The sequence below is a fragment of the Nerophis lumbriciformis genome, linkage group LG25 (assembly GCF_033978685.3).
Source record: "Nerophis lumbriciformis linkage group LG25, RoL_Nlum_v2.1, whole genome shotgun sequence".
NCBI lineage: Eukaryota > Metazoa > Chordata > Actinopteri > Syngnathiformes > Syngnathidae > Nerophis > Nerophis lumbriciformis.
In genome coordinates this window covers 19,112,097-19,184,185 of record NC_084572.2, presented here as the reverse complement: position 1 = coordinate 19,184,185, position 72,089 = coordinate 19,112,097, and positions in this window count along the sequence as shown.

Here is a 72,089-nt window from a genome sequence, read left to right as displayed (position 1 = left end):
ATCTGCCGTTTCTTTTCTTTTCTCCTCTGCTTCCCTTTTCCTTGAGGGGGGGGGCACAGGTCCGGTGGCCATGGATGAAGTGCTGGCTGTCCAGAGTCGGGACCCGGGGTGGACCGCTCGCCTGTGCATCGGCTGGGAACATCTCTGCGCTGCTGACCCGTCTCCGCTCGGGATGGTGTCCTGCTGGCCCCACTATGGACTGGACTCTTACTATTATGTTGGATCCACTATGGACTGGACTCTCACAATATTATGTCAGACCCACTCGACATCCATTGCTTTCGGTCTCCCCCAGAGGGGGGGGGTTACCCACATATGCGGTCCTCTCCAAGGTTTCTCATAGTCATTCACATCGACGTCCCACTGGGGTATCGTTGTGGCTTGTGCAGCCCTTTGAGACACTTGTGATTTAGGGCTATATAAATAAAGATTGATTGATTGATTGATTGATCTAAAGTCCATTTTGAACATTCCGCTCCGAATACCTTTGGCTACTTTCGGAGAGTTACATCACTGGAGTGACACATCTGCACTCTGACTGTTATTAGATGAGTCATACTGGAAATACGCAAACATTGGAAATAGATGTGGTGTTAATCATTCACAATCTTTATGTAAGACGAAAAAAAAACATGTTTTTCTTTTTTATGAATTCTAAATCATAAATAAATAGCTAACAATTCATTCAACAGATCGAGGGTTGTCTGTTAATTGCGCTCATTATACTCTCTCTAAAAACATCTAGAAACCGCCAACAATACTCCATTTCCATGTCGAGACCTGAAAATTAACCAAATATGAGTCATATTGTTATTAAAAGCGCCAATGAAGATCGTCTATTTTAGCGGCGCAGTGATAGCATTGAGCTAATGCTAGCTTACGCTGCTATTGTTGACACACTTCTGCTTTGTTTCAAACTTGGTAAAAGTTAATTATAGATTATAATTAATTCACCTGGTTGTAGACATTTTTTGATTTGATTATGATTTTATATATTTTATTTCAAATGTGCAAAAAAAACAAGAGCAAGCCTGATCCAATACAGTGCTATAGCCTTAACAGCCATTATAACAAAATGAAAACAACGGAGAATAAAATAAAATACAAATAAACAAAATGAGCAATGGACTTTCTTTGTTTTTGTTTTTTTTGTTTTTGTTTTTTACATATTTGAAAAGGAGTGAGAAGAAGTTTACACTTAATTAATCCCACACCTTTTCTTTAAATCAGTGGTCCCCAACCACCGGTCCGCGGCTCGGTACCGGTCCGTGGATCGATTGGTACCGGGCCGCACAAGAAATTAAAAAAAATAAAAAATAAAATATTTTTTTATTTTTTTTATTTTTTTTATTAAATCAACATAAAAAACACAAGATACACTTACAATTAGTGCACCAACCCAAAAAAACCTCCCTCCTCCACTCATTCACACTCATTCGCAAGAAAGGGTTGTTTCTTTCTGTTATTATTATTTCTGGTTCCTACATTACATATCAATATAGATCAATACAGTCTGCAGTGATACAGTCCGTACGCACACATGATTGTATTTTTTTATGACAAAAAATAAAAAATAATTAAATAACAGAAAGTTCCCGAGCGCAGGATCGAACCCGGGACCTTCGTATTGTGAGGCAGACGTACTAACTAGAGATGTCCGATAATATCGGCCTGATATATCAATATATATCAATACAGTCTGCAAGGGATACAGTCCGTAAGTACACATGATTGTGCGTGCTGCTGGTCCAATAAAAGTACTAACCTTTAACAGTTAATTTTTCTAATTTTCATTAATTACTAGTTTCAATGTAACTGTTTTTATATTGTTTTACTTTCTTTTTTGTTCAAGAAAATGTTTTTAATTTATTTATCTTATTTTATTTTATTTTATTTTTTTAAAAGTACCTTATCTTCACCATACCTGGTTGTCCAAATTAGGCATAATAATGTGTTAATTTCACGACTGTATATATCGGTTGATATCGGTATCGGTTGAAATCGGTATCGGTAATTAAAGAGTTGGACAATATCGGAATATCGGATATCGGCAAAAAGCCATTATCGGACATCCCTAGTACTAACCCCTCTTCCACCGTACTGATAGTCAATTCAGAATTAGAAGCAGAAATACTTTATTAATCCCCGAGGGGAAATTAAAATTTTCAGTTGTAACTACAAGGAATTTTATTTCAAAAACCCTTTCAATATGCACCCCATCTATTTGTATCTGCACCCGTGTTTCACTTGTCGTATTTCCAAACAACATTAACTTAGTCTTAGTCAGGTTTAATGACAATTTATTATAGTCCCATATATATATATATATATATATATATATATATATATATATATATATATATATATATATATATATATATATATATATATATATATATATATATATATTCCCGCGAGATGGCGAAAAAGACCCCAAAAGACGCTTCCCACAGGAAGTTTTTTTCTTTCTTTGTGAGGAATGTGATGATTCTTCATCTAAATGGAATATTTTGAGAATCCCGTCGGTCGGCATCCCAGCGAGTATGGAGATATTACAGTAAGTGTTTGTTTTATTATGGTTTAAAATGGTTGTTTTTTTATGTTTAGCACCTAGCAATGCATTTCAACAAAGCTGCATCAGCCAGAACAGTGGACTTCTTAAACGTATTGCTCATCCTCTCTGTGTCCGCACTCAAAAATATATATCAAAAGGTTCTGGATCATAATTTTTCCCCAAGTAATCGATGTTGGCTATCACACAGTCTGCTTTATCAGCATTGTTGTTGATAGGGAAGGGATCATTGGTTCCCAATGCGACATTTCGCAATCAATGTGACTGGCTTCCTCATTATTTCTCGAAATGGCTCGGGAATCTCCAGGAGATTAATACTTTTTTGATCAGTGGCGGGCCGTGCCTTTCCCACCTAGGCCTTCAGTGATGTCCGACCTCAATGATTACCTCTCAAAATACCATAATTGATGTCACCACATGACCATTGCTAGGGAAATACTATACAGAAGCACACTTACGCACTACTGCGTATTGAACACATCAACAGTGTACAAAAAGGGTTATTTTCTGGCGCATTTAAAAACCAATTAAAACGCATCAGCAGTTAAAACATATCTCATGTGGTACTGTCAAAATAAAAATAGCAAAAAACATGAAAAGGGAAAAATTAAAATATTTGAACTCACAATTTGTAGCACCTATTCGACGCCGTATAAGCCAGTGGGACCCCTCGTCGTCGGCTTATTTGAGTGGAAATGGCGAACATTTCCCCATTTCATCGCCAGAACGGCTGAGCTTGCTTCCGGGGTTGGCCGACATCGTCTCACAAGATGTAGTTTCTCTTTAAATATCCTTCTTGAAAATGGCCTTACAAATATATAACTGCCACCTAATCAACATTTTGTTCTCCTTCTCTGCTATCCCGGTCTGGCTGCGGCGCAACACTTCCTGCTTCCTGCTAAATTGAAACTTGTGAATGGATACAAGTTTGTTAACGAGACTGTATCCAATCACAGTCTCGTTAACATCAGGCTACTTAGATAGGCTACTGTCAACAACTTGTGATCTGATTGGCTATCAACACTGGCTATCAACTCGATGTGTTCTCAAATTCATCCGCTAACGGTCCCGATGAGTATCCAATCACAGGACGCGTAAATGTCACGTTCAACGTGAGGCCATCTAGAAGGCCTCACACCTCATGATCTGATTGGCTATCGCAACTGTCTATCAGCTGTATGTCCCCGTTCACTTACAGTGCACAGATGCCCTAATTGTTGATTCTGAAGGCCTCGGGCAGATTTCGTACAGCATGGCAACATAAGCTAGCTGAATTCTGATTGGATACTAACTCAAACTAAAAACAACAGCACTGGAAGGAGCATAATCTGATATGAAGAGAATATAAATACTTTTAGATATTTAGGGAAAGTAAATTAAAACATGATGAGTTGGCGACTTGTCCAGGGTGTACCCCGCCTTCCGCCCGATTGTGGCTGAGATAGGCTCCAGCGCCCCCCGCGACCCCAAAGGGAATAAGCGGTAGAAAATGGATGGATGGATGGAAATTAAAACATAATTGTATCTTAAATTATGATCATGATTTCTGGTTATGTTAGGCCAGCAGAGAAGGCCTTGCTGGCCCTAACGGCACACCACTGATTTTGATCATATCTATTTACTCGCAAACTTTGGAAGTATTTTTGTGTCATAAATGAGATATACAGTCGTGGTCAAAAGTTTACATACACTTGCAAAGAACATAATGTTATGGCTGTCTTGAGTTTCCAATCATTTCTACAACTCTTATTGTTTTGTGATAGAGTGATTGGAGCACATACTTTTGTCACAAAAAACATTCATGAAGTTTGGTTCTTTTATGAATTTATTATGGGTCTACTGAACATGTGACCAAATCTGCTGGGTCAAAAGTATACGTACAGCAATGTTAATATGTGGTTACATGTCCCTTGGCAAGTTTCACTGCAATAAGGCGCTTTTGGTAGCCATCCACAAGCTTCTGACAAGCTTCTGGTTGAATTTTTGACCACTCCTCTTGACAAAATTGGTGCAATTCAGCTAAATGTTTTGGTTTTCTGACATGGACTTGTTTCTTCAGCATTGTCCACACGTTTAAGTCAGGACTTTGGGAAGGCCATCCTAAAACCTTAATTCTAGCCTGATTTAGCCATTCCTTTACCACTTTTGATGTGTGTTTGGGGTCATTGTCTTGTTGGAACACCCAACTGTGCCCAACACCAAACCTCCGGGCTGATGATTTCAAGTTATCCTGAAGAATTTGGAAGTAAAACTCCTTTTTCATTGTCCCATTTACTCTCTGCAAAGCACCAGTTCCATTGGCAGCAAAACAGACCCAGAGCATAATACTACCACCACCATGCTTTACTGTAGGAGTGGTGTTCCTGTGATTAAAGACCTCACCTTTTCTCCTCCAAACATATTGCTGGGTATTGTGGCCAAACAGCTCAACTTTTGTTTCATCCGACATCACATGGACAAAGATAAGACCTTCTGGAGGAAAGTTCTGTGGTCTGTATATGATAATAGCTTCAATGGAGAGGCAACTTGGTTTTCCATTCTACTGGTGCCTAGAGATTCTGATGCAACTACTCCAATTCAGATCAATGGCGGTATCTTACAAATGTCATATTGGCGGACTGCTTAAATGTGTTTAATTTTCATACTCCCAAAACTGCAAAGGGCACACACACACACACACACACACACACACACACACACACACACACACACACACACACACACACACACACACACACACTGGCACTAAATGAATTGCAGCCAGTTCTGCTGCAGGAGGAATTCATGGTCTGCTTGGTCAAATAGAACTCTGAGCCTCCGGCCTGTGGAGCAAAGACTCCTATCTGTAATCTTTCTCCCTCTCAAATACACACACTCTCTTCCTCTCACTGTCTTCACTCGGACCATAAAATCATTTTGACAGATGAAAGCAGGGATCAGTGTTTTGTGCTGTTTTGCCCGTCACATATTTCCATCACTAAGTCTTTGGCGGCAGCCTGGGAGTGAAGAGGTCTCAAGAAAGACAGACTACAAAACGCTGCTGGTCACAGCTCATTAATGTTCTGTGCAGTGAATAACTCAGTGAAAGGAAGATGAGCTGTGTGTGGTAGATAGCTGTCAGCTTCAGACACCCATCCCTACCTCCATCACGCCATAATTGCTGCTTGCATTAAGGACATTATAGCTTCTGATGTCATCTCAAAAGTAGTTTAAACAAAATATAAATGTTTTATTGTTATAAGTACACTTATGCAACATTGTATCCTTAATAACATGAAATAATTCAATAAAGGAAGAGGAAAGTAAATATAGATCAATTTACAACGAGGAATACATTTATTAACATTATTTTTAGTCTGTAACAGAAACAATTTTAACTGCATCAATTTGCCTGAAGTAAAACAAAATGTATCCTTAGTGAAACTTTAAAAAAAAATGTTTAGCCACTTCAACCATGTTATACTGAAAAATAAAATTGAACTATATGAGGCAATGCTGAAGTTGAACTGAAAACCTGGAATTTTTTTTTAGAATTGTTGAAGTAGAGCACACAATTCCCAAACAGGGTGAATATTTTGAAGTTGAAACGGTTTGAATCAGATGAAAAATGTGGGAGTTGTGGAATTTTGAAGAATGTCCCATTGTTTCCCCAAAAATTGGGGAATTTCGGGAAAAAGGGGAATTTTTCTGAAAATGGTAAAAAATTTGAATGGTCTAAATGGTTGGTGTTGGAATTATTCAAATCAGTCGAGAAATGTTGAAGTAGTAACATGTTGAATTGAAAAATGGTATTACGGAATTCCTGGAATTTCAGGAAAACCAGGAATTTTTCCAGTTAAAAAAAACAACTTCGTTTTTTGTCCTGATTAATAATATTTTTTGACGGTAGGATGGTTGAAATACCTTGGAAAATGTGGAAGGAGTCGTTGCCAGCAAAAAGGGTGGGAATAGGGCTTTGGAAAAGCAGGAATTCTGGAAAATCCTGGAATTTTTTTTAATTTTGAAAAATGTTAGTTAGACTTTCCAGAATTGTGGAATGTGTTGAAGGTGGAATGGTTTGAATAGATTGAAAAATGGGGAAATGTTGAAAGTTTGAAAAATGGCCAATTCATTTTGAATGGGAAAAATGTCCCGGAAAACTGGGAATTCTGGGAAATCTGGGAATTTTTGGAATTTGTCAAGGGAAAGCCCATGCTTCCCGAATAGACTGAACAGTTTTAAGTTGGAACAATTTGAATTGGATAAAAAATCTGGAAAATGATAAATGATAAATGGGTTGTACTTGTATAGCGCTTTTCTACCTTCAAGGTACTCAGAACGCTTTGACACTACTTCCACATTTACCCATTCACACACACATTCACACTGATGGAGGGAGCTGCCATGCAAGGCGCTAACCAGCACCCATCAGGAGCAAGGGTGAAGTGTCTTGCTCAGGACACAACGGACATGACGAGGTTGGTACTAGGTGGGTATTGAACCAGGGACCCTCGGGTTGCACACGGCCACTCTTCCACTGCGCCACGCCGTCCCTAAAAAGAACAAGTTGAATAAATAGATTAATTTTGGTGTAGAAAACCATATGTGTGAATGTGTTGGAGCATTCACACAATAAACTCAGTAAATATTAATAAACACAGTTGCACAATGAAGACGGTAGGATATAATGCTACAATCAATATTTGTTTAACAGAACACACATTTTTGGAATTGTCTATATTTTCACAATTATTAAGGAATTTCACATTTCACTTCTGATACAATACCAATGTTGCAGCCTTAAGTTTTGGCTCATAACGATATTCGTCCGATATGATATCAGCAGGATACTTTTATTATTTTGTAGTCTGAAATGTTATCAAGTGGAATGGGTCAAACAGAGAACAATGCTAGTTTTAAATAACACAATTGTTTTTGTTTTGTTATTAATAATTGTCTGGAATAGACGTATGCTGCCTTTAAGTTGTAGTGGTTTTGGCAACATATAGTGGCCACAATAATTAATGACATTAAGTTCATGTCACAGAAAACTGAATGATGCGGACACGTTTGTTACTGAATACTTTCAAATACACTTCTGACTTTTAATGCATAACTAATATAACTACGATTATTTCATGCTTGGTTATGTTTACATGCTGTTTCAGACTTAAATGATGTTCAGTTAAGGACACTTATTTTGTATGTCTAGCTTGTGTGCTTAGCTGCTAAATCCTGGTTGTTTGTAGCCTACAATGTTAACCTTTTGTATACGACTTGACTAAAATACAATAATCTTTTAAACACACATTAAAACGTTACCGACCACACATAAGACATGTAGACACATATTTAGTACAATACTAGCTGCAATTAGCTGTTAGCATGTAGCAGCTAAACCAGCAGAAATGCCCCAAAATGACCCCTGAGCGTTTTGGAAGCACACAGCGTTTGGCCAACAATTAGAGTCAGTAATTGTCAACGTCTCAAAGAAAGACTGTATTTTTTCGGAAATTACATCGTCTTAATACATGGAAACCAAGTCAGTGGCCAATTTCAGTCTAATTGTCTAATTGAATCTAATTATGTTGCATTTCCTTCCTCGTGTCCACTGAGCAGCTTTGTCCCGATGATGGAAAACATAACCGGCTGACAGATGTCAACTAACTGGAAAAGTTATTTCTAGTTTACATCCATCCATTTTCTACCGCTTGTCCCTCTCTGGGTCACGGGGGTGGCTGGAGCCTATCCCAGCTGCATTCGGGCGGAAAGCAGGGTACACCATAGACAAGTCGTCATCTCATCGCAGGGCTGACACATCATAGACAGACAACATTCACATTCACTCACTAGGGCTAATTTAGTGTTGCTTTCCTATCCGATCGAACCCAGGACCTTCTTATTGTGAGGCACCAGCACTAACCACGATACCACCGTGCTGCCCTACTTATTTAGACACATGTATTAATTCATCACCATTGATCCATTATTGATTCTCACTTCCCTGTGCTGGATCCAAATTTTCCAGCTAACTTCAGATGCATTGTTTTTTATAAAATATGGGCCTGATCTACCAAAGACTTGCGAGTAGTACAACATTTGCAAATTTGCTAATGCAAGCAAAGTTGACCTACGAAACAAACATTTTTTTTTTTTTGTAATGCATTCTAAATAGTAAATAAATGCGATCAAAAGTCAGCCTACAATGGAACCTATGGTAGTCACTCTATTCTGCCTATACAGCCTTAAAAAACGTCCAAACACCTCCATTATGGTTGTATTTACATGTTGTAAGTACTGTATTTATGTAATGTAGTAACAGGCACAATTATAATACAATTTATTAATGAGGTATTTTGATCATTTTTAAGCGCAATTAATTCAAAAACGCATTGCAACTTTTGCTTTTTTTTCCCGACTACATCAGTGATTACTGCTCACTGCAGACTCCATGAGAGCCAACAAACGTTATAAAACATGACTGTGGAGGCAGATGTTGTCAGCGCTGCCTGCAGGAGCAAAGGTCACCGCCTCTGTCCATGGTGCTGAGGATAGAGCACCGTCAGACGGGGGCGTGGCAGTGCTGACGGCGAGACACAGCTGGCAGGTGATTCGATTTCACAGGTGGTACGTGTTAATCTAATCATCTGTTGTCTTTAACAGTAAGCGGCCGGGAGCAGAAGAGGGGAGAGGACACGGACGTGACTGAAAGGTTGCGTTCTGCTACAGAAAACTTTTGTTAAAAACCTATGTTTATTAAAACCTTGTTAAATCCTGTGCCGTGTCTGACAGTGGAGCTGCTCGAAGGCAACTTCCACAATCACTTACTGTACAATGTCTACTGTCATTGGGATGCGACTGCTAAAATATTGTTATAATTATGTTTGGATGAAGAATGACTCATTAATTCTCGCAAAGAAAATAAATGTGGGACCAAATGTCTTTTCCTGTCATTTACGCCATTCTCAGGTCTAAATTGGCTGTCAAAGTGTACTAATTTGTCAGATTACGTCCTCAGCCTTCTATCAAGGTGAGAGGCATGATTTATGATCTAGCATAAAGTTCTATGAGCTCCGAGGGAAGAAATCAGCTCACCAGCCGATGATGTCAACATAGCTACACAAGCGAGTGATCACGGCGCAGCTATAAATAGTTTGTCTGCGTTAGCGCATATAATAACAATATCACTAATACTTGTTTAAAATTCAAGTCACGGAGTATTGTTGGCGGTTGTTGATGTTTATTGTGTTTTATGGGCAGAAAGGAGACCTCCTACTGGCCCCATTCTAAACTGACTAATATTTATGTTTATTTACGAGTCAGAATGCATTAAAAAAAAATACAACCATGGTTTTCTTTCATAATAATTGTGAACGATAGGCAAAATTCCAATTTCAATCCATTATAGCGTGTCTGTCTTCATGAATATACAGAATACATGCTGATCATTAGGACAGCCACAAAACTAAAACAATAATAATTCAGAACACAAAGTGTGATTAATTAAGGCTGAAACTGTTCTATGGCCGCTGTTTCGTATGAGAGTATTATTGTAGCAAAATAATTTTTAAACGTTTATCTCAATCTGTGCGTTTGTAATCCAATTCACGTGTCTGTGCACTAATGTGTGTGTCTGTATCTCAATTACGGTAGTGTGTGTTATCAGAGCCTCGTGTGCGTGTTTTAATGTGTCTGCCCGTATTACGATTTGTCTGTGGGTAAAAAAGAAAAACTGTCCTTCCGTTTTGTGATGTGCGTAATCATATTTGTCTTTGCATGTAATACAATCGTAGTGTGTGTACTAAGAGTTGTGTGTGCACAACAAATGTGTCTATGTGTAATCAGATTCGTGCGATTGGCTGTCTTTTCACAAATAACTTTTGCGAAACCTCTGCAGTGTAAGAGTTGTGTGTCCGTGCAGGGATCCAAACTTGTAAAAAGACTTGTCTCTGTAACTTCACATTTCATGTTCCGATACTCACCACTAATGATGTGTGATACCACTGTTTTATTTTCTTTAAAGGCCTACTGAAACCCACTACCACCGACCACGCAGTCTGATAGTTTATATATCAATGATGAAATCTTACATTGCAACACATGCCAAGCTTACTAAAGTGCAATTTTAAATTTTGCGCGAAATATCCTGCTGAAAATGTCTCGGTATGATGACGCCGGCGCGTGACGTCACGGATTGTAGAGGACATTTTGAGACAGCATGGTGGCCAGCTATTAAGTCATCTGTTTTCATCGCAAAATTCCACAGTATTCTGGACATCTGTGTTGGTGAATCTTTTGCAATTTGTTCAATGAACAATGGAGACAGCAAAGAAGAAAGCTGTAGGTGGGAAGCGGTGTATTGCGGTGTATTGCGGTGTATTGCGGTGTATTGCGGTGTATTGCAGCCGGTGTTTCATTGTTTACATTCCTGGAAGATGACAGTCAAGCTTTACCATTGGCCTGTGGAGAACTGGGACAACAGAGACTCTTACCAGGAGGACTTTGAGTTGGATACGTAGACCCGGTACCGTGAGTACGCATGCAGCTGCGGCTTCCAAACATTTGATCGCTTGCCCGTACGTCCGTGCCACTATGTGCATGTCACGTACGTAACTTTGGGCACTTTGGGGAAATATATGTGCTGTATGAACTTTGGGGAGGTGAACGGTACTTTGGGCTGTTGTGCAGGTGTTTGAGTTGTATTGGCGGGTTATATGGACGAGAGGGGGGAGGTGTTTGTTATGCGGGATTCATTTGTGGCATATTAGATATAAGCCTGGTTGTGTTGTGGCTAATAGGGTATATATATATGTCTTGTGTTTATTTACTGTTTTAGTCATTCCCAGCTGAATATCAGGTCCCACCCGCCTCTCACAGCATCTTCCCTATCTGAATCGCTCCCACTGCCCTCTAGTCCTTCACTCTCACTTTCCTCATCCACAAATCTTTCATCCTCGCTCAAATTAATGGGGAAATCGTCACTTTCTCGGTCCGAATCGCTCTCGCTGCTGGTGGCCATGATTGTAAACAATGTGCAGATTTGAGGTGACGTGTGACGTCACGCGCATATCGTCTGCTACTTCCGGTACAGGCAAGGCTTTTTTATCAGCGACCAAAAGTTGCGAACTTTATCGTCGATGTTCTCTACTAAATCCTTTCAGCAAAAATATGGCAATATCGCAAAATGATCAAGTATGACACATAGAATGGACCTGCTATCCCCGTTTAAATAAGAACATCGCATTTCAGTAGGCCTTTAAAGAGTACAATTTGGCATAGATGGATGGATGGATGGATGGATGGATGGATGGATGGATGGATGGATGGATGGATGGATAGATAGATAGATAGATAGATAGATAGATAGATAGATAGATAGATAGATAGATAGATAGATAGATAGATAGATAGATAGTACTTTATTGATTCCTTCAGGAGAGTTCCCTCAGGAAAATAAAAATTCCAGCAGCAGTGTACAGAAATGAGATCAAATTTAAAAAGTAAAAAGTAAATCATGGCGGTATGAATGGAAAAGAAAAAGAAGAAAATATTACAATAAGAATAAAAACAAAGAGCAACAATACGAATAAAAATACAACAGTAAAAATAAGAATATAACAAGAGAAACGAGGCAGCAGTGACCATGTTATGAAATATATATTGATTCTTTGTGCAAACATAGCTAGTATGGCTGCTAAAATTTAAAAAGTTGTGTATTCCAAAAAAAAACTTGTCTCAGAGCATAAATAATATAATACCGAGTTATTTTTTTCCAACTCTGAAGAATGTTGAAGTAGTGGGGTGAATAATAATATAGCCAAGCTAATAAAACAGAAAAAAACAGGACAAAATCATGCAAAGTACAAACGTAGACGATAATAGTGTTTCAAAATATAAAGAAGGAAATGATTGGAATAATAAAAGCATTAAAATAAAGTGATTAAGAACTACTATTAGCATAAAAACTAATTCCCAATTCAGTTACATGAACATGAAATAACACTTAATTCACAATTCAGTTACATGAACATGAAATAACACTCAACAAAAGCATCCAACATTGACACATTGATGTTAATGGTGCTTACAACATATTCTTGAGAATATTTAGGTCATCATATGATAAAAGCCCTGCGATGAGGTGGCGACTTGTCCAGGGTGTACCCCGCCTTCCGCCCGATTGTAGCTGAGATAGGCTCCAGCGCCCCCCGCGACCCCGAAGGGAATAAGCGGTAGAAAATGGATGGATGGATATATGATAAAAATTGACCAATAAAAGAATGCACCAGTAAAAGAAAATATGCTAATTGTCCTTGGAATCACAAAGGGATTGCAAAATGCTTGCAAAAAGAAAAACACTCTTTACAGGGAATTTATAAGATTGAAAACTAAAAGAAGCAGAAAATAAATATAAAAACATATAAAAACAAGTTAACTCATATTATAAGGTCAAATAAGAGAGATTATTATAAGACATTACTAGATGATAATAAAAACAATATCAAAGGAATATGGAATTTTTTAAACAGTATTATAAGAAACAGTACTTCTTCAAATAACTATCAAACGTATTTCACGAATGATGGTAAAGAAAATGATCATTTTAAAGATGTGGCTCATGCCTTCAATAAATTCTTTGTTAGTATTGGACCCGAACTTGCAGAAAAAATACCAGATCCACGGACAACTGGTAAAAATATGGAGGGATTGTTGGAGAGAAATCCCAATTCTATGTTTTTAAATGCAGTGGGTGAAGAAGAAGTGTTGGATATTGTAAACAAATGTAAGAACAAAATGTCCACTGACTCCAATGACAAAGGTCATTACAGGTATATCAAATCCATTAACATATATCTGTAATTTGTCATTTCAAACCGGCGCATTTCCAAATGAAATGAAAATAGCTAAAACACCACTTCACAAACTATAGACCCGTCTCTTTACTTCCACAATTCTCTAAAATATTAGAAAAACTATTCAATAAGAAATTAGATGCATTTATAGAAAAGCATGAATTACTCTCTGACTGTCAATATGGGTTTAGATCAAACAGATCTACATCAATGGCAATAATTGAAACAATAGAGGAAATCACAAATGTCATAGACAATAAACAATATGCAATGGGAATATTTATTGATCTAAAAAAAGCATTTGACACAATTAACCATGATATATTAATCAATAAAATGGAAAAGTATGGAATCAGGGGAGTTGTACTAGACTTAAAAGTGGCTTAAAAGTTACTTAAATAAGAGACAACAGTTTGTGAAGTTGGGGGATTGCTGTTCATCGTGTTTGGACATTGCTTGTGGTGTCCCCCAGGGGTCAGTGCTGGGGCCAAAATTGTTCATCCTGTATATCAATGATATATGTAAAGTGTCTACATTATTGAAATTTTTGTTATTTGCTGATGACACTGATATTTTTTGTTCAGGGGATGATTGATTGCAGGAAGTCATTATGGAAGAAATGAGTAGACTAAAAACTTGGTTTGACTATAATAAATTGTCATTAAACCTGACTAAGACTAAGTTAATGTTGTTTGGAAAGAGGACACGTGAAACAAGGGTGCATATACAAATAGATGGGGTGGATTTTGAAAGGGTTATTGAAATAAAATTCCTTGGAGTTACAATTGACTACCAAATTAACTGGAAATCACATATAAAACATGTACAATCTAAGCTGTCAAGAAGCATCTCAGTAATAAAGAAAGCAAAGCAGGTTCTGGATCACAAATCACTCCACATTCTCTACTGTTCATTAGTCTTACCATGCTTAACCTACTGTGTGGAAGTCTGGGGGAATAATTACAAAAGCTCATTAAACTCAATAACTATACTTCAGAAAAGAGCTGTACGCATCATCAACAAGGTTGGATATCTGGACCATACTCATTCCCTTTTCTTACAGTCAAAAATATTGAAATGTAATGATATTATTTTGTATCAAACTGCACAAATAATGTATAAAGCCAAAATCAATAAACTCTCAGGAAGCATTCAAAAATTGTTCAGCACACGAGAGGGAGGTTACAATTTAAGGGGGAATTTAAATTTCAAAATGCTTAGTTAAAGAACGACCAATAAAAGTTTTTGTATTTCAATTTGTGGAGTGAAACTATGGAATGGTTTGAATATGGAGTTAAAGCAATGTCCAAACATAAAGCAGTTTAAAAAGAAGCATAGGTACATGGTATTCCAGAGGTACAGAGATGAAGAAGGGGTTTGATATTGGGTTGTTTGTGTTACAGAAGAGTGTGGGACTGCCCTATGAGGCGACATTCAGTCGTAACATGGACTATGGTGTGGTTTGTTTTCCCGTTGTGCAAATCGACTGGACCGGACATGGCGTGAAGGTAAATAAAATGAAATTGCATAAAGCAAGAGTGTCAGGGGTACAGAGCATGAATGTGCCTGGCAACTACAGGCTTAAATAGTGGTGACGTGATTAACAACAGGTGCGTGAGTCCAAATGAATCAGGTGCGTGACATGAGTACAGGTGAAAACTAATGGGTTGTCATGGAAACAAAAACAAACAAGAGTGCACAAAGAGTCCAAAAACCAAACCGAACAAAACCAAAACAAAACATGATCACACAGACATGACACAATGATATACATGATCTCAAATAACTAAAGTATTGGTATTTTTTTGAGACCCGATATTACAGCATAAATATCTGGTATCCGCGGTATTGATTTTTCAGTATCGTTCTGCAAATCACTAATCACTACTAGTTGGCGCCTTGCACCCACTACACAAGAACACTTATAATGGACTTTCCATCAGTTTATGTAAATACAAATTCATGTTTTAGCAGCAACATAGTTGTCAGAAGTATTATGTACTTATGACATATAGCGGCCAAAATAATGGCGTTATCTCCGTCGGGTGGCGAGACTCCCTTTGAGATACATACAAACAAATAAAATGAAATCAAATTAACTTTATTTAAAAAGCACATTTAAAATTTACCACAGGGGTAGCCAAAGTGCTGTACAATGTGCAGGTTAAAAGATAACACTAGAGAAACGAGCAAGCACACCACAACACAAACAGAGCACGATAAAAAAATTAATAAATAAATAATACATAAAAACAGGTTCACAGCAGGTGCATTGTGGGACGCCATAGCCGGATGGAGATCACTCAGTGTTAAAAACCATGGAATAAAAGTATGTTTTTGAGAGCGATTTAAAAACGGGAAGAGAGGGGGCCTGTCTAACACTCAAAGGTAAGCCGTTCCAGAGCTTGGGAGCAGCAGGGGCAAAAGCTCTGTCACCTCTAAGCTTCAGCCTTGTGTCAGGGACCGTCAATAGCAGCTGATCGGCTGATCTTAAGGATCGGGGGGGCAGTAAGGCTGCAGGAGGTCGGAGAGATATGTTGGAGCGAGGTTGTTTAGACATTTAAAAACAAATAGTAGGAGTTTAAAATTGATTCTGTAACGCACAGGGAGCCAGTGAAGGGACGCTAGTATAGGGGTGATGATGACATATACATACATACATACGCACATACACACAAGTATTCATACATATATACATACATACGTACATTCATTCATACATACATACGGGCACACGTCAGTACTTATGCACTTATTCAGGTACATGCTTTCCCACATACATACACGCCCCTAAGACTGTGGTCCGTGTGGACTACGAGATATAATGACTGATGAACACCTTCGTTCGATCATGACGGTTGCCTCAGCTCAAAGCCTGAGCCCCGACATTAATGAACTAGCATCCAAGAAAAGATGCCAGGTATCTGGCTTGGGCACATCAGATTAGATCATTGTGTTGCAAACCGAGCAATCCTGAATGGTTGGTTTATTCATGGTTATTTTATTTTCAAATTTATTAGCCTGTGGAAAAAGTTAATGTTGATATTTACCTCAGAAGGCTACAAATAGAAAAGAGGCATTCAATTTTTATTTAAATTGTATTTGATATGCCATTGATATTTTTCAATTATTATTATTATTATTTGAAACTCGATTTTGCATGTCACTATAAAGTTATATAAGCCTTGCTTGTTCAATATTCAATGCAAAACTTGTTTGGGTCCCTATTAAAAGGTTAATTTGTTTAACCTTGGCCAGTTTTAAATTTTGGCCCACTCTGTATTTGAGTTTGACACCCCTGCTCTAGAAGGTCTTATCTTTGTCCATGTGATGTCATTAACACGGCTAATTGCGGTTTCCGGTACTGTATGTGCATCAAACACATATGGGGTGGTATTTGCTTGGCACAATATAATGCGTTACATGTAATGATTTTCTACTTTGTGTATTGACATGGTAGTAGGCTATATGATTTATGCGTAACGTGGTTTTTGCGTAATGTGGGTTGGCTCATAGAATTGTACTCTGCACTGAAAGATGGTGATGTGCGTACATGGAAAAGAATGCAGTGTGTCAGGTTGGATGCAACATGGAGTTATGCTGAACGAAATGTGGCGGTAATTTTACTGTTAGCCTTGGCTTGTCATCAAAGTAGGCCTACACGATAAATAATATATTATATGTTATTATATACAATATGTTTTGATGGTGGTCCGTGCGGTCAAACTAGACATTTTAGCAGGTTAATGCCAACAATTTGTCCCGACTCCCGACCCAAATATTGCTGCGTAATTTTACAAATACATTTGGCTAATCGACATGAGGTGGCGACTTGTCCAGGGTGTACCCGGCCTTCTGCCCAATTGCAGCTGAGATAGGCTCCAGCACCCACCACGACCCTGAAAGGGAAAAACGGTAGAAAATGGATTGATGGATGGACATTAGTAAAGTGTGGCATAATTACTTAGAAAACCATCTCGCAAGAAGCATAAACAAGAGAAACCTACAGCGTAGGACTCGTCGATTGCCATTTAAAGTTCCTTGGAGTAGGATTCGGATTCGGCTGCGTATCTGGCAACCTCAGTCATGGAGAGTGGGAGGGACGACAGAATTTCGACCGTAATTGCAGTACCATTTCTGGCCACATTACTACATATTGCTCTTTTAAGACAAAAAAAAAGTTTTCACCTGTGTTCCATCCATCCATCCATCTTCTTCCGCTTATCCGAGGTCGAGTCGCGGGGAGAGAAGCCTAAGCAGGGAAGCCCACAACTTCCCTCTCCCCAGCCACTTCGTCCAACTCCTGCCGGGGGATCTCGAGGCGTTCCCAGGCCAGTTGGGAGACATAGTCTTCCCTGGGTCTTCCCCGTGGCCTCCTAACGGTCGTTCCAGTGGCATCCTGACCAGATGCCCGAACCACCTCATCTGGCTCCTCTCCTCTTTAATTTGAGTTCCCGGATGACAGAGCTTATCACCCTATCTCTAAGAGAGAGCCCCGATACCCGCCGGGGGAAACTCATTTCGGCCGCCTGTACCCGTGACCTTGTCCTTTCGGTCATAACCCAAAGCTCATGACCATAGGTGAGGATGGGAACATAGATCGACCGGTAATTTGAGAGCTTTGCCTTCCGGCTCAGCTCCTTCTTCACCACAACAGATCGATGCATCGTCCGCATTACTGCAGACGTTGGACCTGTCCACTCTTCCCTCACTTGTGAACAAGACTCCGAGGTACTTGAACTCCTCCACTAGGGGAAAGATCTCCTCCCCAACCCGGAAATGGCACTCCACCCTTTTCCGGGCGAGAACCATAGACTCAGACTCGGAGGTGCTGATTCCCATCCCAGTCGCGTCACACTCGGCTGCAAACTGATCCAGTGAGAGCTGAAGATCCTGGCCAGATGAAGCCATCAGGACCACATCATCTGCAAAAAGCAGAGACCTGTTTTCACCTGTTTTGATACACATGCAAACCTTTCGTAGATCAGGCCCTAGTAGTACTGCAGTGCACGAATACAACGGTCACGGCCGTGACGCCAACGGAAGCTTGTTAAGCAGCTCATTCTGACAATGAAAGTATCTCGACGAGCCAGAGATCAAATCAGCCATCTTACAATCGCTCCAGTCTGAGCAATGCTGCACAGACTTATAATTGGCCACAATTACCCATACAGACACACCTCCCACAGACACACACACACACACACAAGCACACTTATTTGGCTGCCTCGATTCACTCAGTCACTTGTAACAGTCGGATCAATGAGGCATTCATAGAACCAAGGGAACCCCCCCGCGAAGCTGCACTCAGCCTGTTTGGCGGCGTAAATTGCCTTATTCAAACACAATCTCTAATTCTGCCGGGAGCCAGGGCTCCTGTTAAGAGTGTAATGTGAGAAAACAAAAAAAAAAGGAGGAATGTTTAACCTGTGTTTGTTTTTCATTCCCACTGAGGACTTTCAAGGTTTTTGGTGAATTAGTGCACTTGTGTGTCGCTGTGACTGTGTGAGGTCAACAGGACACATGTGGACACCATTAAGACGACCGGATGCCCCTTTTTCTGTTGAATAAGGGCTCTGTTTAGCTGACATTTGATTTTTATCCCCCATACTTTCCCACCATTTTACATTAGCAGGTAGCAAAGTCATATATATTGTGGATTATGGTACCTGGCAGCTACAAATATATTTTAGAAATCAACACTTTCATGTTTGGTTGACTAAGTGCTATGTAGGTGTCGCTAGGAAAAGGGGAGGGAGCCCTATAGAGAGCTGTGAGAAAATAAATGTCATGAATAAAAATAAATGAAAGGTGCAATGATGAAGGGGATTGATGAAGATGAAGAGCGGCAGAAGTGAAATCAGAAAAGGAGATAATTGGGGCGTGTTGCAGATTCTGTCGCTGGTTCTGGTTTAGAAGCGTTGTGTGGGTGTAGAAGCAAAAATAAGATGAAGCGCTCCTGCAGCCTGCAACTTCTTTCTGGCAATTAACTTTAATGCCTTTTGAAGCTCTTAAAAAAAAAAAAAAACCTTTACATTTGGGTGAATTCAAAAGATGCATTTATTTCAGACATTTTGAGAGCACAAATCTGGGTTTGAAGAAATGAAGCTATAATTTAAAGTAGAAAAAATAAAGTCTTATCTTTGCAGACGGTCCCTGTTTCCTTTTTCTTTGACTTACTGTAACAAAAAAACAAACTTAAAAAAACACCAAGAAGTCCTCCAGAAGTGGGAGAGAATATGTTGAAAATAATAACTGTGCTTTCCAGTTGTTATATCTGGTTTTCTTACTCTTTGCAAGTATGCATTCCTTATAGATTGACAAAAGATTGTTGCATAGTCAGTAAGTAGTCTTTGCAATTACGTTGAATGTGCCAGTCTTGTCTTTTGTTGAGTCCTACAAAACAGCACAGGTAGGAGTGAGTGAGTGTCCCCATAGTGACAGCAGGTAGTACATCTCATTTAAATTGTGTGATCTGCACCACGTTTGTGTCAGGACGTGGACTATGGAGTGGTTGTTTTCCCGAGATGCAAGTGAACTTGGACCGGACATGGCGTGAAGGTAGTGACATCTTTTTTTATTTTAAACACTAACAAACTACAAAAAAAAGGATACAAAAAAAAGGATACAAACAAAAGGCGCGCTCAAAGGCGGATATAAACTTGGCTAAGAAAACAAAAACTAGGACAAAGGCAAAACTATGGACGTGAAACTAATAAACACTTACTGTGGCATGGCATTAAGCATGAACTATAGTGGACATGAATATCATGGGTAGCAGAGGTAGTCTGGATGGTTAGGATATGTCACCAGGACGATGAAAAGACACAGACATGCTTAAATGATGACATGATTAGTGACAGGTGTGCGAGTGCAAATGAATCAGGTGTAGGAACCATGGCGTGGCGCGTCAGGCGGCAAAGCTTGGCGTGGCGGGTCTTGGTCTTGGCTTGGGTCTTGGCTTGGGTCTTGGCTTGGGTCTTGGTCTTGGCATGGCGGGTCTTGGTCTTGGAATGGAGGGTCTTGGTCTTGGCATGGAGGGTCTTGGTCTTGGCATGGCGGGTCTTGATCTTGGCATGGAGGGTCTTGGTCTTGGCATGGAGGGTCTTGGCATGGAGGGTCTTGGTCTTGGCATGGAGCATGAACTATAGTGGACATGAATATTATGGGTAGCAGAGGTAGTCTGGATGGTTAGGATATGTCACCGGGACGATCAAAAGACACAGACAGGCTTAAATAGCAGTGACATGATTAGTGACAGGTGTGCGAGTGCAAATGAATCAGGTGTGTGACATAAAAGGTGAAAACTAATGGGTTGCTATGGTGACAAAACAAACAAAAGTGCACAAAGAGTCCAAAAACAAAACCGAACATGACTAAAACAAAACATGATCACACAGACATGACAGTTTGTGCTTGTTATCGATTGTACACAGTCTTAGTAGATCACCTGCAACATGCCTACTAATAATACACACCATTTTTAAGTTTGCACATGTTATTTAGTGGAGTAATATTGTACTTCCTACACACCAGCTGTTTGATTGTAAAGTGCATCTTAGTTGTAGTTTTCATTACCAAATTTGGAGGTGTTGAACACTGTCTATAGCATATCAAATGTAAATTAGCATTGAGCTAGGATAGTTTGAAAAGTGGAGCCTTACTTTTGAGTGCTTTCTCTCAGGCATGTTTGCTTTGTTGGCATGGAAACTTACAACATTACGTAAAGGCAGTCCACCAAGAATACCCGTTTGCCCGCCAAGTGCATAAAAAGGGACAAGTCTGCAACTGAACGTGATGTCACTTGCAATAGAGGTATCGAAATATGGTATTGTTTCATTTTACATCAATTAGGGAGAGGGAAGTCTGGGCTTCCCTGCTTAGGCTGCTGCCCCCGCGACCCGACCTCGGATAAGCGGAGGAAGATGGATGGATGGAGTACCCCGGTAGTTCCTACAGAATTACAGATAAAAGTACCAAATTCGGTACCCATCTTTAAATGCATGCTTCACAAACATAATGGAAAATAGATGGATCAACTATGTCTTCCCTTCTTTCCGAATACAAGGTGAGGTTTAATTGTCCCGGAAAGTTACCAAGACAAGGTGCAGAAATTAATACATTAATAATAAAAAACAGCTTTACTCGGCCCATTATTGATCATCCCACAGTAGATGGCCAGTGCACCCCGGCACTAATATATGCATGATTTGTGCTCTGAGATGCTGTGATTTTGTGAATTTCTGTTTTTATTTTGTTTTGGCTGTGTATTATTCTCCAAATTTCAGAGCGATTTGAAATTTTGAAGAGACGCCTGACGTATGAAACTTGCAAGAGCTGGGGTCAGGGGTCATACCAGTACATGCTTTTTTGTCTGGTGGATTGCATTTTAAATGCAGGCTGCCTCTGCTTTCAAGGATAGAGGATAGAAAGGCATAATGAAGGTGCATGTAGTAAAGGAGATGACTTTGCCATCCTTCTCCAGAGCTGGTGGCAGCACCCTACAGGTGCAGCTGATTGGAATGATAGCGGGTATAGTAAGCAGGGATTGAAGTAAGATTGGAGTTGGTATTATGCCTTAGCAGCAGTGCAAATAAATGAAATGGTTTTCACATTTTGCTGAAGATAAACAGGATTTTTGACAAACTGTAGTCATAGTGATGTCTGGACTTGCAAATGGCAGATTTACAGGTTTTGGTCGAACCTGAACATGTAGAATACTGTAAAAAATAAACATATTATATATTTGTTTTAGGCCTCCAGGGAAGGATTGACATTTAGGCCAGAGTGTGTGGTCGGTGATTTCAACAGTTATTAGGTTTAACAGCTCTAATTGTTCTTGGTGTATATATTTCTATATAACTTAACAGCATATAGGCCTATATACATTAGTTCATCCATTATTGTGCTATATATAATGTTTGAATGTACAAAAACAACCCCTTTAAAAACTGAAGAAAGAAAATATAATCTAACTTCTATTTGAGAGCAAGGCTTAGGTCCATCCATCCGTCTTCTTCCGCTTATCCGAGGTCGGGTCGCGGGGGCAGCAGCCTAAGCAGGGAAGCCCAGACTTCCCTCTCCCCAGCCACTTCGTCCAGCTCCTCCCGGGGGATCCCGAGGCGTTCCCAGGCCAGCCGGGAGACATAGTCTTCCCAACGTGTCCTGGGTCTTCCCCGTGGCCTCCTACCGGTCGGACGTGCCCTAAACACCTCCCTAGGGAGGTGCTCGGGTGGTATCCTGACCAGATGCCCGAACCACCTCATCTGGCTCCTCTCGATGTGGAGGAGCAGCGGCTTAGGTAACGGTTATATTTTGTAAAAACATACATATACTGTAAGTGTACCTTACTAAATTGCTGGGTGTAAATAAAAAATATGTTTGTTTTTATGTGTCAAGTCTGACTACAGTAGAATACACTATAATGTGTTTATTGTTATTGTTACAGGTACTAGGGGTGGGAAAAAATGTTGATGTGGCAATATTTTTGCTATATTTTTTTAACCGTATACTAAAGATTTATAATGTGTTAATGTTTTCTAAGAATGAAAACAATTAAATAAAATTAAGTCATGTGTTGGGCCAATTGGAACTGAATGATGCTTTCCACAAGGGGTTTAAAGTTAACCCTAACCCTAATTGTTTGCAATAAATGAAAACGGGTTGGTTTTTTTTGTCCCTTGAATTATTATTGTCATCTAGTGCAGGGTTCCCCAACCTTTTTTGCACCAGGGACAAGTTTAATGTCTGCATTATTTTCACGGACCGGCCTTCCACATAAGTGCATGAAAAATACAACTCACTATTACGCTGAATTATGGGATTTCTTTACGATGAGATGGACCCCGGCAGGTTGATGTATAAACTATATACCATCAAATTTGGTATAAACTATATGGCATCAACCTGCTGGTGACTGCAGCTGGAAATTAGCCGTGGACTACAATCTGTCACATTTGCATTGTATATGTTAAAACATTTGCATTGACCCATGTATCAAAGTTGTACTGAACAAAAATATAAATGCAACACTTTTGTATTTGCTCCCATTTTTCATGAGTTGAACTCAAAGATCTAAAACTTTTACTGTATACACAAAAGACCTATTCCTCTGAAATATTGTTCACAACTCTGTCTTAAATCTGTGTTAGTGAGCATTTTTTTATTTGCCAAGATAATCCATCCCACCTCACAGGTGTGGCGTATCAAGATGTTGATTAAACAGCATGATTATTGCACAGGTGTGCATTAGGCTGCCCACAGTAAAAGGCCACTCTGAAATGTGCAGTTTTGCTTTATTTGAGGTCTGGGGGGGTCAGAAAAGCAGTTAGTATCTGGTGTGACCACCATTTGCCTCATGCAGTGCAACACATCTCCTTCACATAGAGTTGATCAGGTTGTGGCCTGTGGAATGTTGGTCCACTCCTCTTTAATGGCTGTGCAAAATTGCAGGATATTGGCAGGAACTGGAACACGCTGTTGTATACGCCGATCCACAGCATCCCAAACATGCTCAATGGGTGACATGTCCGGTGAGTATGCTGGCCATGCAAGAACTGGGATGTTTTCAGCTTCCAGGAATTATTTACAGATCCTTGCCACGTGGGGCCATGCATTGTCATGCTACAACATGAGGTGATGGTCTCGGGTGAATGGCACAACAATAGGCCTCAGGATTTTGTCACGCCATCTATGTGCATTCACAGTGCCATCAAAAAGAAGGACTTGCGTTCGTTGTCCATAACATACGCCTGCCCATACCATAACCCCACCCCACCATGGGCCACTTGATTCACAACATTGACATCAGCAAACCGCTCCCCCACATGACGCCACAAACACTGTCTGCCCTGAACATTGAAAACCCAGAATATTCTTTGAAGAAACACCTCTCCAATGTGCCAGACGCCATTGAATGTGAGCATTTGCCCACTCAAGTCGGTTACGACGATGAACTGCAGTCAGATTGAGACTCCGATGAGGACGACGAGCATGCAGATGAGCTGCCCTGAGACTGTTTCTCACAGTTTGTGCAGGAATTCTTTGGTTATGCAAAACAATTGTTGCAGCAGCTGTCCGGATGGCTGGTCTCAGACGATTATGGAGGTGCACCTGCTGGATGTGAAGGTCTTGGTCGGGTGTGGTTACACGTGGTCTAAGGTTGTGAGGCTGGTTGGATGTACTGCCAAATTATTTGAAACGCCTTTGGAGATGGCTTATGGTAGAGAAATGAACATTCAATTCACGGGCAACGGCTCTGGTGGACATTCCTGCAGTCAGCATGCCAACTGAAAGCTACCTCAAAACTTGCAACATCTGTGGTATTGTGCTTTGTGATAAAACTGCACATTTCATATTGGCCTTTTATCGTGGGCAGCCTAAGACACACCTGTGCAATAACCATGCTGTTTAATCAGCATATTGATATGCTATGAACAAGCTCATCGGTGTGTCTCGTGGGACAGACGAAAGTTAAGTTGGAGGAAATGCTGTTGTTTACAAATTGTATATATTGTTTCCGTGTGGCACGGTAGAAAATGCATCACGGGCCGGTGGTTAGGGACTACCAATAATAGTGTACATATATAAAACTTGTATTTCAAAGCTGAATTTCACATTTGGTTATGGTTTAAGTTTGTCATATATCACTTAACTATGTAGAATGTCGCAATATATTGCAATATCACAATATCGCAATGCTGTATTGCATCATGACTCATGTATCGAGATACCTGTTGTATCGCAAAGCCCTTGACAATACCCATTAAATGTACACAGGATCACAAGATCAGTTTTTGATTAGTTTTCATAAATGCTGCATTTATTATGGTTTGGATTTAACAAAATATCTTATTCCTGTGGGCGTAGTTTACAGTTTTGTAGAAATTACATGTTTCTAATATTTTGGCAGAGGTGTGTTCTCAAGTCCCTCTATGATCAGTATCAGAGCTCGGTACGCATTGCCGGCAGTAAGTCGGATCCGTTTCCAGTGAGGGTTGAACTCCGCCAGGGCTACCCTTTGTCACCAATTATGTTCATAACTTTTATGGACAGAATTTCTAGACGCAGTCAGTGCAGTCAGGGGATCCGGTTTCATGGCTGTAGGATTACGTCTCTGTTTTTTGCAGATGATGTGGTCCTGATACCTTCATCTGGCCAAGATCTTCAGCTCTCACTGGATTGGTTCACATCTGAGTGTGAAGGGACTGGGATGAGAATCAGCACTCCAACTACGAGTACATGGATCTCGCTTGGAAAAGAGTGGGGTGCCATCTCTGGTTTCGGGAGGAGATCTTGCCCCAAGTGAAGGAGTTCAAGCAACTCTGAGTTTTGTTCACGAGTGAGGTAAGAGTGGATCGTGAGATCGACAGGTGAATCGGTGTGGCGTCTGCAGTGATCCGGACCCTACATCGGTCCGTCGTGGTGAAGAAGGAGCTGAGCCAGAAGGAAAAGCTCTCAATTTACCGGTCGATCTATGTTCCCATCCTCATCTATGGTCATGAGCTTTAGGTTATGACCAAAAGGACAAGATCATGGTACAAGCGGCCGAAATTTGTTTCCTCTGTCTGGTGGCGAGGCTCTCCCTTAGAGATAGTGAAGTGAATTGAAGTGAAGTGAATTAAATTTATATAGCGCTTTTTCTCAAGTGACTCAAAGCGCTTTACATTGTGAAACCCAATATCTAAGTTACATTTAAACCAGTGTGGGTGGCACTGGGAGCAGGTGGGTAAAGTGTCTTGCCCAAGGACACAACGGCGGTGACTAGGATGGCGGAAGCGGGGATCGAACCTGCAACCCTCAAGTTGCTGGCACGGCCGCTCTACCAACCGAGCTATACCACCCTAGGGTAATGTATTTATTATTTTTATTTTTATTATTTACTTATTTTATTTTATTTTTTTTAATTATTTTTAAAATCGTATTATTTATTTGTGTGTGGCGTCGCGCGGGTCTCACTTCCTATTGGGTGGGGTCCGAGCCCGTGTGGCCCGACCTTGGGCTGTGGGGTCTCTGTTGGTGACTTAATGTGGTGGCGGCGCGGCCCCCATGTCTGGTCTGGATGCTGTGTCTCGGTTGTTTGGGCGGTGGTGTGTTTGTGCGGGTTTAGGTTAGGGTGGTGGGGTCTTTTGGGCTGGCTGGCGGGCTGGCGCCGGCCGGTCTCCGTGGTCCTGTTGGCGTGTGGTTGCCGGTCGCAGTTTTTTTTGATCGCTTTAAATTGATTGGCTGGTGCTGGCTGTCTGGGGGTATTGCGGCTGCTGTTTCTGCTGCCGTTTGTTTGTGGTGTGGGCGCCTGTGGCTGCTGGGTCTGGTGCAGGGGTGTGGCTGATGTTGTGACAGGTTGCAGCGCGCGCGCGCGCGTGGTGGTTGTCGGGGCTGACGAACTGTGTATATGTATGTATATGTGTGTGTATGTGTATGTGTATGTATGTATGTATGTATATATATATATATATGTATGTGTACATATGTGTATGTATGTGTATGTGTACATATGTGTATGTATGTGTATGTATATGTTAAAGTTAAAGTTAAAGTTAAAGTACCAATGATTGTCACACACACACACTAGGTGTGGCGAAATTATTCTCTGCATTTGACCCATCACCCTTGATCACCTCCTGGGAGGTGAGGGGAGCAGTGGGCAGCAGCGGTGGCCGCGCCCGGGAATCATTTTTGGTGATTTAACCCCCAATTCCAACCCTTGATGCTGAGTGCCAAGCAGGGAGGTAATGGGTCCCATTTTTATAGTCTTTGGTATGACTCGGCCGGGGTTTGAACCCACAACCTACCGATCTCAGGGCGGACACTCTAACCACTAGGCCACTGAGTCGGTATATACGTGTATGTGTGTATGTGTACATTTATTTGTGTATGTGTACGTGTATGTGTATGTATATGTATATATGTATGTATGTATATTTCTGGGGGTACGCTCTGGGCCTGCCTGTCAGGCGGGGGTCGACGCCTCAGGCTACTGCATCCGAACTGCGTGTCTGGAGCTCCTGGGTCCCACCGTCCATCCCTTCCGGGTGCCCGTCTTGGTTGTGGCCTGCTGGGTCTAGTCCCCGCGTCTATTGTGGTAGCTTGGTGCTGCAAGGTATTCCGAGGTGCTGCGAGTCGGCCAGTTGCTGGGGTAGTGACCTTGTGTGTCAGCATGTCTGTGATCTTCTTTTAACTTTTTTTTTTTAATGTTTTATTTATTTATTTTTTAATATATTTTATTAATATTATTTTTTAATTTTTCCCCTGGCTCAGAGGGGGGGCTCGGCGGGGCGGTTGCTGGTTGTTCCATCTCCATCGTTGGGGTCCCTGCGGGTGGGGTGGGTGGTTCCCGTGACCCCGTGCCGGGTGGTCCTGCGGCGGTCGATTTGGGTGGGGTGGCCGGGGGCTGGTCTCGCCGCGCTCTCCGGGGGTAGGGGTTGGGCTCGTGGGGGCCCGGTTGCCGGTGGGGCGGAGGCGGTCTTCCCGTCCGGTTGCGGGGAGTCTCTGGTCCCTTGGGCGGGGCGTCTCGCCTTTCTGCCCGTGTGGGGTGTGGTCTCTCGCTGGCTTGGGGTCTGGCTGTCCCCTGCTTTTCTCGTGCCCTGTCCTCTGCCGGGCGCGTCTGTCTGCGGCCTGCTGCTGGCCATTGTGGGCGGTGCGGTGGGCCGGGCTCTGCGGTTCCTGTCGCTGGCCGGCTTGGCTGCGTGGGGGCGGTGGTCCCTGGTTCCTTGGGAGCCACGCCTACTGTTTGTGGGTTGGGCTCTCGGGGGGGCTGGGGCCGTGCTCTGGCTCCCACGCACTCTGTGAGTCGAATATATTGTACATACATATTCACATATGCTCACATACATACATACATATATAGGTACCTACGTTCCCACATACATACACAAATACAGTACATATTTACATACTTAAAGTTTGTACACCCACACGCACATTCAATATACAAACATACACATACTGTACATATACACTCACTGTACAAACACATATACACATACTGTACATATACATTCAATGTACAAACACATCTCCACATTCTGTACATATACATTCACTGTACAAACACATATACACATTCTGTACATATACAAGTACATATGCGTACTTACACTCATGCACATGATCACGTTTCATCAAACATATATTAACGTTGTTGCCCTAGGGTAAACTGGGTATAACACATGGCACACGGACAAAGCTTAACCTATTGTTACTATAACAATCTACAAGGTTAATGTAGGTTGCTTCTCTTTCTCCCCCTCCATTTTTCTGCATTCTTTCATATCTCAAGTTATCATTACGTATATGTATTGTTGCATTTGAACAACTGTATTGTTGATAATAAAGGTAAAGTATTGGTATTGTTCATTATCAATAGCGCTATTTCTATTGGTATTTGTATTGCTCCATTTGTAGTGTAATTATGCTCATTGTCATTTCTGTATTCTTTTTTATTTTCGCTAACTGCTTATTTGCTATTACTTTTACCATCATATTTGTACATGTCGTATTTGCTGATGTTGCTCTGTTGTTGTTGTTGTTGTTGTTTGCTGTTGTTGTTTTTGTCTCTCTGTCTAATCCCCCTCTTGTCCCCACAATTTCCCCCTCTGTCATCTTTTTTTTCTCTTTCTATCCCCTCCTGCTCCGGCCCGGCTGCACTAAATGATAATATAAATACATTTAATAAAGTCAAATACAAATAAGGCAACAAGAGAAGTATCCTACACTTCTCTTTTGTAAAGTAAATCTGAACAGCCGACATGGGCATCTACATCAACTATATGATTTGCCTGAGAAGCTGGACAGGACAAAAAATTAAAAAAAATTAAAAATAAAAAATAAAAAAGAGATAGGGTGAGAAGCTCAAGGTAAAGCCGCTGCTCCTCCATATCGAGAGGAGCCAGATAAGGTGGTTTGGACATATGGTCAGGATGCTCCTTGGACGCCTCCCTGGGCACGTCTGACCGGTAGGAGGCCATGACTGGTGAGGCCATGACTGGTTATTAGACTATGTCTAAAAACGCCTCGGGATCCCCATAGAGGAGCTGGATGAACTGACTGGGTGAGAGGGAAGTCTGGGCTTCCCTGCTTAGCCTGCTGCCCCCATGACCTGACCTCGGATAAGCAGAAGAAGATGGATGGATAATAGTCAGTGTTAAGCAAGTATTTTTTGGTAAGAATTTAAGTCAAGGTACAACATTCTTGCTAATATACGAATGTGTGTGACAACGCTCATTTCTCAAACAATTTCCATGCGGCTTACTTTATGGTCAACACCAAAACGTGTGATATTCATGCAAAACATTTACAGTGATTAAAAAAAGATCCAAAAACTATTCTTACCAATGAATGCTGATTACCAGTCGTGGGAGTACTTCCTGTTGACAATAATTGGTATTTAGTAAACTCAGGCTTTATTTATAGAGCACAATAAAACAACTTACATTGTCCAAGCTGCTATACAGGGAACACATACGATAATAGAGGCAATAATACAATAACAATAATACAATAACTGCATATTTTTACAAAAAACTGTTGAGGTAAAAACAATATAAACCAAGATGTTATTCTACGGAATGCATGAGAAACTGAATGAGTTTTTCGCAGGGTTTTAAAATGCCAAAATGTTTGAGAATCCCTAATGTGCAGAAGAAGATTGTTCCATTATTTAGAAGCCGCTACAGAAAATCGCTGTGCCCTCTCGTGCTGAGTCGGGAGTGTGGGACAGACAGGAGCAGTTTGTTTGCACACCTCAATGGTCTGCCTGGGGAGGTGAGGCTGCAGGAGCTATTTACATTTGTGACACTGCATCAATCTGTTTATTGTTAACATACAGTATATGCTGATCTTTGTTTCCTGTATGGAAGTAATCCTTGTGTGTATTTTACTTGTTTCACATCCTGATATTCATGATAAACAGTCAGCGAGGACATAGGCTTCTGTTTAGTGACTCTCACTCAAATTCTAAATACAAACCCCGTTTCCATATGAGTTGGGAAATTGTGTTAGATGTAAATATAAACGGAATACAATGATTTGCAAATCCTTTTCAACCCATATTCAGTTGAATGCACTACAAAGACAAGATATTTGATGTTCAAACTCATAAACTTAATTTTTTTTTTGCAAATAATAATTAACTTAGAATTTCATGGCTGCAACACGTGCCAAAGTAGTTGGGAAAGGGCATGTTCACCACTGTGTTACATGGCCTTTCCTTTTAACAACACTCAGTAATTGTTTGGGAACTGAGGAGACACATTTTTTAAGCTTCTCAGGTGGAATTCTTTCCTATTCTTGCTTGATGTACACCTTAAGTTGTTCAACAGTCCGGGGGTCTCCGTTGTGGTATTTTAGGCTTCATAATGCGCCACACATTTTCAATGGGAGACAGGTCTGGACTACAGTCAGGCCAGTCTAGTACCCGCACTCTTTTACTATGAAGCCACGTTGATGTAACACGTGGCTTGGCATTGTCTTGCTGAAATAAGCAGGGGCGTCCATGGTAGCGTTGCTTGGATGGCAACATATGTTGCTCCAAAACCGCATTAATGGCGCCTTCACAGATGTGTAAGTTACCCATGTCTTGGGCACTAATACACCCCCATACCATAAGAGATGCTGGCTTTTCAACTTTGCGCCTATAACAATCCGGTTGGTTCTTTTCCTCTTTGGTCGACGTCCACAGTTTCCAAAAACAATTTGAAATGTGGACACAATAGACTTTTCCACTTTGTAACAGTCCATCTTAGATGAGCTCAGGCCCAGTGAAGCCGACGGCGTTTCAGGGTGTTGTTGATAAATGGTTTTCGCCTTGCATAGGAGAGTTTTAACTTGCACTTACAGATGTAGCGACCAACTGTAGTTACTGACAGTGGGTTTCTGAAGTGTTCCTGAGCCCATGTGGTGATATCCTTTACACACTGATGTCGCTTGTTGATGCAGTGCAGCCTGAGGGATCGAAGGTCAAGTGCTTAGGTGCTTACGTGCAGTGATTTTTCCAGATTCTCTGAACCCTTTGATGATATTACGGACCGTAGATGGTGAAATCCTTAAATTCCTTGCAATAGCTGCTTGAGAAAGGTTTTTCTTAAACTGTTCAACAATTTGCTCACTTATTTGTTGACAAAGTGGTGACCCTTGCCCCATCCTTGTTTGTGAATGAATGAGCATTTCATGGAATCTACTTTTATACCCAATCATGGCACCCACCTGTTCCCAATTAGCCTGCACACCTGTGGGATGTTCCAAATAAGTGTTTGATGAGCATTCCTCAACTTTATCAGAATTTATTGCCGCCTTTCCCAACTTCTTTGTCACATGTTGCTGGCATCAAATTCTAAAGTTAATGATTATTTGAAAAAAAAAAAAAAAGGTTTATCAGTTTGAACATCAAATATGTTGTCTTTGTAGCATATTCAACTCAATATGGGTGGAAAATGATTTGCAAATCAGTGTATTCCGTTTATATTTACATCTAACACAATTTCCCAACTCATATGGAAATGGGGTTTGTATTACAGATAATTATATTTTTATCTGCTGAACATAAACACCTAACAGTGCCCATGACTTGTAAGGACATTCATTTTTCAAGCCGAGGATTTGAGATTTGCCCAACTCTGACTTTCTCCTCACCTCCAAAGTGTGTTTTTTTTTTTTTTGTAGCTGCATGGACTTATAATCATACCTCTCAGTCTGCTTGGAAGCGGTTCTACACCACCACAATGCATACTTAAAATAACAATACACCTTTTTTAGTTTTAGTATTCTACTGTAAAGTTGGTTGTTTCAGGTGCAGCATTATGATGTGACAGAGTGCAAAGTTGGTACTTCATCGCTAATGCAGATGTCACCTGGCAACTGTTGTGTATGTTGGCATTAAAATAAACAACAGCAGCTGCTTGCTGAGCAAGCAAGGAAATGTAGCAGAAAGTGCTGACTCTTGCAAATATTGTGGATGACAAGGTGAGGACACGGTAGGTTGTGCAATGGTTAAACAACAACTTCTCCAGCAAAATTTGAATCCAATTATCCTCCACAGGGGTTTTCTCTCTACCGCTTGTCGCCATTAGTCACAGGTGATCAAATCACCAATCACAGGGCACTTGGAAATATTTACACCTAATTAGCGATTTCCAATTAGCATCATATACATGCCTTTTATATTTTACAGAGTAATGTTACTCCCATATGAATGTACATTTATCATTATGAAGGTAGCACTAACTGCAGCACCCAAGATTATTGAGCTAGTTCACACATATCAAACCCTCATAAAAAGTAATTCAGACATGGTCAACCGATTCTCTCCATTGTCTATTAATTTGACGGAATACTTTCAACCTGACATATGCAATATCTGCAAGAAACAACAATAACAAATATATATACATATACATATATGTATGTATATGTTGAAATGTTGCATAGATTGTTCTAAAGACCATCTTCAAGACGCTTTCTGGCTGTGGACGGTCTTGTGAAATGAGTTATATACACATAAATATTTACTAAATGTTTATCTACATACCTTAATTGTTTCCAAACGGTGTCTGTAACACGGCAGTAAAACGGCTGACCAAACAAAACAGAAGTCACTGTCTAGCTGTGGAAGCTTGATTTCCAATCAGCTAAATAGACTCAATAAGTCCAGAGTGATGTTTTGGTGATTTTACAAAACTGAAACAATACAAAAAGAATGCCATTGTAAGGTACTACCGTATTTTCCGCACTATAAGGCGCACCGGATTATAAGGCGCAACTTCAATGAATGGCATATTTCAAAACTTTGTTCATATATAAGGCGCACCGGATTATAAGGCGCACCTATGCATCTATTAGATGGAGCTTTGCTAAAGGGAATGTCAACAAAACAGTCAGATAGGTCAGTCAAACTTTATTAATAGATTACAAACCAGCGTTCTGACAACTCTGTTCACTCCCAAAATGAATAAACAGCTGTTTTATTATTGTCCCAGAGGTAAAGTCAGTGACGTGGTGTTTTGTTTATCTTTTAACAACAGCAAGGTATAACATGTAGTGCAACATTTATATCACAAAGTGGAGGGGAACTTTTCCCTGATTCAATGAACACGTAAAAAACAGTGATACTATTACGGTAAATCAAACGTTAGTGCAATCACAATTTAGTAACACTCGAAATAGTGCAGAGCAATAACAATATATCAATAACTCAACGTTGCTCAAATGTTAATGTCACACAACACAACACAACACACAAAATAAACATGTAAAGCTCACTTTATGAAGTTATTCCTCGTTTATGTTGAATTAGTTTATGTTAAATTCTCTCGCTGCTGCTCTATTCCTGTGTTCTACTGCGTGACTGATCGTCTTAAGTTTAAACTCTGTGTCGTAAGCGTGTCTCTTAATAGGAGCCATTTTTGGGTTTGAAGCACTTCTTCTTCTACGGGGGAAAATGAACTCGGCGGCTGCTTACCGTAGAAGAAGAAGCGCTTCTTCTTCTACGGGGGATAAAGAAGTTGCCGGCTGCTTACCGTAGTTGCGAGGCCTAAACTTTATGAAAATGAAGTTTAGGTTTGTTGTGGCTCAATATTGGTCCATATATAAGGCGCACCGGATTATAAGGTGCACTGTCAGCTTTAGAGAAAATTTGAGGTTTTTAGGTGCGCCTTATAGTGCGAAAAATACGGTAATACTAACTCAGACACTCGTAAACGTGTTAGCATATGAGTTGATGCTAATGACACTAGCTTCATTACATTACGATATCATGTACAACTGTGCATGAAAACACTCTTACAGCCATTACACATGGGATGGTTCAGTAAGTATGAATTGTTTTAGCTATACTGTAAAACTTACAAACTTTACTTGGAATGATGAATCAAGATTCTAGACAAGTAAAAATGTTTCGGTTGGCTAGAAAACGGAACAGGACTTCTATTTCTGGCTGAAGGCTCAGTTCAAACAGAACTTTTTACAATCTTCTGAATACATTTTTTAACATTATTGGGGTCTTCTAGAAATGAAACAAAACCCATAGAGACACATTTTCACTCCAGTACAGTAACCTTAAGTGTGTGCTACCTGCATGTAGCAGAGGGACACTTCAAGCGTCATTGCCTGTCGTTAAGGCTTACAGCCCAGCTACTTCAAGAAAATACACATCCTATTTGGATACGGTGGTACCTCTAATTACGAGTGCCCCAACTTACGAGTATTTTGAGATACGGGCTGTTGTGATCTGTCTTTTGTTGTGGTTTAAATTGCGAGCTAAGATTTGAGTTACGAGTTGCTATTTTTTTTCCCAACCCTCCGAACGGAGAAAGCAAGGGCAAATGAGAGCACTGAGAGGAAGAAGCAGACACCACCCACAGAATCTGAGAAACAAACCATTAAAAGCATGTCCTACCCCAGACCTGGGCAAATAAAGGCCCGGGGGCTGCTGCGGCCCGTTAAAGGCCTACTGAAACCCACTACTACCGACCACGCAGTCTGATAGTTTATATATCAATGATGAAATCTTAACATTGCAACACATGCCAATACGGCCGGGTTAGCTTACTAAAGTGCAATTTAAAATTTTGCGCGAAATATCCTGCTGAAAACGTCTTGGTATGAGACGCCGGCACGTGACGTCACAAATTGTAGAGGACATTTTGGGACAGCATGGTGGCCAGCTATTAAGTCGTCTGTTTTCATCGCAAAATTCCACAGTATTCTGGACATCTGTGTTGGTGAATCTTTTGCAATTTGTTCAATGAACAATGGGGACAGCAAAGAAGAAAGCTGCAGGTGAGAAGCGGTGTATTGCGGGCGGCTGCAGCAACACAAACCAAGCCGGTGTTTCATTGTTTACAATCCCGGAAGATGACAGTCAAGCTTTACCATTGGCCTGTGGAGAACTGGGACAACAGAGACTCTTACCAGGAGGACTTTGAGTTGGATACGTAGACGCGGTACCGTGAGTACGCATGCAGCTGCGGCTTCCAAACATTTGATCGTTTGCCCGTACGTGCGTGCCGCTATGTGCATGTCACGTACGTAACTTTGGGGAAATATATGTGCTGTATGAACTTTGGGGAGGTGAACGGTACTTTGGGTTGTGAGATTGAGTGTGTTGTGGAGGTGTTTGAGTTGTATTGGCGGGTTATATGGACGGGAGGGGGGAGGTGTTTGTTATGCGGGATTAATTTGTGGCATATTAAATATAAGCCTGGTTGTGTTTTGGCTAATAGAGTATATATATGTCTTGTGTTTATTTACTGTTTTAGTCATTCCCAGCTGAAAATCAGGTCCCACCCGCCTCTCACAGCATCTTCCCTATCTGAATCGCTCCCACTGCCCTCTAGTCCTTCACTCTCACTTTCCTCATCCACAAATCTTTCATCCTCGCTCAAATTAATGGGGAAATTGTCGCTTTCTCGGTCCGAATCGCTCTCGCTGCTGTTGGCCATGATTGTAAACAATGTGCAGATGTGAGGAGCTCCACAACCTATGACGTCACGCTACTCGTCTGCTACTTCCGGTACAGGCAAGGCTTTTTTATCAGCGACCAAAAGTTGCGAACTTTATCGTCTTATGTTCTCTACTAAATCCTTTCAGCAAAAATATGGAAATATCGCGAAAAGATCAAGTATGACACATAGAATGGACCTGCTATCCCCGTTTAAATAAGAAAATCGCATTTCAGTAGGCCTTTAAGATTGAAACTGTAGCTGCCATTATGATGTGCAGTGATGTTTTCAATTTACCGTGAATCTTGAACCATACAAAGTATTTCAATGGTTGGAATCTGCACTTTTGCACTATGGTAATCTAATTAGTTAATATGGTAATCTAAGTCACAGCAGCTCAGACGAGGCACCAAACAGTGTGGGTGGGGAGCGTTTCCACAGAGTGTTTCCAGGGCGGCCAGCCTGAAATGCGGGTGTCAGGGACAGACGCGGAAGGAGATTTTTACAACCAAGTTCTAAAGCTTAGTGATATATCAGATCGTAGGTTTTTTTTTTTTTACCCTTCACGTTCATATTTCGCTGTGTTTGTTGCATTTTTGTTACGTTTCACTAGATTGTAAAACATGTGGATCGAGAGGGGGTGTGACGTTCATATCTTGTCAATATTCAGTGTTGTATTGTTCATAGTTAATATTGTAAATCCCACATTCTTTATTCACATGTACATTATGGGTGTCTCATTCAGTAAAAAAAATTAAAATAAATCCATTCCGTTTTTTAAGGCGGTCTGTCATTACGTTTTCAGCATCCAATCAGACATTTTTGTGAGGTTTTGTATTAGTGTTCCTAAAAAATCAGATACCGGCCCCCAGACAAATTTTTTCTCCAAATTTGGCCTCCCGAGTCACAATAATTGCCCAGGCCTGTCCTACCCTGTAGCTGATCCATCGTGTCAGCCCGACCGCATCACACGTAACAGGAAGCAGCCTCCGCCCCATGCAGCCAAAGACGCCAAACATCAAAACAGATGCAAATATGAAGAAGCTGCCAAGGCCGTGTTTGACATGTTTCAGTTAGTTCTGTCTTCTTACCCTACAAACTGGACGAATCGAGCAATAACCTTTGGTGCACAGACACAGATTGCTGTCAAATCTGACCACTGGTCCGTCACTCAAAGGTATCCATGTGCAACATAAACAACAAAAACAATTCCAATTGTTACACAACACATATGCAGCCTAAAAGAGACAACTGTATTACTGCATCACTTCCCAAGGTAAATGCTGAACATTATTACTACAATATTTCCTGAAAAAACAGCAGTTTGTACTACATTCTATTGTATTTTTGTTGTTCGTTATTCTTTTTAAAAGGCATGTTACATGTTAAAATTGGGGTGTGTTTGGAGGGTTCAATCCAGGATTGAATTATTCAGATGCTAGAGTGGTTGTCTAGAAACTTAAGGGTTCAAGGTACGAATCCAGCTTCTGCCATTGTAGTCACTGCCATCTTGCCTCCCACACTGGTGTATGGATGGGAATGAATGTTTGGTGGTGGAGAGGCTGTTGGCCCTTTCCGTCAGTCCACCCCAGAGCAGCTGTGGCTACAAATATAGCCTACCACCATCAATGTGTGAATGTGGAGTGATTGAGCTGTGGGTTCTCAGTGTCACACACTTTGGGTCACTAGAAAAACATAATATAATATAATGGGTTATACTTGTACTTGTTATACTTGTATAGCGCTTTTCTACCTTCAAGGTACTCAAAGCGCTTTGACAGTATTTCCACATTCACACACACATTCACACACTGATGGCGGGAGCTGCCATGCAAGGCGCTAACCAGCAGCCATCAGGAGCAAGGGTGAAGTGTCTTGCCCAAGGACACAACGAACTTGACTAGGATGATAGAAGGTGGGGATTGAACCCCAGTAACCAACAACCCTCCGATTGCTGGCACGGCCACTCTACCAACTTCGCCACGCCGCCCCATATAATATAATATAATATAATATGCAGTACAGACCAAAAGTTTGGACACACCTTCTCATTTCAATGCGTTTTCTTTATTTTCATGACTATTCACATTGTAGATTGTCACTGAAGGCATCAAAACTGTGAATGAACACATGTGGAGTTATGTACTTAAAAAAAAAAAGTGAAATAACTGAAAACGTGAAACTGAAAACCATTTCAGGTGAAGCTCATCGAGAGAATGCCAAGAGTGTGCAAAGCAGTAATCAGAGCAAAGGGTGGCTATTTTGAAGAAACTAGAATATAAAACATGTTTTCAGTTATTTCACCTCTTGTTGGTAAGTACATAACTCCACATGTTCATTCATAGTTTTAATGCCTTCAGTGACAATCTACAATGTAAATACTAGGGATGTCCGATAATGGCTTTTTGCCGATATCCGATATTCCGATATTGTCCAACTCTTTAATTACCGATACCAATATCAACCGATACTGATATCAACCGATATATACAGTTGTGTAATCAACACATTATTATGCCTAATTTGGACAACCAGGTATGGTGAAGATAAGGTACTTTAAAAAAAAATAAAATAAAATAAAATAAGATAAATACATTAAAAACATTTTCTTGAATAAAAAAGAAAGTGAAACAATATAAAAACAGTTACATAGAAACTAGCAATTCATGAAAATTAGTAAAATTAACTGTTAAAGGTTAGTACTAATAGTGGACAAGCAGCACACACAATCATGTGTGCTTACGGACTGTATCCCTTGCAGACTGTATTGATATATATTGATATATAATGTAGGAACCAGAATATTAATAACAGAAAGAAACAACCCTTTTGTGTGAATGAGTGTGAATGAGGAAGGTTTTTTGGGTTGGTGTACTAATTGTAAGTGTATCTTGTGTTTTTTATGTTGATTTAATAAAAAATAAATAAATAAATAAATAAATTTAAAAAACGATACCGATAATAACAAAACCGATACCGATAATTTCCGATATTAAATTTTAACGCATCGGCAGGCCGATATTATCGGACATCTCCAGTAAATACTCATGAAAATGAAGAAAACTCATTGAATGAAAAGATGTGTCCAAACTTTTGGCCTGTACTGTATATAATTCTGATCCATTATTATTAGTAGTAATTTGTGTTTTGAGTTACAGGCTTAGTCATAGAACCAACCGAACTCGTAAGTTAAGGTACTACTGTAATTGTAATTTTGCCTAGAAACACTAGCAAAAAGTGCTGTACTTGTGTTTTCCAGCTAAAAATCTATTCGTACCAATTTCCCCTGCAGCATATCTCAAGTAACACGTCTTGAGTAAGTGAAACTTGACTTGTAAACCTTGCAAAACCCTTCAGGGGGCACTTTGTAAAAATGTCCGAGATCAGCATTTATACTTATCCTGAAAAGTGTCAGCCCTCTCCCAGAACTCCCATTCTCACTGTCTCTCTTTTGTTTCCTCGCCTCCCAGAGGATTCCTCCTTGACTGGAAGACGTGCGTGACATTCCTGTAGTGATGCTGAAGTAATGTAGAATGTTCGTACTCTACTTTTAAAGTGCTCTACTCGCTGCAATTACTCTCATCTAAAGAGTTGTCTCCTCGGCGGTCATCTTTGACCTCACCAGGAAGCTCAACCAGGAACAAATGCCCTCAGTGAACAGAAAGTGCATGTGTGTGTGTGAGCTAGACAAAGGGAGTCGTTGTACAATCGACGAAGCAGAGCGCTGCATATTTTTGAGGTTATTGAATAAGTTGTTGATGATATCTGGAGCCAGTGGCTGCAGAGTGTGTGTACTTTAGCTTGCAGTAGTTAATGTAATTGAACGCAGATGTCTAGCTTTTCTACACACAGCTTTGTGTCTGCAAGGGCCGCTGTTAGTGCATGTTTAGCTAAGACATGCTTACATAGGGAGACGCAATAAGAAAAGGCCATGTGTGTTTCTTGCCAGTAAGTGATCGTGGAATATAAGTAAAACAAACTGTGTCTTGGCTGGTTGGGTTTCTACATGAATGAAGACGTGCTTGCCAGCTACAACAGCAACTGGAGAGCAGCTGTGCTGGCACAACCCTGACTGCGAGACGGAGAGCGGAATAAAAGGAACAATAACCGTGTTTCAGTCTTTGAAGTGAAACAGCTCCCTGAAACATTTTGTTTCTCATTGATTTTTCTGGCAGAAAAAAAAAATCAAATGCATGGGTCTAAGACCGTGCATAATGGAATGCTTTGTTAATCCAAGGTGTGTGCATTGTTATCAATGTTTCCTTTGTGACTGACCTACAAAATGAAAACTGCTGGGTATTAAGTCAGCAATTTGCGAAACGGCAGACTTATTTCCAATACTCTCGGCTCCAAACAAATATCTCGATTGTCCTCGTTATTTCATTTGACTCTGCGAGAGAACCGGAATGAACCAGAATCTGTTACATCGATATGGTCCGGGTAACCAGGAAGTAAGGGTCAAAAGGTATTTTTCCAACGTTTAGTGAACCAGATGTGTCAGTTCAGCAATTTAGGGTTTAATTCATATTGAGCCACTAAAAGGGACATTGATGAAGGCATTAGGGAGGTTAGGAGTGCAAGGTTTGGTTCAAGGACACATTGAGGCTGCCGTTTGTGATGTGTGTGTGTGTGTGTGTGTGTGTGCGTGTGTGTGTGTGTGTGTGTGTGTGTGTGTGTGTGTGTGTGTGTGTGTTCTTGCATTACTACCCTTCTTGAGACATCAACAGGGACAAGTACCTTCCATATGAGGACCGGTGAACAAGTTAGGACCAAAATCATGGTCCCAACAGGGAAAACCATTGCATCTAATAGAGAATGTCTCATTTGGAGGAATTTTTCAAATTGACTTTGTGTCAGTTTTAAAAGTGCTTCCTTCTGATCAACATATGAAATAGCAAGTGAGTGTAACAATTTGAAGTGCTCCCCATCTGGTCAACATATGCAGTAACAAGTGTGTGTAAGAAATGTAAATGTGCCCCCTTTGGCCAAAATTAATTAAAAAAAAAAATTAAAAAAAATGTATATAGAGACATGCTGTAATAACTTGAAGTAAATAATGAAGATTAAAAACCAATTACAAACAAAAAATAACAAATAACTAAAAGCTTACCTTTTTTTATATTTGCGTACTATGTATATATTATCAATGTTGTAAAGACATATCTTTATATATCTAGAAAGGGTGGTCCTAAAGAGGTTTTTCGGAGGTCTCAAGAAGGTACAAAATACAAGACTGTTTGTGTGCGTGTGCGTGTGTGTGTGTGTGTGTGTGTGTGTGTGTGTGTGTGTGTGTGTGTGTGGCAGTCCACATGAAAAAAACAGTGGGGAAAAAATCACTCCGAACAAGAGAAAGATAAACAGTCAACATACAAAAAAAAAACGTAATCGTAAGAACAGATGAGCGCTAGTTAGTACAAAAGTTGCATGGAAGCTGTAACAATAGACATAAAACACCAGGAGTACAGGTGAAGAAAACAATTATCTGGAACAGCTGTGCATAAGTACACTGATTGCAATCAGCTACAGATCTGAACAGAAACAAAAAGAGAAAGACTAATACTGAAAAAACAAGATTTATAACAAGACAGGAAAACCAAAGGTAACATTGCTAAGGGAAAGACTACTGCCTTGGATCTTTTTGGGGCACTTTCACTAGGAGGCTCGTTACCTCAGGGGCTCTTTTTCACCAGAATTGTCCCCAAATGGATTGGGGCTTAGCCACTGTATCCAAGAATGTTAAAGGTCCCAGGCTCGCCCCAAAAGGGACTTAACCCCTGAGGGTCCAAGGGCTCCATCATCAACCCCATATAGGTTGTGGGGTTCCACTAAAAAAGACTTAGCCCAGGCACCCAAAACGTTGAAAATGTAACCACAGCTCCAAAATGCTTTGGCTCAGCTTTTTTAGCAACCGCCGTCTTCATAAGCCATCAAAACACTGTCGTAACGATGCGGACATTTCAGGTGGCTGATAAGGTTTGATGTGCTGAGGCCTGATTATATTTTTATTTTCTTGCAGAATGTTTGCAGAACATTTTGTACAAATAACACGCTAAATGTTTTCTTCTAAAACCGCAAAGAAGTGCCACGGTTGTTTTCAATCACCTCAGGGGAAGTTTACAACGTACGAAGTAGGAGGAAAAGGAGCGCTTGATTTTCTCACTCTAACCTACCTACAGCACATGAGTACAAGCAAAATTACTTGTTTTTTTTTTATCAGTTATCCGACCTATTTTTTTTAAATTTGTTATTAGATTTATCATTGTGACACCATATTTCATATCGGGCCGATAATTACCTGTCCGATTTTTTTTAACCCCCTTATAATTATTATTTTAACATTAATTTAGCTCCATCTAGTGGTATGCCACAGAATCACTTGATTAAAGGACTGTATTTTCCGGACCATAGGGTCCCCCGGATTCTAAGGCCTATTCAGATCTATTTCATACAAAAGGCGCACCGGTGCATTAAACGGGTCACATTGTGATTTTTTTCTAAGTGGACAACACTTCCTTGTGGTCTACATAACATGTAATGGCGGTTCTTTGGTGAAAGTGTTGCATAGATTATGTTTTACAGACCATCTTCAAGTCGCTTTCTGACAGTCGCCTCAGGATGTCTTATTCACGTGGCTCACCTTCGACCGTGTCTTCTCACCGTCATCTTTGTTGTAGTGGTGTAGCATGCAAGGACGGGGGTCGAATAATCTTCAAAAGATGGAGTTAACTGTTTTAATGACATCCAGACTTTACTTAAATCAATAACAGAGCAGCATCTCTTCATCCGTGGCTCACTAGTGCAACAACGCCGGAAATGTGTCCCGTGAAAACCGTCCGGCCGGAACTCTCTAATAACTAAAGTTCCTTGGGAGAATTATGTAAACTCACTACACCGGTAATTTTTAGTGCTTCCATAGCTAGTCAACTGACAGATATACGTTAGAACTTTACACTACTTTATATTACAAATGGAAACAGTGGAGGATGAATGCCCCATAACAAGAGGATGGAGAAAAAGAAGAAGCTTATCGACAACAGTGTCGCCACGGACTACAAAAACGGACGCACGCAAATTTTCAGGACTTATGCAGATCCCAAATACACATCAGCAGGTCCTAAAAGTTGGTTTTGCATAATATTGTGAAATGTCTGCTAATAGGTGCCATTTTGCGGTCCTTATACACACACCGTACTAATACTCGTATGTTGAAGAGTACGTCTAACTATTGTTGTCAGGAAGTGGTGGTGACAAACCCCAAGATGCAGAGATGGAAAACATGGTTTTCAATGTCCAAAAAATGCAGGTAAAACACGAACCAGGAGGCTGGAAACAACAAACAGGAACAGGAATCAGGAACCAGGGAATAGCTCACAGCATACAAGAAACAGGGAGAACTGGAGACAGCAAGCAGTCCACAGCATACAGCAAACAATACTCCAGCACTGACTGGAGAGCAAGGCAGGTATACATAGCAGCCGACTGATTGACACCAGGTGTGGCCAGGCGCCAATCAGCCACAGCTGAGGGGAAACAGCGCTAAGGGAGGCAAGCAGGAAACTGAACAAAAATAAGAGTGCCGACAGGAAATAAAACACAAACAGAGGGAAAACTAAAACATAATCAAACTGTCATTGACAAGCCTGACAACTGTAGCCGTAACGCACGTCGACGATCCATCACCGCTTGATGGATCGCCTTTTTGAGCGCCGTGTGTAATGTTCTATATTCTTAATGGAACATTTAACGTTTAGTTTTGTTTACTGACGTCATATTGCAGTTTACGCGTATCTCTTATGTGTGACTGCCATCTACTGGTTACACATATCATTACATCATGTACCAAATAAAATAGCTTTGAGGCTGGTAAGCACAACCACAATTATTCTGTACATTAGGCGCACCGGGTACAAGGGGCACTGTCGATTTTTGATAAAATTAAAGGATTTTAAGTGTGCCTACGGTACACTGTTTTTCTTTCCTATATTCGAACACAGTGTTACTGTTCAAACTGCGTGTAATGTTACAGTGGCTAAAGATATTAAATATACTGCTCTCTAGTGTTACCATATCTGAGTTATTGTGTAGGAATATAGGAAAACAACTACAAATGCGCGCTTCATTCACTAAATGTGTTACAAAAAAGATCAATTAGAATCATACATAATGTTGGATATAGAGAACATACAAACCCTTTATTTATTAAATCACAATTTTTGAAATGCAAAAATTTGGTGCATTTGTAAACTGCTAAAATTATGAACAAAGCAAACTATAACCTGCTACCCAAGAATGTACAACAATTATTCTCAACAAAAGAGGAGACATATAACCTTAGAGGAAAATCAAATTCATAACATTTGTATGCTCGTACAACACTTAAAACCTTTAGTATATCAGTATGTGGAATTAAATTATGGAATGGATTAACCAAAGAAATCAAACAAAGCACCAATATGATTCAGCTTAAGAGACTGTTCAAACTACAAGTGTTCACAAAGTACACAGAACAAGAACTATGATGAACATCATGAACCCTTTCTTTTTTTTTATTGAGACAAAGATTATTTATGTATTTAATATTTGTTTGCTGACTATGGTATATTATTTATTTGTTCACTGTTCTGTTACAGTGAACAAGAAAATTGGACAACATTGTTATGGTATGAAAAGGGGTAGGATTAAATAAGCTCTGCTTCTTCCCACTCCTGTAATGAAACAACTGGAATAATGTGATGCATTACATTGTATCGTATGCATGGTCGAAATAAACTGAAACTGAACTGAACTGAACTGAACTTGTTAAATAAATGATGTGTCTTGTTTTTAATGAATACTTACTAATCTGCTACTGTATTTCAATGCCAGTCATTATGGTTGGACTTGGACCGCCAATGTTTTCTGAGGTGATACTTGGTGAAAAAAGTATTAGAACCACTGGTTCAGAGTGATAATACAATCGCACACAGCCAAACGTCCCTTTTTCCTGCTGAAAATGAATGCATCAGTTGGGTTTTTTGGTGCGGCTCATGGTGTTTTGCTTTTCATTACATTTTGAAGGAGAGTCGACAAAGTTGCGGGTTCCAATTAGTTGCCTCTCGCCACGCTCTTTCTGCAGAAACCGGTATCTGAACTTTGATACTGCGAAACAAAAGCCACATTTCTTCGGAATAATCTTTAACGGAGGCATTTGTTATTGTGTTTGTCTGCGCGCGTGTGTGTGTGTGTGTGTGTGTGTGTGTGTGTGTGTGTGTGTGTGTGTCTAGTCAGACAGAGATAGATAATTACAGAGCACCTACTCAGAAACCTGATGGAGACAGGAGATAAAGCCACAAACACTTTGACGGAGCGGCAGATAGCAATTAAGCTGAATCAGGAAAAAGGAGGTGCAGGCTGAGCAAAAGGCTAAAAAGGAGCCGCCTGGAAGAGCTGTGGTGTTCAGAGAGATAGAGGAAAGGGGATCAAATGGCAGATATGAGAGTGGTGATGAGAATTGAAAGTGGTTGGAGGAGGAGAATATGGTGATGAGAAATGGAAGGGTTGATTCGGAAGAAGATGATGATCGGAGAGAAAGAGTGCACAGAGGGGATGTGAAAAAGCCTTTTAGTTCCCATGAACTCCGAGTCCCATGAGATCCCAACATGGGGGTGAACTGTACAGTGCACCACTTCCTGTAAACCTCGAAATAGACACAGATGGAAATCCCACGAGGATGTCAAATCAAATGTTTGAGCAGATGCTAAGCGGTCAACAGTCTTCCCCCTTCTCGAGGATCACAAGAAGCCTCATTTAGACCACTTGGTTTCACGCTGGGAAGCCCAGACTCTCCCTTTTTATCCGACGATTAATGAAGCTAATTTGTTCCACTGAGGGAAGTGTTCCTGCACCACAAACACGACACTGCAGGAGCAGTTCGATTAATGTAACGAACCGCAGAGCAAAAAACGACCGGAATACCAGAGAGGCTGCAGAACTCACGGGGAGACTGAATGTTTGCACAATTTGGGTCGAGCTAATTAGTGCATTTTCATCCATATTTTTAATCTTTATCGTCAACATGACACACAGTCTGCTTTTCTAAAGTATGTAGTCGCTGGGGTTTGTCTCTTAGTAAGAATATTTTTTTTCATGTTATTCTTTTTTTCAGTTTTTAAAGTAAAGCAAAATGTATCGGGTTTTGTTTGTCTTATTCTACATATATTAATGAAAACAGATGTGGGGAAAAATGCACACCATGCACAGGCAGTAAACACTCAATGTGGTTGTTTAGGGCCCCAGCCATTGGGTGGGTCCCATGATCATGGCCTGGGCTTGAGTAAAGATTCTGTCAGTAATGAAAAACAACCTCATAAAATGTAAGATAAAATCAATGTTGATGTCAAAGTTTATTAATAAGGCTTTTTGAATCCAATAAGGAGCGTGTAACAATACCTAAACCCCCTTGAAAAAATACAAAAACGGTTAATTCCTCCTGGTAGGCAAACCCAACTTTTGCATCTCATTGCACATAATTGTGGTGTGTTCAAGGAACCTTGATTTAAGTTTAAAACATAACTATGTATTTTAAACAGCGCATGTGAAAGGCACTTAGCCTCTTCTCCTGCGAGGAGTACAGAGTCCAGGATTCGCTGGCGTACAAGAGAGTGCTTAGCATGCAGGCACGATACACAGCGATCTTGGTGTTTATCGTCAGCATGCTGTTGTTCCACACTCTTTGCGACAACCTGGCCAAGGTTGTGGATGCCTTGCCGATCCTCTTGTTGATCTCTGCTTCCAGTGAGAGGTTGTCGGTGATGGTGGAGCCAAGGTATGTGAACTGGCTGACGACCTCTAGGTCATAGTCGTTGATGGTGATACAGGGTGGTTCAGCATCTTGGGCCATCACATTTGTCTTCTTCATACTGATAGTCAGTCTGAAGTCCGTCACATACTCGGGATTACATGGAACGATTGTGTGACAAACAACGAGTTGCTGATGCAAGCCAAGATTCCCAGCATGGTCACTTTCCTCCGTCAGCGTCGCCTTCGATGGCTGCGCCATGTGCGTCGAATGGACGATGGCCAGATATCCAAAGACATCCTCTATGCAGAGCTTGCCTCCGGCAAGAGGACAACGGGACGGCCACATCTCCGCTTCAAGGATGTCTGCAAGCATGACCTGAAAGCGCTCGACATGGACCTGAACACCTGGGAAGAGCTTGCCCAGGACAGATCCAGCTGGAGACACACCATGAGCACTGGACTGAAACTTGCAGATGAGAAGCAAGCTCAGAGAAAGAGCAAGCAACTACATCCTGCAGCTGACTCGACCTCCAAATGCACCAAGTGCAACAGAGACTGTCACTCCCGTGTGGGTCTGTACAGCCACAGCAGACGCTGCATGACCAACTAAAACTTATCCAAGGGGCGCCAATCCATTGTTTTCCGAGACTTACGGATGCAAACAACAACAACAACATTATAAACAGGGGTCTTAAACACCCCATTTGATGCTCTAATTTAGTGGTTCTTAACCTGGGTTCGATCTAACCCTAGGAGTTCGGTGAGTTGGTCTGAAGGGTGCGGCGGAGGTCAAGACACACCTGACTCATCGTGTAAATAAAAACTTTTCACTATCGGCGTATTACGGATACAGCAACAGCAGAAGTCACACTGATTTGCAGGTGTGTAATTTGTTGTGAGTTTATGTACTGTGTTGGTTTTGTTGATTGAACAAGGTGATGTTCATGCACGGTTCATTTTGTAAACCAGTAAAAAAACATGGTAACACTTTAGTAAGGGGAACATATTCACCATTAATTAGTTGCTTATTAACATGCAAATTAGTAACATATTGGCTCTTAACTAGCCATTATTAGGTACTTATTAATGCCTTATTCGGCATGGCCTTATTATAACCCTAACCCTCTAACCCTAACACTAACCAAATAACTCTAAATTAAGTCTTTGTTACTTAGAATATGTTCCCCTGGTGTCCAAAAAACTCTAAATTAAGTCTTTGTGACTTAGAATATGTTCCCCATACTAAAGTGTTACCAAAAACATATAGGATTTAATTCAAAGTCTCCCTACTAACCCACCAGTGCCTCCATGGAAATGCCCCCCTCCACCTCAAAGAACTACTCACCCCCAAATCCTCCACACGACACCTACGCTCCGGACAGGCTAACCTCCTCCAACCTCCGAGGACAAAGCTACAAACAATGGGAGACCGAGCTTTCTACTCTGCCGCTCCCAGTCTGTGGAACGCTCTCCCTGACCACCTGAGGGCACCACAGACTGTGGATGCTTTTAAAAAAGGCTTAAAACCCTTCTTTTTAAAAAAGCCTTGTTTTAGATGTACAGTATGCACACTAGTTTTAGCTATTTGGCTGTTGTAGTTTTTATTGTATTCATTTTTTTATTATCTTTTTATTTATGTTTTTTTTTTTTTAATACACTGTAGCACTTTGAGGTTGTTTACTCAATGTAAAGTGCTTTTTTACAAATAACATATATTTTTATTATTATTATTATTATTATTATATAACTTTGTCTTGAATTTGAAAAAAAACATTTTATTTTTCACTAAATAAGGGTTTGGTGAATGCGCATATGAAACTGGTGGGGTTCGGTACCTCCAACAAGGTTAAGAACCACTGCTCTAATTATAATATCATAATAGTAATGTATTATTAGAATTATTATTATTCACTGGTGATAATCCTACATAAAACCACATATCTCTAACTTTACAGATCTGCTGATGAATGACTGGGAGTGTCTGAGTGTTTACATGCAGGACGTAATTGGTTTACAATCACATCATCTCAAAATGTTAATCCCATCTTTAAAAAGTCAAAAACCTAAATAAGGTTTTTACATTTAAAAAAAAAAAAAAACTAGTTTCAACTGAAATAAGTCTATATTACATTTTTTAGTGCATGTAAAAATACTGAGTATGTGTATGTAGAGCGGGGATGTTAGGTTTTGGGTGGGGTTGAGGCTCATAAGGAATGTATTAATAATGAAAAAATATCAAACATTAAAGGCTAAAAATGGGGCCACAAACAAAATCTTGCTAAAGGCCACACCTTCAAACTTATTTTTTGTGAATCTATTTTATGTTTTTCCTGGTCTCAAACTGATGTTGATATTATCCTTTTGAATTTGTGGAAATTTATTCAAGCATTTGCGGGGTTTACCATGCATGTAATAGATCGTGGCGGCTTGCCATCGCAAAATAAAAGCTGCCACACCTTAACAATTAGGGTGGGGTTTTTTTTGCGGCAAAATTAACAAATGTAATATAATGTAGCTATTATTATAGCCTATTATATAGCCTATTATTTGCACACTATTGACTAGTGTTGAACTGAAAATGTGGCTGCCGTGAAAAGACTTTGATCACCGAAACAATACTACCAAAACAGGACGTAGCGGCGACGGAGGAAAGACGCACACGATTGTCTGAAGCTGAGGCAGCATGTCTGCTTTAATATATCCCAGATATACACTCGGGCAGTAATGGGCAGTAACAAGCTACATGTAGCTAAGCCACGTAGTTTAACTATATTTTCCAGTAACTTGGTGTTAGCTTGGCTACTTTTTTAACAAGTTGCTTTTTCTGTAGCTTAGCTACTTTTAGATCCATGTAGCTAGGTGGCTTACATCAAAGCTACAAGCTACAAAGAGAGAAAATGGACTACGAATTAAGGCCCCCAAAAATATATAGGGAAAATCGGATGACCTGGATGTATGAGAACATCCATACATAAGGAGAAAACCCATGATGATTGGTCATACTTGCCAACCCTCCCAGATTTTCCGGGAGACTCCCGAAATTCAGCGCCTCTCCCGAAAACCTCCCGGGACAAATTTTCTCCCGAAAATCTCCCGAAATTCAGGTAGTCTTTTCTGTTTATATCTTTTCCACAATATAAACAGCGTGCCTGCCCAATCACGTTATAACCGTAGAATGATCGAAGGCGAGTTATTGGTTTCTGATGTGTTTATTGTTAGGCAGTTTCATTAACGTCCTCCCAGCGCGGTAACAACACACAACAACAGCAGTCACGTTTTCGTCTACCGTAAAGCAGTTCGTCTGCCGTAAACAGCAATGGTGTGACACTCTTAAACAGGACAATACTGCCATCTAGTGCATTTGATGAAGGCACTTGTGTGCGTGCCACACAGCAATGCATCATCAGAGAGGGTGTTCAGCATGGTTCGAAAAATAGTGACAGAGAATAGAACAAGGATGGACAATTCAACCCTTAACTCAACAATGACTAGATGAGTGTTATGTGTGTGTATATGTGTAAATAAATGAACACTGAAATTCAAGTATTTATTATATATATATATATATATATATATATATATATATATATATATATATATATATATATATATATATATATATATATATATATATATATATAATAATAATAATAATAAAATAAAATATATATTTATAGCTAGAATTCACTGGAAGTCAAGTATTTCTTATATATATATATATATATATATATATATATATATATATATATATATATATATATATATATATATATATATATATATATATATATATATATATATATAAATACTTGACTTGGTGAATTCTAGCTGTAAATATGTAAATATACAATATATTGTCAACTTTTTAACATGTGCTGGACACACAGGAACATGGAAACAAATGTTTCTCTCTGAGCCACAGTGTGAGCTAACTATTCACATGTACACAATTTATAGGTAAATGTACTAAAAAGTGCGTTTTGCAAAAATATGTGCATTTTGGAGAAAAAAGGGCAACAAATGTGCAAGAGTGTGGAAGATGTGCATCTAAATTGTCAGGGGCAACAATAGCAAATGTCCTCATTTTTAGCAAGGCTGCATTATTATTAAATTGATTGTTGAGAAAACGTTAGAACTACTCGTTAAATAGCCAATCAGCATATGAAATTAATCCTTATTATAGTAGTGGCATGAATTTAATTTAATTTAATTTATATCCCTGTTAAATCTACAAAATAAATTAACATCTGGGTCATGTAAATCAATGCAGTGCATATGTTTATAATAGATTGTGGTAAAAGGTTTAAAATAATGTATTTTGGGAAAATGCTCTTGTCTTGAGGTACTGCTGTGGGGAAATATCAGCTTGTCTTGGTCAAAAAAGGCAGTGCCCCCTCTAGCTATCTATAAAATTATATATATTTATATATATATATATATATATATATATATATACAGGGCCGGCCCGTGACATAGGCCGTATAGGCAAATGCTAAGGGCGCCGTCCATCAGGGGGTGCCACGCCAGTGCCACAAATGTTGGAGAAAAAAAGAAAAAAAAGTTGGTACTATTATTTCTAAATACAAAAAATAATCCCACGTTAATTAAAATGCAAAGTAAAGCCTATATAATAGAAATATTATTTGTTACAACATTACGCCCCCCCGCCCCGCCCCCTCCCTTCCCGTATCATGACTCTTTTTGGACGTCACCACATCAAAAAATCAACACAAGATGTCAAAGGTGCCCAGGGAAGAAATAAGAGAAAAGAAGAGGAGGAGAAACGAGAAAAAGACAAGAGGTAGCAGGTAGGTAACGTTAGCCTACATGAAATTATTTGTCTGTTACAGAATGTGATAGTAACCTGGCTTTTTAGCATTAAGCTAATGTTACATGATTCGGCAATTGCTAATCAATAAATAGCTAGTTCTGTTTTAACGTCGGGTTAATATTGTGGAGGGGGCTAAATTGTTATGGGAAATAATAATGTAACGTTAGGTAATTACAGTACTCCCACCTTACATTCCTCAGGGACATTTGTATTAGATCTTTTAAGCAGGTGTTTTTTGTTTACATTGTTATTGCCTTCTGGTTAGCTAATGTTTGCCCTGCAGGTAATAGTCACTTTTCCACCCCTTTATATATTAGGTATAGTTGTAAGCCTAGTTGTTAAAGTGCACATCATTAATGTAAATTAAGCAATATGTATGTAAAAAATATTGTATTTCATATATTCATTTTTTATTTTTTGCATTCATTGATTTATTCATATTTTTTTTTATCTTGTTAACTATTCTGATTGTTAATTTGCTTTCTTTAAGTAAAAAAAAGGTCAAAGACAAAGCTATTCGGTTTCTTGTGAGTATATACACTTCACTGCCGATGTGGGGGGGCGCCACCTAAAATATTGCCTAGGGCGCCAGATTGGTTAGGGCCGGGCCTGTATATATATATGTATATATATATATATATATATATATATATATATATATATATATATATATATATATATATATATATATATATATATATATATATATATATATATATATATATCGTCGAGGTTTCTGTGGTTTATCCGTTATACAGTGCTCAGTACCGGGGTAGAGCAGAATATACCTTAAGTCAGGAAAAACACAGAGGCTATATCATCCCTACAAGCTTGTTTCGCAGGTTTCCCTGCTCTTCAGGGGATTTTATTGAATACATTCAATCAATTCAATAAAAATCCCCTGAAGAGCAGGGAAACCTGCAAAACAGGCTTGTTTGGATGAAATAGCCTCTGTGTTTTTTCCTGACCTAATGTATATAAAAAATGTGTATAAAAAAAAAAAAAGTATATATATATATATATATATATATATATATATATATATATTTACATTTATATATGTTTATATATATATATATATATATATATATATATATATATATATATATATATATATATATATATATATATATATATAAATATATATATATATATATATATATATATATATATATATATATATATATATATATATATATATATATATATATATATATGTAATGAAACAAACACACAGTATGTAATACATCATGTATACTCCTCATTTATATACATTTTGGAGCCTTTACGTTATGGATATGCAACTAAATGGTTTTGGGGTCTACATTTCCAGAAAGATAAGGACTTCTCTCTTCACTATTAGTCGTATTTAGTATATTACCGAGAACCAGCGTCTTCAACAGTAAACCTTTGGATTTTATCTATTTATTGTGTGAGCTTTACAGGAGCACTGTGCTGTTTTTAAGGGCCTTTGGCAAAAAAGCTTGACAAAGACCATGTCTATGACAGCACTCTAGTGTTTTTAAGAACCTGCTGCAAAAATGTGAGCCTCTCACAAATATTTTAAACTGAACTCGCGGCCAGCAGTTGAAACGCTGTCGGGCTTGGTGTGTACAAACAAAACACTAAATGTGAGCTAATAAATCATGTTTTTCAGTCAGTACAACTTTTGTCTTCTCGTCTCTCATAAGGATTGTGAACAATAGGCAAAATAAAAAAATAAAAAAGTGCAGTTCCCCTTAAGGACCTCTGGACAATCAAGGATTTTGCTGGGGTTTGTTTGTTAGTGCAACAAAAATCAGAGCAGATTTTGACTAAACTTTCCGGAAAAGTAAAACAAATCAGGTAAAGAATCAATTATTATTTTTTGTGTGTAATCCTAATCATTGTCTGGATTTATGATTTGAAAAAAAAAAAAGAAAGTATATATAAATATATATATATATATGAGTAGTTTTCTAGTTTTTTAATTAGCAACATAGCTCAAAAAGTTGTGGGCAGATTTTGCTAAAACGTTCAGGAAATGTCAGAAACGGAATACAGAACACTTGCTTACAATTAGGAGTTGATCAGCTCATTTCTACTATGTTACCTTACGTTTACGTTACAAGGCTGAACTTCTCTTTGTGTGTATGCTCGCAATCCTGCCTACACCCTCAGAGACAAAGAAAGTGGATGACTGACTAAAGGGGTTCACTCAGTTTATTTCATTCTGCTGTAGAGCAAACGTGCCCAGGTGCTCAGGACTATGCAACACATAACAATTGCATTTACTGTATACTTCCATGAATAACTTTGTTTATCTGTTTGCTACTAAGAGTTAGTAACATAGCTTAAAAAGTTATGGGTAGATTTCGATGAAACTTTTGAGAATGTCAGAAATGGGATAAAGAACAAGTGATTAGTGTCATGTCTGTTGATCATGTTTTGTTTAAGTCATGTTCCGTTTGGGTTTTGGACACTTAGTTCCTGCTTTTTCACTCTTGTTTTGTCACCATAGCAACCATTAGTTTTCACCTGTCCTCATGTCACGCACCTGTTTCACGTTTTGAGTCACGCACCTGTTTTCACTGATCATGTCACTGCTATTTAAGCCTGTTTCTGTTGTTCGTCCTGGTGACATTATCTATCCTATCCATCCATACTACCTCTGCTACCCATGAGATTCCTGTTTATTATAGTTCTTGCTTCATGCCATGCCACAGTAAGTGTTTTTGTTTCGTGTTCATAGTGCTAGTCTTTTGGTTTCATTAGTCAAGTTTGTTCTCCGCCATTGTGCGCGCCTTTTGTTTGCTTCCTTTTTTGTAGTTTGTTAGTGTTTTAATAAATTGTGTACTTACATTCACGCCTTGCCCGCACCAACCTTCCTTTGCATTCCGGGAAAACAAACTCCAAGGTCCAAGTATTGACAATTAGATTTTGCTGCTGATTCAAATCCTCGTCTGGATTTTTTTTTTTTACTATTTGAAGAAAGGGTCTGGCGCAGGTCTGCACTCTCTCAGTCTGTTTTAGCCTTTTTACATGTAATCATGCAGCTGAAACACCAAGCTTGATTTATTTCTAAAACTTCTCACAGACAAAGTTAACGACAAAGCGTTGCTGGATTATTATTTACCGTATTTTTCGGACTTAAGGCGCACTTAAAATCCTTTCATTTTCTCAAAAATCGACAGTGCGCCTTATAACCCGGTGCTCCTAATGTACGGCATAATTCTGGTTGTGCTTACCGACCTCGCAGCAATTTTATTTGGTAAATGGCGTAATGATAAGTGTGACCAGTAGATGGTCACACTTAAGAGATACGTGTAGACTGCAATATGACGCCAGTAAACAACACCAAAACTTTAAATGTTCCATTGAAAATAAAAAACATGACACACGGCGCTCAAAAATATGTCAAAATGTTCTAGTACGACTTTGAAGCCGCACCGCTTAATGGATTGTCAGCCCATTACAGCTACCGTAGTCAAAGATACAAGTATTACTATGGTGTGTGTATAAGGATCACAAAATGGCACCCATTAGCAGACATATTATCTGGCGTTTTGTTTCACAATATTATGCAAAACCAGCTTTTCTTACCTTCTGGTACCTGCTGATGTGTATTTGGGATCTGCATAAATCCTGAAAAATTGCACGCATCTTCCTTTGTAGTCCGTGACGACACCGTAGTCGATAAGCTCCTTCTTTTCCTCTATCTTCTTGTTATGGGACATTCACCCTCAGCTGTTGCCATTTCTAATATAAAGTAGAGTAAAGTTCTGACTTATATCTCGCGCTAAAAACTACCGGTGGAGTGAGTTTACATTATGCACCCACGGAACTTTAGTTATTAGAGTTCCGTTCGGGCGGTTTTTCACGGGACAAATTCCTGCCGTTGTTGTTGCACTAGTGAGCCATGGATGAGGAGATGCTGCTCCGTTATTGATTTAAGTAAAGTCTGAATGTCATTAAAACAGTTAGCTGCATCTTTTGACACTTCTTCCACTACCGTCCTTGCACGCTACACCGCTACAACAAGGACGGCGGGGGAGAAGACACTGTCGAAGGTGAGCCACGTAAATAAGACCGCCCACAAAACGGCGCATCCTGAAGCAACTGTCATTTTTTGTCACATTTTAAGGTTAAAGTTAAAGTTAAAGTGCCAATGATTGACACTAGGTGTCATGTCTGTATTATCATGTTTTGTTTTAAGTCATGTTTTGTTTAGTTTCTGTCTTTTTCACTCCCTTGTCTGGTCACCATAGCAACCATTAGTTTTCACCTGTCACGTCACGCACCTGTTTCACGTTTTGACTCACACACACCTGTCACCAATCATGTCACTGTCATTTAAGCATACCTTGTTCATCACTCGTCCTGCCTGCATTGTCGTTATGTCACTCCGGTTCAGGTCTCGTTTTGACAAAGTAAGTTCCCATGTCCATGTCCTAGTTTTTGTTTAAGATTAGCCTCACTTGCGTTTTAGGCACGCTTGCCTCTTTTTTTTGTTGTTGTTGTTGTTGTGGTTGTATTGTTTATGTTCGCGGTAGTGCGTGATTAATGTTAAATAAATCCTAGCCTACCTTCACGCTGTTGTCCGGAGCCGTCTATCTTGCGTTGGAAGAACAACCCCGCAGCAAGCTGCGACCCCCACGTGACAGAATGCAGGCAGCAGACGTTCTTCCGCAGACCGGCCACGAGGAGGTGATGGAGACGCGCTGGCAAAGCTGGAAGCCAACCAGAAAGGCTTTTTCTCGCCAGCATGACGCGTCGTTCCCCCAAAACCCTCCCGCGGACAACAAGATTCCTCAACCAGCCCATTCTTCCTTCCCGCCGCAGGAGACCCGTGCTGATGACGTCATCCCGCCCACTGGTGATGACGTCAGAAACCAAGATTTTTTTTTTGAGTCTATTTACACCCTCTGTCAGCCGCCCACTATGGACTTTGTTTCAAAGAAAAATCCTTTTGAGAAAATTGTCTCTAAATTTAGATTTTTTCAGACCCAGTCTAAAGTGGGGGTAGGGAATAGACAATTTGGACAATTTAATGGGGAAGTTTCTGCCCTCCTCCGCCCACCCCTACAGAGAGTTCCAGACCACAGGGAGCGCGTCTGGTATCCGCCCCTTGAGGGGGGGGCTGGGGTCGGGAGCTGTGTTGGTGGGGTGACTCAGCTTAACCATGTCAAGCCACAGCCTCCCTCACGGCCGCCACCACCAGTCTTTTACCATGCCAAGCCGCAACCCCCAGCTAGACCACCTCCACCTGCACCAGTAGCTCCACGACGCCAAGCTCCGGTACTAGCTCCACGACGCCAAGCTCCGGTACCAGCTCCACGACGCCAAGCTCCGGTACCAGCTCCACGATGCCAAGCTCCGGTACCAGCTCCACGACGCCAAGCTCCGGTACAAGCTCCACGACGCCAAGCTCCGGTACCAGCTCCACGACGCCAAGCTCCGGTACCAGCTCCACGACGCCAAGCTCCGGTACCAGCTCCACGACGCCAAGCTCCGGTACCAGCTCAACGACGCCAAGCTCCGGTACCAGCTCAACGACGCCAAGCTCCGGTACCAGCTCAACAAGACCAAGACCAAGACCCGCCATGCCAAGACCAAGACCAAGACCCGCCATGCCAAGACCAAGACCCGCCATGCCAAGACCAAGACCCGCCATGCCAAGACCAAGACCCGCCATGCCAAGACCAAGACCCACGCCAAGACCAAGACCTATACCAAGACCCACGCCGAGCTTCGCCGCCTGACGCGCCACGCCGAGCTTCGCTGCCTGACGCGCCACGCCGAGCTTCGCCGCCTGACTCACCACGCCAAGCCACCCCTGCCACGATGACGACGCGCCTGCCTCCTCGTCGGCCACAGATATGGCCGCTACCTGGTCGCCCGCCACGCCAAGTGCGCCCACCTCCCAGTCGGCCACGAATGTGGCCAATCCCTGGGCGCCCGCCTCGCCTGCTGCAGCGGCGTTCCACTCGCCGCCGCCACTTGACTTTGCCTCGGTGGATTCGGGGCCACTTGGGCTGGCGACCCACCGCCATGTCCCCCTCCCGTTTTTTCTTGGACATCTGGTATCTGTCCTTAAGGGAGGGGCTCTGTCATGTCTGTATTATCATGTTTTGTTTTAAGTCATGTTTTGTTTAGTTTCTGTCTTTTTCACTCCCTTGTCTGGTCACCATAGCAACCATTAGTTTTCACCTGTCACGTCACGCACCTGTTTCACGTTTTGACTCACACACACCTGTCACCAATCATGTCACTGTTATTTAAGCATACCTTGTTCATCACTCGTCCTGCCTGCATTGTCGTTATGTCACTCCGGTTCAGGTCTCGTTTTGACAAAGTAAGTTCCCATGTCCATGTCCTAGTTTTTGTTTAAGATTAGCCTCACTTGCGTTTTAGGCACGCTTGCCTCTTTTTTTTGTTGTTGTTGTGGTTGTATTGTTTATGTTCGCGGTAGTGCGTGATTTATGTTAAATAAATCCTAGCCTACCTTCACGCTGTTGTCCGGAGCCGTCTATCTTGCGTTGGAAGAACAACCCCGCAGCAAGCTGCGACCCCCACGTGACACTAGGTGCGGTGAAATTATCCTCTGCATTTGACCCATCCTCACAGGGGAGCAGTGAGCAGCAGCGGTGGCCACGCCCGGGAATCATTTGGTGATTCAACCCCCAGTTCCAACCCTTGATGCTGAGTGCCAAGCAGGGAAGTAATGGGTCCCATTTTTATAGTCTTTGGTATGACTGAACTCACGACCTACCAATCTCAGGGCGGACACTTTAACCACAAGGCCACTGAATAGGTTTTGACCAAGGAACCACCATTACATGTCATGTAGACCACAAGGAAATGTTTTATATTTAGAAAAAAATCATAATATGACCCCTTTAATGCGCCTTATAATCCGGTGCGCCTTTTGTATGAAAAAAGACCTGACTAGACCCGCTCATCGGCAGTGTGCTTAATTCGGTGCGCCCTATGGTCCAGAAAATACGGTAGTCTTTTTAAATGCCTCTTCAGCAATGTCCTTAATTCTTGCTTTGTATCTCGGGTACTTCTTGAGGCAAGAATGCGTTCAATATTGCAAGAAAAATGGTCTTCTTCACACTTGTGGGATGGATGTGAATGTATTATTTTCCCCCCACTTACGCTCCATGAAAATGTCCAGTTTCCCGATATAGCACCAATGGATTTTTGGCAGGGTGAGAAAGCAGCATGTGTTTATTGCTCCCAAGGACATATTGCGAGGAAAGTAAGCTGATGGTTTGATGTGTTTGCAGCTGAGTGGGTGGATATGAGAGGGAACAAGAATGCTTGTGAGCGTGTGTGTGTGAACGTGTTATAGTAAAAAAAAAAAAAAGGTCATGGGACTTCCTGGCTGCTTTGTATCACATCGAAGAAAACACTGCATGACTGAAGAAGCTGAAGTATTTGTTTCCCAGGAATATTGCTGGGGAAAACGGATATTGGAACCAGCTGCAAAATGTGACACATTGCTTCAATTTGTTTTTGTTCATATTGTCCTGCTACTACCAGTCATTTTGAATTACACCAGGTTGCATGTGAAATAAACATGCGTTAGATGTGTGTGGAGAACATTTTGCCTAACCACCACCCAAAAAGGGACATTCCACTAAATTGATGCCAATTGCTTGTTTCTGTCTTTTTTCAACTCTAAGTCGGATAATACAGGCAATCTAAGGTAACTTTTTTTCATTTTTATCAAAGACTCCTGAGCCAAAGATGACTCATTTGTTATCAACAAGCTATCCATACACTTGGGTAAAACAGAATCCATCCTGTTTGGGTCCCACATCAACCTTAAGAAAGTCAATGACTTCACTATAAAAGTGGGTGACATTGTTATCACCTGGAAGGATGAGGTCACCTACCTAGGTTCCATTCTAGAGGCTAATCTTTCCTGTGATAAAATGGCAACCAAGGTAATCAAAAAGGTCAACCAACGAACGAGATTTCTCTATAGAATCTCCTCTCTGGTCAACAAAAGCACCATGAGGATTCTAGCGGGAACTCTCGTTCAACCCTTTTTCGATTAGGCATGCACCTCCTGGTACCCTAGCACCTCCGAAACCCTCAAATCTAAACTCCAAACATCCCAGAACAAGCTTGTCAGATTACTTCTAGACCTCCACCCCAGATCCCACCTCACTCCTACCCACTTCTCAAAAGTGGGCTGGCTCAGGGTGGAGGTCAGAGTAAAACAACTTGCACTGAGCCTAGTCTATAAAATCCGCTACACCTCCCTGATACCGAAGTACATGTCAAACTACTTCCTTAGCGTAAATGACCGCCATAACCACAACACCAGGGGGAGCTCCACTAACCACGTTAAACCCAGATTCCGATCTAACAAAGGTCTTAACTCATTCTCTTTCTATGCAACAACAATGTGGAATGCGCTCCCAACAGGTATAAATGAAAAGGCATCTCTATCCTCCTTCAAAACCGCAATAAAAGTACACCTCCAGGCAACTTCAACCCTAAACTAACACCCTCCCCGGATTGTTAATAATCAAATGTAAACAATCAAATGTAGATACTTTTTCTTATGCCTTCTGATCTCTCTCTCGCTATGTCCACAGCTTGCTGTACATATCCTACCAAGTCAGACCTACACTGTTTCAATATCCATTTCTCTGTTCTCAATTGTTGATGACTGATGATAACAACCAAACCTAACCCCCACCCCCTCAACACCCCGAATTGTAAATAATGTAAATAATTCAATGTATACACCCTGATGATTATCTTGTGTGATGACTGTATTATGATGATAGTATATATGATAGTATATATCTGTATCATGAATCAATTTAAGTGGACCCCGACTTAAACAAGTTGAAAAACTTATTCGGGTGTTACCATTTAGTGGTCAATTGTACGGAATATGTACTTCACTGTGCAACCTACTAATAAAATTCAATCAATCAATCAATCAATCAATCAATTGTTTGCTTGTAGCAGTGCGGTGCGGCTTCAAAGTCATACTAAAACATTTTTAAAGATTTTTGAGTGCCTTGTGTAACGTTCTTTATTTTCAATGGAACATTTAAAGTTTTGGTGTTGTTTACTGGCGTCATATTGCAGTCTACACGTATTTCTTATGTGTGAGTCACACTTATCATTACACCATGTACCAAATAAAATTTCCCCGAGGTCGGTAAGCACAACCAGAATTATTCCGTACATTAGGCGCACCAGGTTATAAGGCGCAATGCCGATTTTTGAGAAAATGAAAGGATTTTAGGTGCGCCTTATAGTCCGAAAAATACGTTATATGTTAATCCAGCAACGCTTTGTCGTTTTGATTGATTGATTGAAACTTTTATTAGTAGATTGCACAGTACAGTACATATTGCGTACAATTGACCACTAAATGGTAACACCCGAATAAGTTTTTCAACTTGTTTAATCAATTTGTGGTACAAATATATACTATCAGCATAATACAGTCATCACTCAAGTTAATCATCAGAGTATATACATGGAATTATTTACACTATTTACAATACGGGGGTTGGGATGTGGAGAGGGTTAGGGGAGGGGGGGTTAGGTTTGGTTGATATAAGCACTTCAGTCATCAACAATTATATGATCTGAGAAATGGACATTGAAACAGTGTAGGTCTGACTTTGTAGGATATGTACAGCGATCAGTGAACATAGTGAGCTCAGAAAGCATAAGAACAAGTATATACATTTGATTATTTACAATCCGGGAAGGTGGGATGTGGTGGGGGGAGGGTGTTAGTCTCGGGTTGTAGTTGCCTGTAGGTGTTCTTTTAGTGCGGTTTTGAGGGAGGATAGAGATGCACTTTCTTTTACACCTGTAAACTTCCCGCATGTCTGTGAGGAGTTTTAGAATTAAATCAAGCTTGGAGTTTCAGCTGCATGGTTACATGTAAAAAGGCTAAAACAGACTGAGAGAGTGCAGACCTGCGCCAGACCCTCTCTTCAAATAGTAGAAACACCTTTAAAAAAATTTAAAAATCCAGACAAGGTTTTGAATCAGCAGCAAAATCTAATCACTTGTTCTTTATCCCATTTCTGACATTCCCAAAGGTTTCATCAAAATCCACCCATAATTTTTTGAGCTATGTTACTAACTCATACTAAGTCATTCCACGCAATTTGCACGGGCAACTGTTTATGATTATTAAAGTATTCAACAGTTTGATGGATAACTTGCTCTGAAATCGTTAGTCAAGGTGACGAGAAGTTGTTTACGTTTTTACTTTTGATAACCAAAAAAAACAAGGCTTGGACTATCTTGTTGCAAGATCAGATACTATTAAAGTTTAGAAGATATTAATCTGCATGCAGTACATTTTTCTTTCAAAATTGGAAAGAATAAATACATCCAGCCAGCAAGTGCTTCATTGACTAACGTTTCTTGCAGCCTTTCACAGACCAAATAAAATTACATTGTGGGCCATATAAAAGAATATGGTGGGCAACATGAAAAGATATGGTAGGTAACTAAAATTTGGTAGCGGGCCACATAAATGACGTGGTGGATAACTACTGTAATGCGGTGGGCAACATAAAATGGTCAGCTCAGTTTGACACCTGTGTGTTTTACCATGAATTGATTAAAGTGGACCCCGACTTAAACAGGTTGAAAAACGTATTCGGGTGTTCCCATTTAGTGGTCAATTGTACGGAATATGTACTGTACTGTGCAATCTACTAATAAAAGTCTCAATCAATCAATCAATGTTAGGGTAACTGGATTGAGTGAAAACCCAGAGAGTGAAAACTAGACTGTGAAATGTAATTCTAATTAAATGTCAATAATAAGAATAAAATAAAGTTGAAGTATAGTTCCATCCATCCATCCAGGTATAATTTGTAAAAAAAAAAATCAAACATTTTGAAAACTAGACCTGGGTGTGTGTCGCATGGTGGCACCATGTGGTTATTTGGCAGCCCATGCTGCATCCCTGCGTTTCAGCCACAGCCAGTGACTGCTCCGTTCTGCTGCGGTGGCAAGTTCTTTGATTGCCTTCCTTTGGGCCTGACCTTTGATCCCTACTTCCTTCAGGAGCCTTGTGGTGGAACTGGCTACAAAGCCTCTACAGCCCACCTCCACTGGCCACACCTTCACAGTCCAGCCCTGTGCCTCTGCTTCAGCTGCTAAGTTGGCATATCGCAGCCTCTTCCGTTCAAATGCTTCAACAATGGCGTCCTCCCATGGGACCGTTAGCTCAATGATGAAGACACGGCGGCAGGACATGGACCAGAGGACCAGGTCTGGGCGCAGGTTGGTCGCTGCAATTTTGGGTGGGAAGGTAAGACTCTGGCTGAGGTCTACCCGCATTTCCCCATCCCAAGCTGCGTTCAGTGGGCCTGATTCCGCTGATTCTCTCCTTCCAGGATGAAAGCTGTTTTGCGAGGGAAGGTAGCCTGAGCATTTAGAGGCATGGCATTGGTGACTACTCTCTTATTCTCAAGTTCAGCAGCCAAGCACTTCAGTACCTGGTTGTGGCGCCAGGTGTATCTCCCTTGAGTCAGACTGGTCTTGCAACCCACCAAGATGTGTTTGAGGGTTGCTGGGGCTGTACACTGGAACCAGGCTGGGTCCTCTCCATACCAGAGATGTTGGTTGGTTGGAGAGGGCAGGACATCATATGTGGCTCTAATGATGAAACTTAGTCTATTAGACTCCATGCTCCATATTTCGTTCCACAGGATTTTTCTCCTCTCCACGCCCTCCCGTTTCATCCAGCGGACTTGCTGGGCTTGGGAGACTGCCTTGGCACACCTGGCTGCTTCATGCTGGTGGCGCACTTTTTTCACCGCCATGTGCCGCCCCTTTGGTTGGAGTTGCCTTTTGCCACGTGAGTGCTGTTGCTTCCAAACCAAGGCCCCCTCTGCCATATTGGACATGCCCCACTATATCCCGGTGTCTGAGGGCAGTCTTTGCCACTGCGTCCCTGGACACATGAGGACTTTGAATATGACCAATATATGACCCTGTAACTACTTGGTATCGTATCAATACCCAAATGTGTGATATCAGCCAAAACTTAACTAAAGTATCCAAACAACAGAAGAATAAGTGGTTGTTACCTTTTAACAGAAATTTAGATAATGCATGTTAAAACATAAAATAAGATATTAACAGTAAATGAACAAACACATTAATAATCCATCCATATTCCACCGCTTCTCCCTCATAATTTTGACAAAATAATACAATGAGAAATGACAAAGTATGTGACTGCCAGTGACGTGCGGTGACGGGGCCTCACCTGCCATCATGGAAAGAAAAAAAATGTAAAAAGAAAGAAAAATAATTAAATTGTTATATGTATCCAGTGATTATACTATAAAGTTATTTTCCATTTAAATTCACCAGTTTTAGATTATTTTTATTCAAAATCGCTGAATTTTCACATTTGCCGTTCAAATACTGAGAAGAGATGTGGTGATCAGCAGCCAGTTGAGGCACGTCACTCAATTGTGCCTCACCATGGATTGCGGACTCGGCTAACTGCTGGCCTGCTGTGCAGTGAGACCGTATTGCTATATGAATTATATATTATACATTTCCATAGTTTAGTTAGCTGAGGTATATAAAGTACAGTGTATTTTGTCAACAACTGTATGTGTGTAACGTATTTCTTGTGCTGAGCAATCATAAAACTGCTGCGAAGACGCACTGTGTGAGGCTCGCGTAATCCCGCCTCCTGGTGCCGGTTAATGCACCTCCGCCGCAGACTGCACTCTCCGACGGGAGCGCCACACCAACCAAAGCCCACACCCAAACCCTCCACGTGCAAGACCGAATCCACCCAAAAAAAGTCACTTAACAAGAAGCCAAAAAGTGCAAAACAACATTGCTCGCGCCGGAGGAGCCGTGAACGACTGCATGGACACAACATTAGGTACACCTGCAGACTGCAGCACGGATTTCATATTTCATTCATTCACAACTCCTCCAACACGAACACCACTGTTCCCGCACTTATAAGTAAAGCTAAGACCATAATAACGTTTTTTTTTTAAATGTGCTTTTTTGTGTGCTACAGTTTGTATGTGTAAAGTTAAAGTTAAGTTAAAGTACCAATGATTGTCACACACACACTAGGTGTGGTGAAATTTGTCCTCTACATTTGACCCATCCCCTTGCTCACCCCCTGGGATGTGAGGGGAGCAGTGGGCAGTAGCGGCGCCGCGCCCGGGAATAATTGTTGGTGATTTAACCCCCAATTCCAACTCTTGATGCTGAGTGCCAAGCAGGGAAGAATGCTGGTATGAGCTTTTAAACATAACCGTTAACTGCTGCCAATCAAATGGTGAATACGATACTCTTTAGGGTTCATATGTTTGTAAATCTGACTGTGATGAAGTCAGTGCCTCACCAGCCATGAACCTCACCGCACGTCACTGGTGACTGCATACTTCAGCAGTCAAACTAGGAGCCTTTTTTAACATGTTTGCTTACTCACTACTAAAAGTGAAGTTTTCTAGCATGTTCACCATGTTGCTTAATGACAAAATTGTTATCCTTCCATCCGTCCATGTTCTACCGCTTGTCCCTCTTGGGGTTGCGGGGGGTGCTGGAGCCTATCTCAGCTGCATTCGGGCGGAAGGCGGGGTACACCTCATTGCAGGGCGACAACATTGTTATTTGATTGCAATAGGAAACAAATGTTTCATGTATCATAAGATTTGAAGCACTTTGGAACATTTAGAGTGGCAACAAAAATCTGATCTGTGTCATTTGAGAGCAAAAAAAACAGATTTGGTGTCCAGTGTAAACAAAGCCTAATTTGTGGAAACAGTAACGTGCAATACATGCTATTTTTACACCCTTCAAAGAAATTTCAATGTATCTTTTACATTTTATTCATTAAATATATCAAGTGCAGTATACTTTGCTTAACAAACAAATATATCCTTCAGTAAAGTGTATCCTGCGTTTATACATTTCACTTCCTGTGGACAGAAATGGCAGCAATTCGGTGGAGCGGCCCAAATACAGATGAATGTATTTGACAGGGACAGAAAGGCGGCCATCCAGCTGGAATTCAAACAAGAGAGAAGGCTTGGTCGACTCAATGTGTTGGTAGTAAATCACACCCTCTAAGCTCAATGAATGTTGAGCAATAACAGTAAACTAAGCAATAAAACCAATACCATCCATTGATGTCACAGGCTCATACACCTCTGAATAATTCCCTCTCATTTAGCCTAGAATACATCAAAATGAAATCTTTTTCCGGCTATTTCTTTTAATAAAATGCTTCAGTGCCCCTCAATGTCCTCACAGCACCGCCCCGTACGGCAACCAGACTTCACGCCCTAAGGGTCCCTAGAAGACAAAAGACACTTCTATCCATTTGAAGGCTTTACTTTGGATGCATGAACTCACTCTGAACATATCCTCAATGGTCACCGTAACAGCGCCCGAGACTGCCATTTTTTCCCCCCGCCCCGTCACTGCAGTAAAACTTTACAAAGTGACTGGTAAGACATCAAGCTGCTCATGTGGTGCAAACGCCTCACCTCCAACTTTTAAACCCTTGTTATCATCAAGTCTGCTGTTTGCAGTGCTTAAAGCGAATAAGTAGATCAGCAGTTAATCCTGCGGGCTTGCACGCCTAAGTAGCTGATCGCTGGCTGGGTGCTAAAGAGGGCTTGAATGCTGATGTTGTCAGACATGGACAAAGACGAGGGAGTTGATAAGCTATTGTTTTCCCAGGAAAGCACAGCGGGGCTTGATAGCGCGGCGCAAGAGTGATGCAACCTTTCGAAAGAGCGGCCTTCTTTGGAGTCTGGGATTCGCCATCTGCGCAAGGCAAGCACAACATGCTGGGGCGGCACACATGGAGGCAAATGCAAGGCCTACAAATGCAGCGTAGGCACGCACTGGAAAGCGTATCGTTACATTGCTCGCGTCAGCCTAAGACAGGGGTCGGCAACCCAAAACGTTGAAAGAGCCATATTGGATCAAAAATACAAAAAACAAATCTGTCTGGAGTCGCACAAAATGAAAAGCCGTATATAAGTCTTATAATGAAGGCAGCACATGACGTAAGTGTCTATAGTAGCTATAATAGCCTACTATCAAAATGACTATGTGTTGCAGGCTGAAGCAAATCTTCGTTGACAGAAATGTTGAAATTTGATAATTATTCTACACATTTACAACATTAGTAAATCAGAGGCTACTCAGAAGGTGAGATAACTCCTGGAAATTACTGGCTTTTAATGTGAATTGAATTATATTTATACAGCTCTTTTCTCTAGTGACTCAAAGCGCGTTACATAGTGAAAACCCAATATCTAAGTTACATTTAAACCAGTGTGGGTGGCACTGGGAGCAGGTGGGTAAAGTGTCTTGCCCAAGGACACAACAGCAGTGACTAGAATGGCCGAAGCGGGGATCGAACCTGGAACCCTCAAGTTGCTGGCACGGCCACTCTACCAACTGAACTATACCGCCCCACAATGGCCAAAAGGTACGGATGTGTGTGTCCAAGTTAAAGGAAACGGCAGGTTGTCTTCTTCTAATAGATTTATTACAATATTTGGCAAGCTAGGTAATGTTTGCTGTGGTCTGGAACAACATGACACACAAATAACGATCTGAAATGCAGCCAACATTACATACAGATGATGTGTCATGAGACATGCAAAACTAAATTATTTATAAAGAGGATAAAAGTAAAGGATATTAAATGAGCTCAAATAGACCTACAAGTGAGGCATAATGATGCAAAATGTACATACAGCTAGCCTAAATAGCATTTTAGCATTGATTAGCTTGCAGTCATGCACTGACCAAATATGCCTGATTAGCACTCCACACAAGTCAATAACATCAACAAAGCGCACAGCATAAAACGACTGGTGGACAAAATGAGACAAAGAAGGAGTGGAAGATTTTACATGTAAACAAACTTACATGTAAACAAACTGTTGCGTCACAGTGCACACTATGGTGAGTTCAAGAAACGCCGAAATTAGTAGGACAAAACGATGTTCACCAAATACTCTCATCAGTAAAGCATACACACAATTATATTAAACAGTGGGCTTTCTAACAATTGAGGTTTGTGTCAAAAAAACATACTAAAACAATAAAAAGTATTTTTCCTCCATCTCTTTCCATTTTCAATATTTTTTTTAAAATGCCCCAGGGAGACACTAGGGCGGCACGAAAGAGCAATATTCTATTATTATTCTATTATTCAATATTCAAACAATATTCTAAGTGACGAAAAAAGTACCATAATGAATAAAATATGACATAAAGTACATACAAAATCAAGATAATATCAATATAAAAACAATAACCAAAAGCAAGAATGAATTTAAGCGAAAAATAAGTCAAAAGAAGATAAATGAACCAGTCATGACGTTAGTTACAAGGCTGCCTTATAACTGAGGATTGTGTGTGTGCTAAATGGGGCATCACAACGGAGACACTCTCATTCACTGCACATTCATGTTGTCATGCTCCTACCGGTGGCATTTTGCTATGTTTTCAAACAAGTAGAAGACATCTACCACTTGTCATGTGCATTTCGGAACCAGTCGTGCAGTGCATCTATATTGATACCACCAGAGGTGGGTAGTAACGCGCTACATTTACTCTGTTACATCTACTTGAGTAACTTTTGGGATAAATTGTACTTCTAAGAGTAGTTTTAATGCAACATACTTTTACTTTTACTTGAGTATATTTATAGAGAAGAAACGCTACTTTTACTCCGCTCCATTTATCTACATTCAGCTCGCTACTCGCTACTGATTTTTAGCGATCTGTTAATGCACGCTTTGTTTGTTTTGGCTTGTCAGACAGACCTTCAAAGTAGGATCTATCGCATGCGTGCTTTTCACCAATCAAATACAGTCACTGGTGACGTTTCACTCCGTTTCCCCAATCAAACAGAGCCAGGCGGTCAAATGATTAACTGAACATAAAGTTTCAGTGGCAAACAACAAGCTTAAGCTTACATGAAGTCAACATCAAATTTGAGGAAGCACATCGTGGTAAGTAACGTTAGTAGATATTGTGGCTGTCACCTTAGGCTGATGTTAGCTTCCCTGCTATGAATCACTGTCAAATGTACATTGTGTGGGGACATTTATTAACGCACTGCAGCCTCATAGACACACACACACACACACACGCACACACGCACACACACACACACACACACACACACACACACACACACACACACACACACACACACACACACACACACACACACACACACACACACGCATGCATAGAAACACCAATCAGTGTGTTCCCAGGTGCAGCCCACACCTATCAGTTTAGGGTTTGTGTAAAGGCTAACTTGTTATTTTCCTTTGTAATCTCTGCCTACTGAGCCTATAGTGATGTTAAATTATTGTGGCTCAATTTGCCTTATTTTTTTTATGTTAATGTATTATTATTTAATATATATTATTGTTTTAGTTGCTTAAGAGATATTCCTGGCTCTGAATTTGCTCATTGCTATTTTCATGTTTTTGTGCATTATTTGTTGCCGTCATCATTAAACGAACAGGTTGCTCATCAGTTACTCAGTACTTGAGTAGTTTTTTCACAACATACTTGAGTAATACATCTCTAAAGTAACAGTACTCTTACTTGAGTACAATTTCTGGCTACTCTACCCACCTCTGGATACCACTTAGTTTTTTACTCTTTTTGCATGGGAGGGATGCTGCACTACTGTGCTTAAGACACGGAAAAATGCATACCTCAAGAAGTGTTTATCGCATACCATGTTAGCAATATATATTCTATGTGAAAAAGCGGATGTCATAAAAAATATTAAATGACACGAAAACGCATCAACTGAATTAGTTTTAATCAATCTATTGAGTAATCTAGCAGCTATGAAATTATAAAAGGATGTTGCTGAATAGACAATGTGTCTAATGTTTTTCAAATATGTTTGAACGTACTCTATTGTGCGTCTTATGTGCACTCCTCTCTCACAACTGTGTGCATAATAACTGTGTCAGTTGCACGTTCGTTCCCAACGTGCTAAACAAAACGCAAAATAGTGCTCCCAAAACAATGATGAGTGTTGATAAATCACATTGCTCCTGCTGTATATTCCACCCATCCATTTTCTACCGCTTGTCTCTCTCAGGGTCTCGGGGGGTGCTGGAGCCTATCCCAGCTCTGCACTCGGGCGGAAGGCGGGGTACACCCTGGACAATTTGCCACCTCATCACAGGGCCAACACAGATAGATAGACAACATTCACACTCACACTCAGTAGGGCCAAATTAGTGTTACCAATCAACCTATACCCAGAGGCATGTCTTTGGAGGTGGGAGGAAGCCGGAGTACCCGGAGGGTTCACGGGGAGAACATTATATTTGCATTTTTCACCGTGGGCGTTTTGATGATTGGCATATATTTTGCAAAACAACGACGACAGAAACACAAATTGGATTCTCTGCTCGCATAAGAGACACAATCTACTTTGCACACATTTAGTAGATCTGCATTGCGTGTGCTATGAAGTTTGCACACGTTTCAGTACACGCAAAACTTTGGAAAATCAGGCCCATAATGGAGAGAAATGTCCTTTAATAAGCACACAAATGGTAAATGAGTTATACTAGTATAGCGCTTTTCTACCTTCAAGGTACTCAAAGCGCTTTGACACTATTTCCACATTCACCCATTCACTCACACATTCAAACACTGATGGCGGGAGCTGCCATGCAAGGCCCTAACCACGACCCATCAGGAGCAAGGACACAACGGACGTGACTAGGGTGGTAGAAGCTGGGGATCGAACCAGGATCCCTCAGGTTGCTGGCACGGCCACTCTCCCAACAGCACCACGCCGTCCCACAAGATTGGTCATCTCTTGTATTTAGTGAAGTCATACACAAAAGGTAAATACTAGGGATGTCCCGATAAACATTTTTGGCCTCCAAACCAAATCAGATTTCGAGTCCCGATACTTTGACGATAGATTATTCAACTAAAAAAGGTTTTATACCAAGTACTGTAGGTAAAGTAAACACAATTACAACCTTTTTTTTTTATATAATTTAGAATTTGCTAGTATTGTTGTAAATGTAATGATGAGCTGAATGTGTGGTATTGAATGCTACATACACCTTTTTTTTGTTATCCCAATCATGGAATCGGAATTCAATCGATCAGTCAAAGTTTATTTATATAACTCTTAATCACAAGTGTCTCAAAGGGCTGCACAAGCCACAAAGACATCCTCGGCTCAGATCCCACATCGGGGCAAGAGAAAACTCAACCCAATGGGATACAATGAGAAACCTTGGAGGGGACCACAGATGGATCATGTTTTGTTATGTTCTGTTAGATTTTGGACTCCATAGTTCCTGTTTTTGTGCATCCTTGTTTGTTTCAGTTACCATGGTTACTTATTATTGCCACCTGTCTCTGATTAGTGTTCGCCCGCTCAGCTGCTTCCCGAGCACTAATCAGAGGCATTATTTAAGCCTGCCTATGACGGTCAGTCGGCCTGGCGTCATTTATTGCTTCATGCAACCTGCTACATAAGTTTTTTGTTTCATGCCAAAGATACGTGTTTATTTCTTGTCCATAGTCCATGCTAAGTGTAGCTTTAGCTTCGAGTGCGATCAGGCACGTTGTTCTGTCGGCTCGTTTTCTGTTTTTTGTACCTCTTTGAGTTTTGGTAATTAAATCATGTTACCACCTGCACGCCATGTCCGGAGTGGTCCGTCTGCATTTCGGGAGAACGAAACCCGCAGTGAGCTGCGAAAACCCAGTCGTGACAGAAGACTGTCATGATCTGTGGTCCGGATCATGTTTTGTTATGTTCTGTTAGTTTTGGACTTCATTAGGTCCTGTTTTTGTGCACCCTTGTTTGTTTTAGTTACCATGGTTACTTATTATTTCCACCTGTCTCTGATTAGTGTTCGCCCGCTCACCTGCTTCCCGAGCACTAATGAAGAAAACATAACAAAACATGATCCGGACCACGGATCATGACACTAACAGCACATTGTCTGTATCATTCACAGTACAATGTTCATCGTTTCAGTGACAGAAAAGGAAAAAAATATTGTATTATTTTAAATGGGTTGTACTTGTATAGCGCTTTTCTACCTTCAAGGTACTCAAAGCGCTTTGACACTACTTCCACATTTACCCATTCACACGCACATTCACACACTGATGGAGGGAGCTGCCATGCAAGGCGCTAACCAGCACCCATCAGGAGCAAGGGTGAAGTGTCTTGCTCAGGACACAACGGACATGACGAGGTTGGTACTAGGTGGGGATTGAACCAGGGACCCTCGGGTTGCGCACGGCCACTTTCCCACTGCGCCATGCCGTCTCTTAACAACTAAAACCACTTCTGACTCTAATGAAATTCAATTGATACGAAATATATATACAAATGCAGCACAGTAGAGAAGGGGGTTAGTGCGTGTGCCTCACAACAAGAAGGTCCTGGATTCGATCCCTGGGCTGGGGTACTTTCTGTCCCCAGGTACCCCGGCTTCTCCCACCTCCAAAGACATGCACCTGGGGATAGGTAGATTGGCAATACTAAATTGTCCCTAGTGTGTGAATGTGAGTGTGAATGTTGTCTGTCTATCTGTGTTGGCCCTGTGATGAGGTGGCGA